The sequence below is a fragment of the Mesoplodon densirostris genome, chromosome 2 (genome assembly GCF_025265405.1).
Source record: "Mesoplodon densirostris isolate mMesDen1 chromosome 2, mMesDen1 primary haplotype, whole genome shotgun sequence".
In the NCBI taxonomy this organism is placed as follows: domain Eukaryota; kingdom Metazoa; phylum Chordata; class Mammalia; order Artiodactyla; family Ziphiidae; genus Mesoplodon; species Mesoplodon densirostris.
The window spans coordinates 51,432,138-51,504,226 of NC_082662.1; the positions used below are offsets into that span (position 1 = coordinate 51,432,138).

At 45.7% G+C, this 72,089-nt stretch overlaps 1 long non-coding RNA gene and 1 pseudogene across 1 annotated transcript; both read left to right on the top strand.

Annotated features, from left to right (window-relative positions):
- Positions 1–28,078: 28,078 nt before the first annotated feature.
- LOC132480163 (uncharacterized) lies at positions 28,079–48,604 on the top strand. The gene is made up of 3 exons (XR_009530608.1): positions 28,079–28,166; positions 29,711–29,865; positions 48,290–48,604. It is a non-coding gene; the product is annotated as an uncharacterized LOC132480163 (long non-coding RNA).
- Positions 42,043–42,223, top strand: LOC132484812 (U1 spliceosomal RNA; annotated as a pseudogene).
- Positions 48,605–72,089: the final 23,485 nt, after the last annotated feature.

Sequence of the window (72,089 nt, forward strand, 5' to 3'; positions counted from 1 at the left end):
CCTCTGCCCAAGCCCTCCAGTGGCTCCAGTCTCACTCCAAGTGAAATCCAAAGTTCATTCCATCCCCCAAGGGGCCATTATGGACTAGACCGCCCACTTCTTTTTTTTTTTTTTTTTTTTGCAGTACGCGGGCCTCTCACTGTTGTGGCCTTTCCCGTTGCGGAGCACAGGCTCCGGACGCACAGGCTCAGTGGCCATGGGCTCACGGGCCCAGCCGCTCCGCGGCATGTGGGATCTTCCCTTACCGGGGCACGAACCCGTGTCCCCTGCATCAGCAGGCGGACTCTCAACCACTGCGCCACCAGGGAAGCCCCGCCCACTTCTTCTCTGGCTTCAACTCCTGTCCGTCTCCTCCTCCTTCTCTTTGTTCTAGCCACACTGGTCGTCTGCCTATTCCACAAACATGCCAGCGTGTTCCCACCTCAGGACCTCAAGCCTTCTTCTCCCTTCTAGCTGGATACTCTTCCACTATAGTACCCTCGTGGCTGGCTCCTCGCTTTTCTCAGGTGTCCTCGGAAAGGACTCCCCAGATGACTCTATAGAAACTGGTACTCAGCATCACTCTTTTCTTCCCTCTGCTTGTTTTTTCTCAATAGTGCTTCTCACTCTCTGACAGAGTAAGCATTTATGTGATGGTTAACAGTCTGCTTTTTCCTCTGGAACTTAAACTCTTTAACAGAAGTTTGCTTTGTTCACTGCTTTAACCCCAGTATCTAGAACAATATTGGCATGTAGTAGCTGCTCAATAAATATTTTTGGAAAGAAGAAGTTGGGAAATGAATGTTTGAATCCCAGTTCTGCCTCTAATTCCCTCTGTGGCCCGGGCAAATCACTTCTTTTCATGCCTCAGCACCTTCCATCTAGAGTGGAAACAACGTCATGCCCTTCCAAGTTCAGCTGACAGTTAAGAAAATCCAAAGAGGCATGGATTGTGAAAGCATGTTGTAATGTATAAAATCAATGAAAGATCAGTTCTTCCCCATTTTGTCCAAATTGGTAAATATATCTCAGATACGAGAATAATGTTATGAAAGTACATGGGATCTTGTTCATCTCTGGGGGTTTTGTTTGGAGTAGCCCAGGATGAAGAACGGAGGGAAAGAAACTTTTATAGGGTGACTGGTCTCCACTGTGAACCAGGCAGGGGGCACGGGGTGTGATCCAACCTACTATTTAATACAGCTCTGCCTGGTAATTTACATGAGCTCCCTGAGGGCAATGTGTGTGTGTGTGTATGTGTGTGTGTGTGTGTTTAATTGAAGTATAATTGATTTATGATGTTTCAGGTGTATAGCAAAGTGATTCAGTTATACATATAAATATATCTATTCTTTTTCAGATTCTTTTCCATTACAGATTATTACAAGATATTGAATATAGTTCCCTGTGCTATATAGTAGGTTCTTGTCATTTACCTATTTTATGTATAGTAGTATGTATCCTTCCCCTCAATAGCTGTGTGTTTTTTGTTTTCAGTCCTTCATGCTTTGTTCTTTCTTTATTTGTTTGTTTCATGACAGAATATAGTGACTTTTTTTTCTCATGTTGGAAACTTTTAAGTCCTACTCTCTTAGCAACTTTCAAATATACAATAAATATTGTATATTAATACAATATTATTAACTGTAATCGCCGTGTGGTACCTACCCAGGATTTATTAATCTTAAAACTGGAAGTTTGGGGCTTCCCTGGTGGCGCAGTGGTTGAGAGTCCGCCTGCCGATGCAGGGGACGCGGGTTCGTGCCCCATTCTGGGAGGATCCCACATGCCGTGGAGCGGCCAGGCCCGTGAGCCATGGCTGCTGAGCCTGCGCGTCCGGGACCTGTGCTCCGCGACGGGAGAGGACACAGCAGTGAGAGGCCCGTGTACCACCAAAAAAAACAAAACAAAACAAAACAAAACCTGGAAGTTTGTATCTCTTGACCCCCTTCACCCATTTCATCCACACCTTAGCTGCTGTCTCTGGCAACCACCAGTCTGCTCTCTGTGTCTCTAAGTTTGTTTGTTTTAGATTTCATGTATGATACAGTATTTGTCTTTGAATAATGCCCTCAAGGTCCATCTATGTTGCAAATGGCATGATTTCCTCCTTTTTTTAATGGCTGAATAATATTTCATTGTAAGTGTATACCACCTTTTCTTTATCCATTCATCATTGACTCATGCAGTGATAGACACTTAGGTTGTTGCCATGTCTTGAATAGACATGTGTTTTGTTTTGTTTTGTTTTGTTTTGTTTGCAGTATGCAGGCCTCTCACTGCTGTGGCCTCTCCCGTTGCAGAGCACAGGCTCTGGACGTGCAGGCCCAGCAGCCATGGCTCACGGGCCCAGCCGCTCCGTGGCATGTGGGATCCTCCTGGACTGGGACACGAACCTGCGTCCCCTGTATTGGCAGGCAGACTCCCAACCACTGTGCCACCAGGGAAGCCCTAGCCATGTGTTTTTAACTTTGCAATTCCAGCTTCTAGTCCAGGGTAGGCATCAATAAGAGTTTACTGGATTGGGAACTGGGTTTAATTTAAATTAAATTTTTTTGCTGAGGAAGGGGCTCAGTGACTGGAAGTGACTTGCCCAAGGTCGCTCAGGTAAGTGGTATTACTGTCCTGCACCAGAACCAGAGTCAGTACACCATGCTGCTAAGCTCTGCAGACAAGAACAGGCTGCTCGATTTGGTGTCTCTTAAAAGCTGTCCTGGGCAATTGGTACAGTCTTTGCACACACAACTTTCATTAGAGCAGGCAGTAGGCGATGTGCAGCCAACATAATAGCTTCTCTTTAATGCCTTTTGAAAGGAGCCCAGAAAACTCTCCAGTTAGAGAGCAAGGGAAAGGTGCAGGAGAAAACCTTCTCCCAGTCAGGCCTGTCTTTGCAGCACCTCCCAAGTTTTGATGTGCAGTTTCAAGGTTTCACTATGGCCAACGCAGTTGCCGTGGAGACACAGCAACAAATATTGGGAGGCCGGTGACACCTCCCCACCCCCACTCCCCCACCAAGCCTAGTAAAGAATGTTTGGGACAAGGCCTCTGCCCATCAGGCTGCTGTTTGCAGCTGAATGCAGCCTTTGTGACCAGCCTCCTGGCCTGCCACCAGGCTCCAAAGAGATGAATCGGCCCAGATCTTTCTAAATAGTGTTTGTGTTTCAGTTGTCCACAAGGAGGGGGAAAAAAGCTCTACAGAACTCTAAGGAAATCATCCAGCCTGTGGCTGATTGGCAAGACAAAAATGATGCTAAGTCTCACTTTGCAAAGGCCCTTCAGGAGAGCCTTGCAGGAACAAGGCATGTTCGCCCTCACTGGGCATGTGCAGGAAGCTCTGGTCTCACAGGGCCTTTGCAACTGCAGGGCCAGAGCAGTCTGTGTAGTCACTCCCAGATTACCGATGAGGAAGTTCATGATCAAGGAAGGGCCACAAGTTGCTTCGGGGCATCATGCTAGCTAGTGGTGCTGCTGAGGCTGACATGTCCCATCATTACGAATTTTATTGGTATTTTTGTCAAATTCCCTAGATTTCTGTTGCACAAAGGCTAGCAACTTTTCAGAACCTCTCACCTTGCACTGTGTTAAGTCAATCTTGAAAGAAAAAGAATACTGTGAACTAGAGAGATTAAGCCTTAGCTGGGAGTTCATTTTATTTGTTCATAGGAACCTGATCTGCCTCCTTATCATTTCAGGCCAGGCGTTGTGTGATCTTACTGGAATGTGTGGGCCCACAGCCTACCAGCTGGCTCCAGTTCTGTTTAGGGGGAAAGAGGTGGTGAAGGAAACATGACTTAACAGCAGGTGTTACTTTGAGGGCTAGAAAGGTACCATTGTCTCCTCTGCAATAAACTGCCTGATTTTCACCTGCTGACAAGTCACAAATTCACTTACCATTCCGGGTCATTACTTCATTAATTTAATACATCTTTATTAAATGTCTACTGAGGGTCAAGCACTGGGCTTGGCTATTGGGCATAGAGAAATGAATAGTATTTGTTTAACAAGTACTGATTGAGTCTGCTCTGTGCTAGGTACTGTGTTGGGCCCTGGGGAGACCACACTTTCCCTGTCCTCAAGGGAGTTGCTTGCGGATAAGACAAGTAAACAGATACTTGCCACGGGAAGGATTACTTCTTCCCTTGTAAGGATAGGGTGCTAGGGGAGCACCCGGAAAGAGCACGTAAATTAATCTCAACCTGTACTATCTACCTCAGTAGCCAGCAGCCACTTTAAATGTGCCTGGTCTGAATTGAGATGTTTTGTAAATGTAAAACACACACTGGATTTCAAAGTCTAAGTATGAGTAAGTGAAGTAAGTCAGACAGAGGAAGCCAAATACCATATGATATCACTTATATGTGGAATATAAAAAAATGATACAAAGGAACTTATTTACAAAGCAGAAATAGAGTCATAGACATAGAAAACAAACTTATGGTTACCAAAGGGGAAAGGAGCAGCGGAGGAATAAGTTGGGAATTTGGGATTAACAGATACACACTACAGTATATAAAACAGGTAAACAACAAGGTCCTAATGTATAGCACAGGGAAATATATTCAGTATCTTGTAATAACCTATAAGGGAAAAGAATCTGAAAAAGAATAGATGTATATTCATATGTATATGTATAACTGAATCACTTTGCTATATACCTGAAACAGTGTAAGTCAACTATGCTTCAGTAAAAATAAAGAAGAAAAAAGACAAAGTCTAAGTATGAAAAGCAGAGCACAAAATATCCTGTTAGCAATTTAAATTATTACGTGTTAAAATGTTAATAGCTTGGATATATTGGGTCAAATAAAATCTACTAACAAAATGAATTTCTCATGTTTCTCATGATGTTGCTGCCCAGCAACCCTATGAGGCAGATATTATTATTATTATTTTTTTTTTTTTTGCGGTAAGTGGGCCTCTCACTGTTGTGGCCTCTCCCATTGCAGAGCACAGGCTCCGGATGTGCAGGCTCAGCGGCCATGGCTCACGGGCCCAGCCGCTCCGCGGCATGTGGGATCTTCCTGGACCGGAGCATGAACCCATGTCCCCTGCATTGGCAGGCAGACTCTCAACCACTGCGCCACCAGGGAAGCCCCCAAGGCAGATATTATTTTATTCTTATCTCCATTTAACTGATAGAGAGTGGGTTTACAGTGGTCAAATGACTTGCCCAAGGTCATATGACTTAGGGAAGGTAATTGATTTACCCAAGAACACACAACCAGACCTTGCCTCAGAGAAAGACCATTGATTATTTGGTTTAGAAATTGGGTCTTTGATGAGCATTTGGTTGTCTTCCCTCGGTGTGTATTAATCTCCTCTACAGAGGGCTCAAGAGTATGTCAGAAGGATGAGACATTTCCAATCATGAATCAATTTTAGAAAGCAGGGCAGACACATTCTGAAAGCAAAACACTCATACCTGTGTCCTCCTTAACGACAGAGCGCCCGGTTTTCAGCTGGGGGCGTGGCTGCTGGAAATGAAGTCGGTATTGTCTGACCTTCGTTACGGCTAGTTGTTGCCAGGTAACTAAGTTCTGGTCCATGAGGTGTAAGCAGAAGTGGCGTATGAGACTTCTGGGAAGTGTTCTTAATTGCAGGAGACATGCCCTCCATCCTGCTCTTTCTCCATCTTGCTGGAGGGAGTAGCCACGCTGGGCCAGAAGGTGGAAACCCTGTGTGGAGGATGGCAGAGCAACAAGATAGAAGGAGCCTGGGCTTCTGCCACCATGGAGTGCATCACCTCCCTCTGGGCTTCTTTTCTGTGTGAAAGAATTAAACCTCACGATGACCATGAATTTTCTGTCGTGTGCAGCTGACCATAATCCTAACACCACATAACAGAATTTTCTCCAGATATGTCATAAATGAGATGGTTATAGTGGAATGATCCCTGGAGTCAGAAACACCCAAGTCTGAATTCTTCTCAGGATATGTGATCTTCAAACATTTGTATAGGTCCATATTTCAAATCAACTACTTTATTTTTGAAAAAGAAACACATGAAAATGATTAAAAAATAATTCAAACACAAATTTTAGATGATGAAAATTTATTTAACCTCTCTGCACCTCTGCTTCTTCCACTGTGTAATGGGACTAACAATACTTAAATGAATGTGTGTGTGTGTACATGTGTGTATGTGTAGGTACAGCAAATAGCACAGGGCTGCGCACAGTAAGCACTCAGTAACTCTTTCTTTCTGTCTCACAGACCAATATGTGTCAGACGCTTCACAGAGACCTGAAGGTGCACAAGGAATAGTCCCCCATCTTCAGGAAAGTCACAGTAGAATCGAGTAGATAAACTCTGTAGGAAAATACAACAACCAGCAAGAGGAGTGTCCCAAAGAGGTACAAAGAACTTGCTGAATAAGAACCAAAATCACAGAGTGACTTTGGAGGCAGGTAGACTGATTTTGAAATCTCACGAGGTGTGTGTGGATGGGCAGGCTAGCTCTCCTTTCTGAGTCTCAGTTTTCACAGCTATAAAAGGGGAATAATGATATTCATGATTGTGTAAGATTGTGGGAAGTATCAAATTAAAGGAAGCATGTTAAAGTACCAGTCACTATGACTTGGACAAAATGAATGATCAATAAGCATAACTAGTATTATCATTTTGGGCCAAGGAGATTAGGAAATGCTTCCTAAAGGATGTGGCTTTTAAGCTCAGATGTGAAGGATGAGTAAAACAAGGGAAGGGCCTTCCAAGGGAAAGAAAGTGTATTAGCCAGGGTGAGGAGAACAAAGTGTAAAAGGCAACTCTGAGGAATAGCAACACGTATACTGGGCTAAAGTGAGGGCTTCAGGGGGGGTATAGACAGGAAGGAGCCTGGAAAGGTAGGCTGAGATGTCATCAAGAGAGCCTTGAATGCCAAGCCAGGGATTTTGACTTCATTCTCTACATACTAGGGAGATGTTAAAGATTTTTTGAACATCAGCACGACATAATCATGATGTGTGACTATGGCAGGTTATTTAATTTCTTAGAAGAAGGTCGGTAAATTGGGGGTTGGGAGCCCACTCAAGACAAGAGAGATGATGAGGGGATAAGTCAAGGCATTTGCCCTGGGAATGGAGAAGAAGGGAGGTCTCTGAGTTACAGGCCACTGGGCACAGTGACTGACTAGGTGTTGCCCTTCAGACACTCTTGTGAGAGAGGGGAGTGGACCCAGTGTGACATCTCTGTACCCACCCCATCATCACCCCCCCATGAGGGATTTCCTGGGCGATGTGCTTGGCTGGCCTGAGGGATCCCTGGGCACACCGGTCCAGCAGGACAGCTCTGCTTTCTCCTCAAGTCCCAGGTTCACCTCCACCCATGACTCAGTGTGAGAGGCTGATGGATTGACTCAGTGACCCACAGATAGCAGAGTGGTATCATCCTACCTGAACCAGTGTCCTGTGTTGTGGAATCTAGTAGAAAGGTCATCAGAAGAGGTCTGAAGATGCCTGGTTCAGTCACTGATTGCCGGGCAACTTGTTGAACCCTTGTACACTGTTTTCTCTCCATCTATAAAATGGGTATACCTCTCTGAGGGTGGGGTAATCAAATTAGATAATAAATTCTTCCATCAGTTCATTCAACCAATGTTGACTGGCGCCTGCTCTGTGTCAATGTGCTGGTCACAGGGGAATGAGGAAGACATAGACTCTCCCTCAGGAGGAATGACTTCTAATGGGAAAATAGATATGTAAATAGAACCACTAGCACAGAACTAAACTTTCCAACATATAGTTTCACATTTACTAACTCACTTAAGTCATCTCATGGGAGGTAAAAACAAATTACACCCATTTGCCAGATGAAAAAACTGAAGGCCAACCAGGCAAAGTGATTTGCCCTTCCTGGCATTCCTATGTTCCATTGGACATAATTCCATCACAGTCCTTAGCCCTCTCTATTAGGGTTGGAGGTTCAAACATTTATTTCCCCCACCTCCCCAAATTTAAACTCTCTATGGGCAGGGCTAGCTTCTCATGAGTCTGTTGACCATTAGCATCTAGCCCAAGCTTGGCACATAGTAATAGAGGGCTGGCAGGCAGAGGAAGTGGTAAGGGGAACACAGCTAAGAGTTATGGGGCATCAGCCAAGTGTGGGCTTAGCTTCTCACCTTACCTTTGTTATTGGTTAATCTCCTATGAAACCTTGGCACTGTGGGTATTAACATATCTGTTTTACAGGAAATGTGCCAGGGGCTGAGATGAGTTGTGGGATTTGCCCAAGGTGACATTGAGAGTAATCTCAGAGATGTCAAACTCAGAGATGACACAGGAGATGGTGTGGTGTGGTGTGGGAAGGTGTGATGCGGCTTGAGTATCCAGCAGTCCAAACCCAGAACCAGAGCAAAGTTTCTGTAAAGCATTTGACTGGTCCCCGGAAGTGTCTTTATCTGCCAGAGCCCGGTCCTGCCCTCAGGCTTTTACTAGCCTCTGTGTGCCTTTCGCTGCACTCCCCGCAGAGACCCTCGGTGAATACTTGCTGAATAAATGCATGAATGGGAGAGCAAAGGCATGGTAGAAATCACCACAAATGCTGAACTCTCCTTTTGTGAACACACTGAGGTAAAATGCTTATTTATGCTTTCTTTTGTCATCCTCTCCACATCACAGTGAAGGAAGCACCATTATGGCTCTAGGTTTATAGCGAGAAATTGAGGCTTTAAAATGTTGAGACTTGGCGTAAAGTCAGAAAGGTGGTAAGTCGCTTTGAATCCAGGCCTGTCAGTTTCCAAAGCCTGAAGTGCCAGCACTACTTGAACGTGAATACATGCATCAATGAATTATGGCTCCCAAACACTTCTAGAAGTGAGCCGCACACAAGGCCACAGCAGCATTCACTCCCTGACCAGGGATGTCTTCCCGTCACTCACGGATCTGACTCTATGAAATAGCCCTCTGTCTGCTGCTCTCCACTCAGGGTCAGACAGCTATGTCCAGTCACCCACCGGGTCCAGCGATCTTTGGGACTTTGAAGGCCTATGTTTGAGGGTGTGGATTAGCCCCTAACCTGAGACACCACCCCCACCCCAGCCAAGGTACCCACAGAAGGAATCCCTCAGGAATCCCAGCATAATGCCAATGAGAGAGGACTTAAGGAATCAGGCCAAGCAGAGGAGAAGGCAATAGACAGGAAGTCAGGACATGAGAGAGTCGTGAGTCAGCAGTGTGCGTTGGCTGCCAAAAGAAAATGTAATCTTCGGTTGTATCACTAGGAGCATAGTGTCAAATAGCAAGGTGACATTGCACTTCCTCCTTGGTCAGGTTGGAGCTGGAATGCAGGGTTAAGGTCTGGTTCCACATTTTCAGGGTATCAGAGTCAAACCGGAAGTCGTCCAAAAGTGCAGAACCAGAACATGCAAGGGAATGATACTGTCATCCTTGTAAAGGCTGAGGGGCCTGCATTTCTTTTCCTGAGGAAGAGAAGAAGTGAGGAGGTTGGGAGAGTCGGCCCACCAGCCCCCAATTACTACGTGCCAAGCTTGGGCTAGATGCTTTTTCTCAGAGGTTTCCCTATGACCGAGGCTATAGATTTCTTCTGCCTAATTCAAAGCTGAGGAAAGGACTCAAGTGAGGATATAACAGGAAGCTAGATTTGGACTCATGCTGAATGAGTGCCTTTCTACCAGTTCAAAAGAGAGCCAAAGGGCTTCCCTGGTGGCTCAGTGGCTGAGAGCCCGCCTACCGATGCAGGGGACCCGGGTTCGTGCCCCGGTCCAGGAAGATCCCACATACCGCGGAGCGGCTGGGCCCGTGAGCCATGGCCGCTGAGCCTACGCGACCGGAGCCTGTGCTTCGCAACAGGAGAGGCCACAGCAGTGAGAGGCCCGTGTATCGCAAAAAAAAAAAAGAGAGAGCCAAAAAAGGAAACAATTTTGAAGGAAGAAAAACCTCAGCAAACCTTCTTTCTTTTGTGTGACCTGCACAAGTCACCCAACTTTCCTGAGCTTCAGTGTCCTGTCTGAAAGATGCAGGTGCTGTACATGAGAATCCAACAGTGCATGGTCTATGGGAGCAGTGCAGTGCAATGGTTACACACATGGCTCTGGGACTTGGAATGCTGGGATTTAAACCTTAGCTTAGTGGTACCTTGTTGACTGATTTTAACTTCTCAGTGCCTCAGTTTCCTTATCTGCAAAATGGGATTAATATGTGTAAGGCTCTCAGAACTGTACCTGTCAATAAAGTTAGCCATCATCATCCTTACCCTCACTCTTTATATATGAAAGTGACTGTCACACTATCTAGGACATAATAGCCGCTTCTTTTTTCTCCTCCCCCTCCCCTCAAGGCAACTCTTTCAGGGTGTCTCTGGGATACCAGATACTTCTAATCTCTAGACTTCTGGAGAATGTTTCCAAATAGTACAACATCTATTTACATAGATTCAAAGGCGGCTACCTACCTCCATCTGAATACCATTTTAGTGAAGAGGTGGAGCAAAAAGAAAGCCACCCCCTACTTTTAGAAGTTTCCCATTCTTATCAGTGTACTTTACAGATTACAATGTCTTCTATCTCCTTGACTTCATTCCCTTACCAGTATGTGACTTGGCAGGCAGGAAGAACACTGATGAGGAAACTGAGGCTCAGAGAGATTCTCTGACTTACCCAGGACCGTTAAAACCTCAGTAGGTGAGCCAGGACTTGAATGCTAGGTTTTCTGACTCTAAACGGCAGCATTTACATGGAGCATTAACCAGCCTCTGGCTCCTAGCCCCACACGTATTCTCGGCCTGGAGTTCTGCTCCAGGAAGCATGAGAACGTCACTCAGCCAGGCTCCAAACCTTGAAACCAAATCCCTGTAGTATTATTATTTTTTAAATTTATTTATTTATGTATTTATTTTTGGCTGCATTGGGTCCTCGTTGCCGTGCGTGGGCTTTCTCTAGTCGCAGCGAGTGGAGGCTACTCCTCGTTGCGGTGCACAGGCTTCTCATTTCAGTGGCTTCTCTTGTTGTGGAGCACGGGCTTTAGGCACGTGGACTTCCGTAGTTGTAGCATGCAGGCTCAGTAGTTGTGGCTCACGGGCTCTAGAGTACAGGCTCAGTAGTTGTGGCGCATGGGCTTAGTTGCTCCGCGGCATGTGGGATCTTCCCAGACCAGGGCTCGAACCCGTGTCCCCTGCATTGGCAGGCAGACTCTTAATCACTGCGCCACCAGGGAAGCCCCCCTGTAGTATTAGAGAGGACCAAGAAGGTGGGATGAGCCTGGAACCCCAGATGTCTTTGCCTGGAGCCTGAGCCCTTAGAGCTGGAGACCTCACCTGGGCCGCCCTCTGTTTTCAGGTGGCCAAGGTGGGCAAGACCAGAACTAAGCCACCAATGTCAAGAGCCCAGTACCCTCACCAGCAATGTCCAATCCTGTGCTATCCAATACAAGAGCTACTAGCAAGCTGGGCTCTTGAGCACTTGTGAGTGAACCATCATCACCCTCGTTTTATAAAAAGCTCAGTCAGGGAGCTTGTTGGCAAGGAGCATTGCCAGGACTTGGACCATCTTGCCTTCCCCAAAGCCAAGCCCTTCTTTCACCACTACACCAGCCTCTTGTCCCACTCCCCAGGGAGGGTCTGTGCACCCTGCTGAACCCAGACAGGTGATTGGGTCATGTCTGCCTGTGCAGAGGGCCCTCCCTTCCTGCCCGGCTCCACCTGGACCCAACTCCAGAAGCCACCTGTGTTGTTCTACTGATAACAGTGTTTGCCCTTCCAAAGCCAGGGCCATAAAAAGCAGTTTCAAAGTCGCTGCCGCAGAAATGTCAACATGAGGGGAGGCCAGTCATGGTTTCTGAAGTGGAATATCACCTCTGGGCTGCCTCAAAGTCTGCCAGAAAGATCTTCGAAGTTCAGGAGCCAGGAATCTAGACCTGCTTCTATCCCAAACATGCTGTCCTGCCTTGGGCGTGTTGCCTACTTTCTCTGAGCCTTGTTTTTGTCATCAGTGTAAGGAGATGGTTGGACTTGAAGACCTTCACAGGCACTTCTGTCCCTAAAATGTTTAATGTCCTCTGCTCTGGATCTTACGGGTGGGCAACACCCAGACTCCCTGGGTAATGTATGTGAGATGCTTTATGTAGCAACCTTCTGAATAAAACCACCCCCAAACCTGGACCTGGATTTTTTTCAAAACCTTCAACAATGTCGCCATTGAAGTGGTAAAGCTACTCATTAATATCTTGTAAAAAGCAATTTTGTGATTTTCTTAATGTATGAAAATGGCATCCCCCAATCCTGACACTGGGCCCAGAGCCCCAGAATATAAACCATAGACTGCTAGGATTCTACAGAGCTCAGGTGTTTGGACAAATTGCCTGCGCTTGCGAACACAAGGCAATTTTCTCAACTTTTAAAATGTTTTCTCCCACCCCCGCCACCTTTTTCTGGGGTTTTCACCCTTGCTCGTAACTTAAACCACAAATAAAGCTTTAAGCCTCTGTGTGAGTAGTGGAGCAGAAGCTGCCAAGAACAGCATGGCTCACGTGGGCCCTTTTTCTGTGGCTCTGGAAAACAGCTCTGCAGAGGACAGCAGAACATTCATTTTTCTTTTTCTTTTTTCCCTCTAATTGCATAGAATATTGCCTTCTGTGTGCGCTGGGGAAAGGGCAGATTGGTGTTGATTCATGGTGGGCAGAGAGAGATTGGCTGTTTTAAGTGAATCAGAACCAAGCCATGGTAGCCCCAAAGATTCACCTGTTCCTCCCAGGTGAACCCCCTAAGATTGGCTTCCACTAAAGTCCTGTACTCTAGAATCTGGGACAGATAGGTATTTGCTACATGTTTGCAGTTGAATGAATGCACTTCTACGTTTTTTTTTTTACTCTCAACACTGGGATAAGCGCTCACATCCTCATTTTGTAGCTGAGGAAACCAAGACTGTGAGAGGCAAGCCAACTCATTTGGGGTCATTCCCAAGGTTACCTGGTAGGACCGGTGTATGAACCCAGGCTGGCACCAGACTGGACTCCTAAACCCATGCTTTTTCTGTGTCTGCCTCTCAGACACATGGGCCAAAGAACAACTGTATTCTCACCTCACAGCTGAAGCCCAGGCATGATGGGCAAGGCTCGTGGAACTAGACTTCTCTTCTCCAAGCACTCTCTCCCATGGCTGCCACACTTACCTCCGTGGGGATGACACTTATAACAGAAATGCCAACTCAACCCTCTTTCCTGCTGCCTGCTAGATGTCACTGCCTGGGTTTATGCTCAGTTCTCTGGACAGAGCATGGCCCATAGTTGGTGATTACTGTTAGTTAAATAAATAAGTCAATGATGGTCCACAGATACTATCCAAACCTCAACTCACCTTATCCACTATTAAGTCCCCATTGCCCAGAAAGGGCTTGGCAAGTAATTGTTCAATGAATGAATGGATGGATGGATGGATGGATGAATGAATGAAGGAATGCATTTTCCCTTCCTCCTGCCATCCACCCCTACCCCTTCACCCCGCCATAGTTTATCTTCTGGATTGCCTACTTCTGCTGAAGACACCACCATCCCCCTCCAATCACTCAAGCTAAAAACCTGGGACTTCCCCTTGGATACCCCTTCTTTTACATGACTCATCAAAACTGGTTACCACATTCTTTTAATTCTGCCTCTGACTTGTCTTTCACGCCTATCCCCTCCTCTCCAAATCTGAACTTACGCACTTCTTTTTTTCTTCCTTTTTTTTTTTTTTTCTTGCTGTACGCGGGCCTCTCACTGCTGTGGCCTCTCCTGCTACAGAGCGCAGGCTCCGGCCGCGCAGGCTCAGCGGCCATGGCTCACGGGCCCAGCCGCTCCGCGGCATGTGGGATCCTCCCGGACCGGGGCACGAACCCGTGTCCCCTGCATTGGCAGGCGGACTCCCAACCACTGCGCCACCAGGGAAGCCCCGCACTTCTTGCCTTTATTGATCAAAACTCTATTGGTTACAAGGAGCAAAATCCCAACTTAAACTTGCTTAAGAAAAAAGGGGAGATTTAAATCAGAAGAATATAGCTGCCATAAAGATGATGAAGATGATGTTTGATGTTGATGCTGGTGACAATGATCTGTCCTTTGGACTTAGTACCCTCTTGAATGGTTTTCCAGGCCTGTGTGGAGAAGGCACAGGCTTTTGACTTAGGAGATCTGGGCTCAAGTCTTTGCTCTGCCAGCTGAGTGACCTTGACCAAGCTGATTCCCCTTCTCCGAGATTTGTTTCTTTATTTATAAAGTAGTTCTGACACCATTGAGTTGTATGGAAGTCATGAAATAGGGGATGCTGAAAGAGGTATAAGTTCTGGAACACCATTCTCCTGGCCAAGGCCTCTATTGTCCCTGAAGTCTTCTTTGACCCCCACCCCTGAAGTGGTTTAGACACCCACAACCCTCTGTGTTTCCTTGAGGCACTGACTCATTCACAGACACTTCCTAAGTGAGCACCTGCTCTGTGCTGGGAGCAGAGCTTGGAACAAGACAAAACCCTTGCCTTCTTGGAGCTTACATTCTTGTGGGAAGATAGTCAGAGTCCAAGTAATGAAATGACAATATAACTTCAGGTTGGTAAGTGCCAGAGGACTTGGGGGTTGCAGCCCCTCCATCCTTGCCCGTTCATGTATTGGTCTCCTCCTCTGTTGTGAGCTCCTAGAGGTTAACAGCCCCAATTCACTCAGCTCTGTAGCTCAGGTACCCAGCACAGTACCTACTATACTGTCATAGCTCAATCAAAGTTCATTACTCTCCCCCATGATCAAATCTATGATCACTATAGCATCCACAATTTTCTAATCACAATGTTTTCTTCAATAAATAGTCCTTAAAGTCTTACTGTGTGTCGTGCTCTGGCCTTTCACTGCCAAAGAGAGAAGTCTGTGCTGTAGTCCTGTTATCAGAGACCTCACAGAAAAGGGAACATTCCAGCCCAGCTGGGGAAACACTGTGGCAGAGGTTTGCACAAGAGCTGTTAGGCAACCAGGGGGACCCACTTATTCCGGTCCTGAATCCTTCAGAGATCCTTCGAGCTGTCAGCCCCTTCAGAGTGAACAGGCTTTGACTTTTCCCAGAGGAGGATGGAAGGTCAGGATTTTTACAAATCCAGGCAGTTGATAAAACAGCAACAGCCAAAGGATAAGACATGTCCCTGATGAGCCTCCATATTGCCCCACGGTCCTGCTTACAGGTCACACCAGTCTTCCTGGGGCTCTGTCATTTCCCCACTGAAAACATGCCTTATGCCTTAGAAGAAAACTTCCTGGCCCAGAGTTCCAGGTCCTTCTTTCTGAGCCCAATCCAAGCAACCCATGCTTCTTCCCACTACCCGCTCACATCAATTCAGGTCTGCCATCAACCCCCTGTGTGACTCAGGGCCCTAAACTCTCCCAGGTTTGGCTTCCTCATCTGCTGAATGGGGACTGATTTAACTGACTGGCCTTCACCACTTGCTTGCTTCCGTCCACCCATCCAACAAATATTTACTGAATGCTGATTATCTGTGAGGTGCTGTTTCAGGTGCCAGAGACACAGAAATGAATGAATAGGATAAAAGTTCCTGCCTTCATGGAGCTTATATTCTAGTAAGGGGAAACAGGGAATAAGTGAATTAAAAATCAGAAAAAAGTGGTGTGTCAGATGGTGATAAGTGTGACGAGGACAAAGCAGGGAAGGACAGAGCACACCTAGGGCGATGGTTCTCGTAACTTCAAATGTGGTGTCATGAAGGGTCTCACTGAGAAGGTGACATTAGAGCAAAGACACAAAGGTGGATGACAGCAAGCCTTACAGCTATCCGGGAGAAAGTGCCAGATGGAGGGAGGAGCGGATGCTCTTTGAAGATTGAATTTACTCCCTCCCTCCCTTTCCTTCCTTCCTTTTTGTCTTTATTCATTTCTTCATTCCAAAAAATATTTTTAGGCACATGCCAGCGGCCATGCACTGTATTAAGACTTGCAGGTAAGAAGAGGGTCTCTTGCTTTTAAGTTGACAGAGATGGACAATATAAACCAACAGTCCCAGTGGAGGGGGTTATAGGTTTCTGCTGAAGAAAAAGTAGTTCATGGCAGGAAGCCCACAGGCAGCCTGGTGAAGCCCATGGACCTCTTCTCTGAGTAACATTTTAAAATGCATAATGTAAAATGTATATGATTGCAAAGGCAGAGGCAATTTTTTTTTAAAGAATTAACAAAATATTGGATTGGCCAAAAAAGTTCTTTTGGGTTTTTTCCGTAACATCTTATGGAAAAATCCAAATGTACTTTTTTGGCCAATCCGATATACAGGAAAAATCAAATTGGTATAATTTATGAGTGTCTTTATTTACACATTAAATAGTCACATCTACAGGTTTATTAACTTTGAAATTTCATAATGTTGATGAGCATAGACCATTTGTGAGAAAATCTTCCAGAACTCTAGAGTGATATGAAAATTTATTTGACTTCTTTGGTGATAAATCACAGGTACAACGGATATCATGGTGATCTGAGTCTATATTTGTAACCAAAAAATGTTAAATTTTGGTGGAGGTTAGTGAATATAATGATGCAATTATTTTCCCCCATGCAAGTTCACAAAGTTCCTGATTCTGACCTTAGATTAATCTGTGCTACTATTTACAATAGCCAGGTCATGGAAGCAATCTAAATGCCCATCAACAGACAAATGGATAAAGAAGATGTTGTACATATATACAATGGAATATTACTCGGCCATGAAAAGGAATGAAATTGGGTCATTTGTAGAGACGTGGATGGACCTAGAGACTGTCCTACAGAGTGAAGTAAGTCAGAAGGAGAAAAACAAATATCATATATTAACTCATATATGTGGAATCTAGAAAAATGGTACAGATGAACCGGTTTGCAAGGCAGAAATAGAGACACAGTTGTAGAGAACAAACGTATGGACACCAAGGGGGGAAACCAGGTAGGGTGGAGTGGTGGTGGTGGGATGAATTGTGTGATTGGGATTGACATATATACACTAATATTTATAAAATAGATAACTAATAAGAACCTGTTGTATATAAAAAAAATAAAATTCAAACCTAGAGTCTGTCATACATAGTGAAGTAAGTCAGAAAGAGAAAAACAAATACCATATATTTACACATATATGTGGAATCTAAAGAAAAAAAAGGTTCTGAAGAACCTAGGGGCAGGACAGGAATAAAGATGCAGAGAATGGACTTGAGGACACGGGGAGGGGGAAGGGTAAACTGGGACGAAGTGAGAGAGTGGCATGGACATATATACACTACCAGATGTAAAATAGCTAGCTAGTGGGAAGCAGCTGCACAGCACAGGGATGTCAGCCCGGTGCTTTATGACCACCTGGGTGGGGATAGGGAGGGTGGGAGGGAGACGCAAGAGGGAGGGGATATGGGGATATATGTATATGTATATCTGATTCACTTTGTTATACAGCAGAAACTAACACACCATTGTAAAGCAATTATAATCCAACAAAGATGTTAAATAAATAAGTAAAAATGAAAAAGAGTGAAAAAAATTCAAAAAAAAAAAAAAAAAGAAACTCTGTGCTAGAGGTATACACATAGTGGCTTCCAAGAGCACAAAGGAGGGCTCACGAGAAACTTTCTAGACGTGGTGACTTCTTAGCTGTTTTCTGAGGGAGGGTTGGGAGTAGCCAGGGAAATAAGGGAGACAGGGCTCCAGGAAAGAGCACCTGACAGCATGAAATAGTATGCCTTGTTGGGGGAACTGACGTTTAGTGTGGCAGGAACTCAGGGTTTGTGCAGGTTTTGGTGGGAAAGGAGGCAGGAGAGGTAGATGATGGGGTCAGACCATGGAGGGTCCTGGGTTCTAAGCTGCAGAACCGATCTGGAAGGTGGTGAGGAGCCCTTGATGGATTTAAGCAGAAGAGAGACATGTCACAATCAGATCTGCATACTAGAAAGATCATTTTGGCTACTGTGAGATGGATGGATTAGAAGGAGGGGGGGAGCTGGAGGGAAGAACAGTCAGGAAGCTGTTTTATTTTTTATTTTATTTTTATTTTTTAACATCTTTATTAGAGTATAATTGCTTTACAATGGTATGTTAGTTTCTGCCTTATAACAAAGTGAATCAGTTATACATATACATATATCCCCATATCTCTTCCCTCTTGCATCTCCCTCCCTCCCACCCTCCCTATCCCACCCCTCTAGGTGGTCACAAAGGAAGCTGTTTTAGTTAGTCCAGGCCGGAAAGGGCTATGAGTCCCAGGCAGTGGCTAGAGAAGAGAAGAGGGATACCAGAGACATCTAAGACCTGAACACTTGCGGAACTTGGGAGTCAATAGGGGTGGGGGTAGTTGGGGAAAGGGAGGGGTCAAAGCCAAAGGGCAGCTCATCAGCAGGTAGGCAGCTGCATGCATGGGAGGAGCTGCCGGGCTGCCAGCCCTCCTGCTTGCCCACACCTCTGTGCCTTTGCGGAAGCTCCGTCTCCTTCCTGGGATTCCTGCTCCTTTCATGTCGCCCCTCTTTCCTGGCTCAGATCACCTCCCCAACTTCACCTCTTCATCTTGCCGGAAGGCCTCTGTAGCAGTGACAGGTCATCTCTGAGCTGCAGCCTAAACAGAAGAAGCCCTTGTCCAGCTCTGCTGAGACACCTGAGATCCCCGTCCAGGCAGAGCCCCCTTGAGCCCCTGCGGGTCCTTGATACCAGTCTCAGAGCCCGAGCAGCCAAGGTGGGACCTCAGTCTGGCAGCAGGGCAAGCCCGGAAAACTGCCTGTCCATCTGCAAGCCAACAACAGTCGCACTGGAATCAACAAGGGAAATGGGAAGGGAGAGACCCAGCCTCTGCGCCTGCCCTGGGCCCCATGCCAGTGTGAGCAGGGCTTTCCGGGCGAGGATTTCCCCTCTGGAATGGGAATAGCAGCTGAGGGCGGGCGAAGAGAGATCAGGAACGGCCTGTGCTTTCCAGAGGGCTTCCTTCCACAGTGTCTTATTTACTTTAGCTTCATAACAGCCCTGGGGTGTTGTGTACATGTGTGTGTGTGCCTTCATGCACACTCATACACACACACATGCACACCCTTTCTCTAATTTACAGGTGAAGGAAATCAAGCCACAGAAGCTAAAGGACTTGTCTAAGGTCACCAGCTAGTAGGAAGCAGAAGGTGGGTGAGGATGAGTGTTGAGAATGAGCACACCCCTGGGAAATCTTCAGGTCTGCAAAGTCTGCGGGGAGCTCAGATGGAAGGATTAGGGGTTGAGCAGGTTCAAGGGGACAAGGAGAACTGTCACTGTGTCCTGTGAGGTCTCCCTGCTGGTACTCTCTCCCTCCTGCAGCCCAGCCTGACATCCCCTCAAGGCGGCCCTTGATGCAGGCTTCCAGCTGTGGCTCCTGGTGTGAAGGTCCCATCCCGGGTTCCCAGGCTACTCTCCTGACCTTCTCCCTTGCCAGCGCCATCCACTCCAGCCACACCTGTCACACTTAGCCGGCTGGCACCATTACTGTTTCAGGCTTCTGTCCTGGTAAACGAGCTGTTTCTTCTGCCTGGTGGTCAGGGGAGGGGGAGATGGGCAGGGCACCTCCTGCTGTAACCACATTCTCCAAAGTGGCACCTGTATGACAGCAAAATGACACGAGAGAAAGTGTGAATGGAGGACCTCGAGACAGTAGAGAAGGTGGTCAAAGGCGACACCTTTTTTTTTTTTTTTTTCCCCCTGCGGTATGCAGGCCTCTCACTGTTGTGGCCTCTCCCTCGGCGGAGCACAGGCTCCAGACATGCAGGCTCAGCGGCCATGGCTCACGGGCCCAGCCACTCCGCGGCACGTGGGATCCTCCCGGATCAGGGCACGAACCCGTGTCCCCTGCATCGGCAGGCGGACTTTCAACCACGGCGCCACCAGGGAAGCCCGCGACACCTTTTTAACATGCAACTTTCCCAGCCAGCCAGGAGGGCCACCCTGGCCCCAGCCCACCAGGCTAAGTAGCCTGTGGTGTTCTCACCTGGCCACTCCTTTGAGTGGTTGGCCCAGTGCCTGGAGTATCAGAGGCCACCAGGACGTCTTTGTGGAAGGTCTCGAGAATGGGGACGCATGAGGTCACAGAGGGAAGTCAATTCCTCTTCCCTCTGCTGGGACTTCCCCCTTAGGAAGACCCCATCACTTGGGTCAAAAGCACAGCTTTGGAGAAGAGGAGGCAGGGGGTGGGGGGGAGGAAGGAAAAGGACTGGGGAGGGGAAGGGGGAAGCAGAAGGGGGAGGGTGGGATGGAGGAGGGAGATGGGAGAAACATGGTGGGTTTAGCCACTTCTAGTAACAATCCCTGAATGTCTTTCATCACTGGAGGAGAAGTCCAGCCTGCCCAAAGAACAGAGGAAGTTGGCACTTCCTCTGAGGAGCCTGGAGGCTCCGTCATCTTCACAGCCGCATCCCAGGGAAGCTTGAGTGAGGGTTAGGCTGCCTGGGTCCAGCTTCCCACCAGCCTGCCAGCCTGTGGTCAGATCCTTGGAAGACTTGCTTACCTGGGTCGGGTCCAGCCACCCTGGGTCGGGATGCCGTGTCTCAAGAGCCACTGGGGATGGGGTACAAATGTGTAGCCCGCCTGGGAAGTCTCAGGACTGTGACTCAGAGAAGGGACTTCCAGTGTCTGCTGTAAAACTCCTGAACCACTGGGGGACAGGGGTGCAGGGCTGGGTGAGAAGGAGTAAACACTCAATTTTAAAAAGGGCATAGTTGGAGGGGAGGTTTGTGTAGGCTTCGAGGTGAAGCCTGAGCTATAAGAATAAAGGAAAGCATCCCTCGTGGAGACCTGACTTTGTGCCAGGCGCTGTGTAAAGTGCTGGCGATATGGAATTATTATGAATGGCCCTACGTAGTGCACGCCCACTGTGTTCACCCCACTGGTGATTTAATACCACCGGAGGGGGCCTAGGAATCCTCACCTTGTCACGCAGGAGGCTCAGACATTCAGCCAGTGACTGGGGAGCCCCACTGTCCAAGCCATCCTCGCTCTGTAGCTGCAGAAAGGGGGGCTGGGGAGGGGGAGGGACTTGTCACAGTTCAGAGCCCCTGGCACACAGGGTAAGAGCTGGAGGCATACTCTGTGGCGTCCTCATCCACCACACCCAACCTCTTGGAAGTGAAGGCCCGGGATGGCGAGGCTCTGAAACTATTTCAGGGGAGAAATGTCCATTTGCAGGATTTCCGGTTCACCGCCAGCTGCCAGCCCCATCTTCCCAACGGATGGCAGCTTCTTGGTTTCTCCAGTGTCCGGAGGTGTTCAGTGCCATGGGCTGCGGCTCTTCTCTGTTGTCCTCCCAGGGCAGTAATGACAGCGCACCCACGTGCTGAGAGAGCCCACGCGTGACAGAGAGGACAGGAGAGGAGCAGCCAGGAGGGAGGGAGGAAGCGCCGGAGCTGGGCTGCAGGTGGGTCCGGCAGCCAGGATTCCCGCCCCCCCCCCCCCCCCCCCGTAGGCTCGGGGCACCGGCTTCCTTGTAAACAGTGCAGCCAACTCTAAAAATACCCCTGCTCTGAGCTCCTCGGGTCTCCTCCAGAGCCTTCAGGGGCCTCAGCCCCTTCCCTGCAATGTCAAGGGGATGGGAGGAAAGTTGACTCGTAAAGAGGAGGGTTTCCTTAGCGAGGAAGGTATAACAGTATTTTCTTCCTCTGCAAAACAGAAGGAGGACGCTCTGTGCGTTTTAGCAAGAACAACAACCACCACGACAAAAGGCGAGAAGCGGCTTCACCCATTCCCTTGTGAGTGATCAGAGGCCTGAGCCCACCTCAGGTCCCAGGCCTAGACGTGCATTCACAGCCCGGGAACAGGGAGCCGGGAGAAGGGCCTGGGTGGGAAGCTCCAGCTGTTCCCCTTATTAAGTGTGCGACCTGTGACTCCACCACTTGATGCCACAATTATAAAAGGGAATAATAATAGTGCTTACTTCACTCGGGTATGGAGATGATTAAATGAGATGCTATACATAAGGCTCTTAGCACACAGTGCCTGACGTGTGTGACAGACTCCCAGAAAATGCTTATTATTATGATACATATAGGAAGCTATAACTATGCCTGAGTTCTAACTAAGACGCAGTTTGAAGGGAAAGTTAGTCAGAAGGCCAAGAGAGTGGTATTGGATAAAAAGAAGCGGGAAGGGTCTGAATCATAGAAAACTCAAATTTATTAATATTATTTGATAGATGGGGAAACTGAGGCCCGGGGAGCAGAAAGAAGGAGTCGCCCCAGGCCTGGCATTGTATTAACAGCTGCCTGAGATTTAATGTAAAATAACCGTGTGATGAGACCACTGAAAACCCTGGGTGACTGGAAGTCTGCCCCAGTAGGGGTGAGGAGAATGAGGCCTTGCATTTATACAGCATTTTAGTGTTGGAAAGCCCTTTCCAAGGGGGAGACGGACCTCAGCAGATCACTGCTTGAGGGTGAGCTCCATCATGGTGGGTGCTTGATGGGCAAGGACATGGCCAAACAGAACTCATCCTCAGGGTTGGTGGCTGAGTTATGCATCTGTAGACGGTAACCTTGAACCCAAGGACCATGGGTCAGAGGCACAGGCTGTAAGAGCGTAGCTCAGCCTAAAGAAGAATCTTCTAACCCTGCGCTCTCCAGTTTGGGAGACACTAGCTAAACGTAGCCATTGAGCACTTGAAATGTGGCTAGTCTGGATTTTAAAGACAAAAGACAAAAAAGAAAAAACAAGTGTAAACTATCTCATCATTTTTTATTAGTTCTATGTTGAAATGATATTTTTAGATCCATTGGATTAAATAATATACATTATTAAAATGAATTTTGCCTGTTACGTTTTAGGTTTTCTCCTGTGGCCTCTAGAAAATTTAGAGCCGCACCTGTGGCTTGCAGTATCTTTCTGTTGGGCAGTGCTATTCTAACCACTGCGTTTGTACAACAAGGGAGCAGGCTGTCTGACCAGGTAATGAGTCTCTCATCCCTGGAGATGTTTAAAAAAGCTGTTGTTCATGGAATTCTTAAAGTTAGTTGGATAAACTCTGTAATCCCTTTAATTCTGCTTCAGTGTGGTTCCCAAGTGTGAGTCTCTGAGGGGCACTTGTTCCTTAGAATATGAATAGATGTTACAGGAAAAAGGAGTGCTGATCAATTTAATATGGAAAATTCTTGGTTGAAAAAAAAGTTAAGTGCCTCTATTCCAGGACTTCTCAGAACCTTCTAGATTAAATGTACGCCGTGGACACTGTAGGCAGCATTCCCCTTATTAAGTGAACTTTATGTTAAGTTCATTCCTTGAGCATTGCTGTCCTCCAGTTCGCCAAAGAACATGGATTCTTGTCAGATGGCACTGAGTTCAAATTCTGGCTCAAATCCTAGGTGACCTTGGATACTTTATTTCACCTTCATCAATTGTAAAATGAGGGGAAGAATATTCACCTCTCAGTATAGCTTTGAGGATTACATTGAAAAAAACATAGAAAATGCAGTGTCACGCCTGATGCATAGTAGGTGTTCAACAAATGGTAACTAATTAACTAAAGCCCGGAAAGGGAAGTGGCTTTGCCAAGTTCACAGAAGAAATGACACTGCCAGAACTTGAACCTCCTTCTCTGGGTCCTTCTGGTTCACCTCACCTCTCTTTACCAATCAACAGCAAATAAGAAACCCAGTTCATGAAAAGAGATAGGAAGTTTCCTCAAATCTGGTATGATTTTATAGGTCAAGTCGGTTTTAAACGGGAGACAATTATTTCTTTCTGTCCCTCCTGCCTTGTCCCCTCTGTGCCAATCCCGGCCAAAGGAAGCGGCAGCCAGGCCTGGCGGACTCCCCATCCCTCCCCTTCTGCTCCCGGTTCCTGTACCTGTGGTTCTGGGAGCCCCCAGCAGATGGGCTGCCCTTATCAGCCGGCTCCAAGCCAGAGGAGGAATCCTCAGGTCACACGCGGCTCCCTGGAGGGAGGGAGACCTTGTAAGTAAACACAGCCCCAGCGGAGGAAGGGGGGAGGGTCGATGGAAAAGAATCCTTGACATTTTCCTGACTGGATCAGGATTAAAGGCCACCAGGCATAGCTCTTATTGGCCGTTTCTGGGAAGAATCGCCAATCCAGGCAGCTCCCCTGGATTCAAGGCAGCCTTTAAATAGCCCTGGGAGCTGGGGCATTCCCAGTGTGCTGCTGCCTTGATCCAGGCCTAATCCCTTGCCCAGGACTGACCTTTCACAGTTTACAGAGCACTTTATCTCCTGGCTCAGTGGAGCCTCACAGAGCTCTCCGGAGGGAGAGAAGGGAGTGTATCATCAGCCCCAATTTATAAATGAGGAAACTGAGGCTTGGATTGTGAATGACTCCCTCCTGGCTACACAGCCGGTGGTGGTCGAGTCTGGGCTGAGATCCACATCCATTCTGGTGCCAAATCCAGAGGTCTGCCCATCACACCAGTGTCCTTGATTAAGTGTCTTCCTTTGTGCCCAGGATCTGTACCCCATTCCCCCCACCCCATACCAGAACCACATGCCAGGGAGGAGTGAAGGTTGAATGGGTGAATCTCAACATAATTCAGTGAATAAAGCCAGTCAGAAAAAAACAGTCACACTGTATCATTCCATTTATATAGAACTCTAGAAAATGCAGGCTGATCTACAGGGTTAGAAAGCAGATGAGTAGTTGTTTGGAGAAGGGAGACAGGAGGAACGAATGCAAGGGGACACGAGGACATTTTGAAGTGATGGGTATGTACACTACCTCGGTGGTGGTGATGGTTTCCCAGGTCTGTACACAGGGAATTGTGCTCTTAAATTCAAGCAGCTTATTGCGCTCAATGATACCTCCAATAAAGCTATTAAAAAAAGAGATAAGAGGGGAAAAAGAAAGAAGGAGGTCGGCAGGCATATAATTAAAGAACTCTGTGATAAGTCTTAAGTGGGGACAGAGAGTTCCCTGGGCACATGGGGGAGAAGAGAGAGAATCTTTCCCAAGTTGGAGAGATCAGAAAAGAGTTCTTGGAACAGGTGTCTGATGCGGCCCTCGGTATGGATGGGGAGGTATGGGGTTAAGGGAGATGAAGGTAGAAGATACACGGAGTATGTTTGGGGAATAGAGAGGAGCGGACTCTTCCCTCCCCACTGCCCACTTTCTTCCCGATCTTTGAGGGCCTGAGGTTAAAACTAACAGCTGCAATTTTCTCTTTCCTTCAGAAATTGAGACACACGCCCTACTTGGCAGGCAGCTGGTTTTGCTAATAAGATCCTTGCCCTTCTCCCTCCTCCTCTGTGCAGCTCATCCCTTTAGGTCTGGCTGGGCCCCTGCCCTCTCCAATTTCCTCTCTCAGCTGAACTGCCAAATGCTTGCTGGGTGAGCCACTGCCAACCCCAGTGCCCAGGGCCCTGGGCACCCTCATTTCAGCCCTTTCCAAATCCCACAAAAAGGAGGAGGTTTGGGGGATTCATGTGGGCGTGGGATGGGATTCTAGGTCCAACATGAAATACCTTTTCTTCTCTTCAATACCCTTTGGCTTAGTAATAGACATGCGATCACTGGAGAATTTTGAATAATGAGCGTATTAGAATATATTGTCAAAAAGCAGCAGGAAATTCAAGAATTGTTACAATGTCATGCACTGACTAGTTGGTTCATTTGCTCCAAAAATAATCACTGCTCTTACAGTTTGTAAAACATTAACTTGGTTTTGGATGATCCATTATTCATTCATAAGGGACTTTTCCAATGACAGACATGTGAAACCTACATACAAAATTGTGGGTTAGTGCTTGCTTTTCCATTTCCTTGGCATGTCTGTTGATTTTAAACTGCTCCTTTTCAGAAGTTTCCTTATTAATTAAATAAACTAGTCAGCCATAGTCCCTGCTTCTAATTCAGCTCTCAAATGTAAGCTTGGTTCTGGAGTCAGCTTTCTAACCTTGGCTTAAGGGGCATTACTCACCGGGAGGAAAATGTGGCATCTGAACAGCTGTTTCGAGCATTCAGAGTCCAGGGCCTACAGGTTTGGAGAAGGTCAGGGAAGGGAACAAGTATTTATTTACTGAATACCTACCCTGTGCCAGGCACCTATAAAGCATAGCTCTTTTAATTCTCTGAACAGCCCATTAGTGTGTTCACACAGCTCATGAACGGTGGAGCTGGGACTAGAACGCAAACAATTCGATTCTAGAGCTTCTACCATTGACCACCGTCCTATACGTTCCTCGTTTAACCCTCCCAACCCTAAGACATTATTATCGACCCTTATTATCAAATCTGTTTTCCAGATGAGAAACTAGAAGCTCAGAAAGGTAATTTTCCCAACATAAACTAAATGCAGACCCATTTGAATTCTGGGGTCCTGGGCAAGTAAGTCACTTCACCTGTCCATCCATCCATCACCCATCCATTCATTAATTCAACAGAATTAATGGCAAGTGCTTATTCTGTCCCAGGGACTGCCTGGTCCCTAGAGATGAAAAGATGTATAAAATATGGCCCCTGCCCTTCAAGAACTCAAAATCCAGTGAGGAAAGAAAACACCTAAACCACAATAAGAAAAAGGATTGTGGGATGAGAGGTGCTGTAAAAGGTATCTAAAAAGAGCTACAGGAACTTAAGAGGAAAAAGCAGCAAATGGCTTGGTGAAGTAAAAGCAAGAAAGGCTCTAGAAAGGAGAGGACATTGCACCAATAACTATATGCTCCCCAGGTGGGGAAGAGGAGGGGTAGTCCAGGCAGAGAGCATCAAAGGCCACACATGACGCAGTGTCAGAACAGCTCAGAGGGTGAGTGCCTACCACCAGCTTTCAGTGCCGTAACCCTAACCCTAACCCACAGCAACTCTGTGAAGCAGTTTCTATTCAGACCACTTTATAGAAGAGGAAACCCAGGTACACACCTAGGTACCTATGTGCCTAGGATCACACAGTAACTTGCCCATGATCTCACAGCTAGTAAGGAATCGAGTTGGAATTAACCCTACCCCTGGCAGCCTGGCTTCAGAGCCCACACTCTCAGCCACTCTGCTCTGAGTGTTTGGGGGGTGCATGGCAGTCAAGGAGACTGGCCACACAAGCAGGAATTAGATCCAAAGGGTCTCCCTTTCTTCACAAGGCCTTAGATGTTGTTGGGCCTCATGTAATCCATAAAAGTAATAATGCCATGGTGTCTTGTGTGTGTGTGTGTGTGTGTGTGTGTGTGTGTTGGAGAGGGGCATCCACCTTTCTATATAATGAGGCTGTAGAGAGATATCGTACATCAACTTTATTTGCTTCTGACTGGAACTCTATCTGCTCGCTGTAGGAATACTGGGTATCTTATGCCCAGCCACATTCCCTTGGCTTCAGAGTCAGTATTCAAATCCTTGTTTCTTTTCTGCATCCCTCACCGGACTAGAGACCCCCTGAGGACAGAGCTCCTGTACCATCGCCCAGTACCCTGCACAGTGTCTGATACACAGTAGTTACTCAATAAATATTTGAATGAATAACTATTTGTTGAATGAACTCTGGGTCTTTGGTTAATAATTTATGTAGAGAATAAAATTACTTATGAGTTAACAAATCTAGTTTGGTCAATAAAATCTTTCACCCTGTACAATCAGTGGGGCAGGAGGGAATAACCTAAGGGTCTTTTGAAGAGGAACAATGTAGGGATTATTGACCTAGATCAGTGGTTTACAAAAGAAGCAGCGAATCTATACTCAGAAAAAGCTTGCCATCGGGCTTTTGATTCAGTGGATCTGAGATGGTGTGAGCTTCCCAGGTGATTCTGAGATGAGCAGGTCAGCATCTGGGTATGGCAAGTATGGCTCCCTTCCTGTTCTAATTTTTTCCTCTTTTTCCATCTCATTTAGCTTGTGCTTGACACTTCGAGTGATGGGAGCTTACCACCTCACAAGGCAGGCTGCCCAACCCGTCCTGAGAACAGCAATACTTAGGACAAAGATGCCAATACAGTCACCATATATGGAGCTTTTCTTTTGGATCAGAGGCACTGGATAGATGCTACTGGTTCCAGAGGCTAAGCATTATTTATCCCCCTTTTACAGTGAAAGAAACCGAAACTCAGAGGTTTAGTGGCGTACTCAGCGTCTCAGAGGTGGTGAGAGACGGGCCGGGATTCCAGCCACCCCGGGGGCGGGGCCGGTGGGCCCACGTGCTTCCCGGGGCGCAGCAGGTCCCCGGAGCAGGGGCGGGGGTGACTCTTGGGAGGAGGGAGGGAGCCGGGCCGCCACGTCGCCGGCCCTGCGCAGGCTGCACACTCCGCTCCGCCCATAGTCCTCCCGGGCCTCCCCATAGAAGGTAAGCCCGGGCAGGATCCCACGAGCGCTGGCGGGGCCTGGCGTCCTGCTGGTTTCAGTTTCTGAAGAGCCCGGCCCTGAGCAAACTGGGAGGCTGGGAGGAGGGTTCTGGAAGCCTTCCCAACAGATAGCAGATTAACTCCCTGCTGCCTGGGAGCCACCCGCGTGGGAACGAGCTGGGTTACCAGCGCGCGGCCTCCCTGGTGGGTGACAGTCCCTGCGGGCGGGCTGGGCACCCCCGGCTGCCCAGAGCCACCTTGGCTCAAGGTTCCAGGTCCAGTCAGGCTCTGGCCAGGACAACCAGGCTGGGAGACTAGGCGGCCGCCCCAGGCCCACCCTCCAAATATGGAGACATCTTCCTGCTTCAGCCTGGCTTGTCCCTCCCTGTCTAGGGCGTTGGTGTTACACAGTGTTAGCAAAATGCTTAGAATGTTTGTTTTCTTTCTGAGAAAGAGGCTGAGGGACATTGCCAAGACCAACATGAACTCAAACCCAGGGCATTCTCTGTCAGACATTCTTCTGGACAGACAGACCCGGGTCTGAGTACCACTTCTGCCACTTCCTAGCCGGTGACCTTTGTGTAAATTTCTTCATCTCTCTGAGCCTTGCTGTCCTCATCTATAAAATGGGGATAGTTATAGCTATCTCTAAGATATGTTCTGAGGAGTAGATTAGATAGAGATTACACATATTAAGTATTTAGTGCCCGCAATCAACGTCAATTAACATTATTATTATACTGTTATTACCAATGACTAATAATGACACTCAGGATTATTACTAATGCGACTGTGAGCATAGGTGTAAAAAAATAGGCTCAATTAAAAGTTTTTACCGAGGTAAATAGTTTTATGAGATGTAAATAAAGAAAGAGGAATAACTCTGGGCTGGAAAGTATATACACATGACCTCACGTAATATTCAAACAGCTTCACAAAGCAAGTGTTATACAGGTGGGAGAGTTGAGGCTCCTGGAGGTTAAGTAACTTGCCCACGTCGTACACTGAGTTAGTACCTGGGGTCCTGGCCTCCCTCCTTCTGGGTGCCCCTTAAACCCCAGCTAGTCCACACCTGCCAGCCTCAGCAGAGGTGCCTCCATCTACAGGGAATGCCTTCTCTTCCCCCAGGCTCACCAATGTGGAGGAAAAGGAGTGAGCTCTGGAAAGTGGATAAAGGTCACTTCCTCCAGGCAGCTTTCCTAATTCTCTCCCTCTTCCCCTTGTAGAACAAACCCTCCCTCTTTTGTTCTCCTGGTGCCTGTAGCAAGTGACTGCACACCCTTCTGGACTGTGTCTCTTCTCCAGGGAGTGTGCTTCTCTGAGGCAGACACTGTACACTTTTTTCACCTTGGGAGGGTCAGTATGGTGTTGTAATTAAGTACAGGCTTAGAAACCCAACTGCCCAGGCTCAAACCCTGGCTCAAATCTTGGCTTTACCACTTGCTGGCTGTAGGGCTTGAATAAGTAACTTCAGTTCTCTCTGCCTCACTTCTCTTATCATAAAATGGAAATTAACACTAAGATCAGCCTCATGGCCTTGCTGTAGGATTGAACGAACACCTAGATCTGTGTAGATCTAAATATACCACTGCGAATCTCTTGAGTGACAGATGTCCACTGAATGAAGACGGGATTGCTGAGGTCCTGAATTTTGCTTGTTAACAGAAAGTGAAACATAAGAAGAATGTCACTGAGCATGGGGTAAGTGTCGAGGGACCTAAGACCTGGTCCTGAATCTGTCTGTAACTTAATGTATGGACTTGGGCCTGCCTGTCTCTTCCTCACTCTCTCCAACTGAAAGAGAAGTTTGGCTCCCACAGCTGGATGGTCTTTGCAAAGTAATATTCAGTGGTATTAATTCTTTGCCTGTAGGGCTTTTACTGGGGTAATGTTCCAAGTTAGAGGTCATACCCAGAAATAAATGACTGGCTCACCATTGGAAGCACAAACCTCAACCACTGGTAGGTGATTGTGTTAACCGTGATTATGGCCAGCTTTCACTGAGCACATATTAGTGCTGGGCCTTGGGCCGTGTGCCATCATTATCCTGTTTATTTTTCTCAATAACCCTATAAAGAGGTATTACTGTGATCCTGTGTTACAGCTGAGAAAACAGAGGCTCAGAGGTTGGAAGTAGTTGGACAGGGAGTACAGTCCTGTTTGTCAGATTCCAATTCCCTGCTGCCTGTGAGAATCCTCCCTAGAGCCTGTTCAAATACCTGTGAGGACAAGGAACCTATTATCTTTCAAGCCAGTCCATTATTAGGCATCCTGAATAGCTGAGGTTAAAGCTGCCATTTTTACATTTGCTTCATGACTTTGGACCTAGACTCAAGGCAGTCATGGCTTAGGTACAGGGTTAAGGGAAGGGAGATTATAAATCCCCCCACCCCACCCCCTGGAAGTCTTCAGGAACAGTTTACTACGGAGTGGTCAGAAGACAGAAGCCTCTGTTCTCACCTTTCTGGGTCTGGCCCAGACCTCTCATCCACAGAGTCTGACCTGGGGATAGAGCTGAGGGATGTATTTCAGTACAGCCTAGACTGGGATTGGTTGAATGCAAAGAATCAGAAATTTGCGTCTGTAATCACCAGTCAGTTGGTATACATTCCCTTGGGGGTGGTATTTCAGGGAACATGTAAACGGAAAGTTTGGAGCAAGTCAGGACTGCAAAACTGAAAGGAGAAATTTTTTTTATGGTTCCCTGGGGAGGCAGGGCTAGTTTATTTATTTATTTTAATTTTTTGGGCTGCGTTGGGTCTTCGTTGCGCTGCATGCGGACTTTCTCTAGTTGCGGCGAGTGGTTGCTACCTTTCATTGCGGTGCGCGGGCTTCTCATTGCAGTGGCTTCTCTTGTTGCGGAGCATGGGCTCTAGGCGCATGGGCTCAGTAGTTGTGGCTCGCAGGCTCTAGAGCTGAGGCTCAGTAGTTGTGGCGCACGGGCTTTGTTTCTCTGCGGCATGTGGGATCTTCCCAGACCAGGGATCGAACCCGTGTCCCCTGCCTTGGCAGGCAGATTCTTATCCACTGCACCACCAGGGAAGCCCTTAAAGGAGAAATTGGCTCCAGGATTACTGACTTTGCCTGGCTTTGTTCGGTTTGTCCCTTTACCAAAAATAAATATCCTGCTTGAATAGCTATAGAGACTCATCATTGCCAACAAGATAAAGTCCAAAGTCCATGGGGTGGCACTCAAGGCCCTTCACTATCTAGTCCCAATTCACCCTTTTCACTTCTTCCCCCATTGTACACCCAATCCTATTTCCAGCTAGAGAATTCCATACGGTTCCCTAAATACTCCATGTTTGTTCCCTCCTCCATGCCTTTGTATATGCTATTCTTTTTGCCCATGGCATGCCAACAAATGTCACATCTAGATGACACCAATCCCATTTTAAAACATGTTGTATTTCCTCTTCAATTCCCAAGACTTTTCCAAATAGTCCCTGCAAAGAGAGAATCTTGGCTGCCTTTTTAGAATTGCAACTAAACACATAAATAAACAAATCAAGGAACATCAAAGGGAAACATTTAGAGTTAGGGCATTGAGTGCCCTAACCAAAAGCATTACCAAAAGCATTGTGGTAAAACCCAAACTCATAAGGCTGCATATCAATGTGGTTTGGAAAATCTTGCGTTACAGTACTACGAAGCTAATTTAAGGATGTTTCAAGAATGTGCTCCTAAATTGGAACAATTCACTGTGTTATGCTAAAGTCCAACAATAGGACTGAAAAGCATTGTTAGGGGAACCTCTGTAACTTGTTCAGGAAGTTAGCCAGGGTGGGGAAGGCTTCCCTGGGGCACTTTGGACATGTCATTTTCATCACAGGTTCCAATGTGTAAAGAAGGAGATTCAGAGCCCAGTTCTTCACAATAACAAAATGTTAGCATGAAGTCAGGTGGCCGTCTGATCTTGTTTGCCCAGGAAGTTCTGGTTTTCACCCAAGGTCCTGAAATAATTATCAATAGTTCTCCTTTTATTATCAAGTACCCTAGCGTGGAAGATAAATTGTATGTCCCGCTAGCACTAGATAACCAAACAAGAGCTTGTCTAGGTGGTTGCTTTTCTAAGGCTCTGCCATCTGTTGGATGTCAGTCCACTCTTCCAGACACAGCCTTTGTCCCTTCCTCTGTGACAGATTAATAGCTCTGCCTACACACTCTCAGGGCACTTACCTTCACTCACTCTTTTTCCCACCAGGCTTTGGGCCTCCTCACCAAGCACCAGGCTATATTCTGTGTGTCTCCTTGTGTAAGTCCCAGACACAGTGGGCTCTTAGCAAGAGGTTGTGGAGTGAATTATTTTGGAAAAAAAAATATTCCCCAAGAAGTTTTTGTTTGGGTTTACTTTATTTGCAGTCATCAAAGGAATAAAAAAGGCTTCATAAGAACTTGCCTTTATACCTAAATACTGAAAGGTAGATATGAAATACAAAAGTCTTCCAAAGGAAAGTCAAGAAATATTTAGGAAAATGACAAGAAGTGCCCGCACATGATTTTTCATTGTTGTTGTTAAATGTTAAAAAGTATCAAGCCTCTTGGTGAGTCCTTTAAATTCATAATTTGAGTAGTGACCGCATTTGCACTAAAAAGAATCAGACTTCTTTCTACTTTTCTATATCCTTCTTAAACAAGTGTGTATCACTTTTTCTTGTACTTTTCCTTGAGCAGGTATGTTTTTTCTTTAGTAAGTATGTATGACTTTTTAGCTAGGAAAGTTTTTATTAGAAAAGATACAAATGTTGAAATAAAACAAAATCAGTTTTCTAAAAGCTTTGAAAGATCATTTAGATAAACCCTTTTATTCCATATTCCAAAGAGTCTGTGTGTTGGGGGGAGGGGAGAAGGCGCATGAAAACTCAGACACTAACAGAGGCCCAGAGTATTTAAACGATGCAACAGAAGCTCACGGCCAGTAAGTGGCAAAGTCAATATCTGGACCTAGTTCTCTGAATCCATGTCTCTTGATCCCTGCACAACACCCCTCTAATTCTTTTGGACTGACAAAGAGCCTTTGAGCAGGGACACTCTTATCTTTTCATACCTGGAGTTAGATGTGAGCTCCCTGCCTCAACGAGGCTTATTACATGGATACAGTTAAACCATGCACAGCCCCAAATTCAGAGTCGAGGAGAAAAATGGTGCAGGGGTTAGGGTTTGCATCATGAGCAAATCAGGCAAGCTGGGGTTCAGATCCTGATTCCCCACTTACTTGCTGAGTGACTTTGGTCAAGTTACTTAACCTCTCTGAGGCCTAGCTTACTTAATCTCTCTGAGGCTTAGTTTCCCCCTCTCAGATGGGGAGAACAGTGTCTTGTAGGATTTGGTGAGGTTTAAATGAAATAGCATATGGAAAGCACTCACCAGTTTCTGAAAGTAGTAAACATTCAAAAATTATAGGCATTAATATAATTATATAATATTAATATATTAATATTATAAGTTAACTATTATATAATTTTATATCAGAGTTATTGTAATTATTACTACCCTACTCATCAAGCTTGCACTGAAGGAGAGCTTATCAATTTCAAATAGGGACACAGCCGACAATTCGTTCCTAATACCCATATGCCAGTCCCCAAAGCAGCTTAACCTAAGAAACCTGTTTCTGAGGAGGTGGTGATTGACATAGGAATTGTACGTAGAGAAGCCTGTGTGACTGGTTCCTTTGCTATCAGGCATTTTCCTATGTTCCTAGAGTCGTTGATAGCGCATTTTCTTTGTTTGTCTGTTTGTTTTGTTTTTTGGCTTGGGCTTTGCAAAACTTCCTGGTGGGCAGTTTTAGTCATCCTTCCTAGCAGTTTGCAAGAGTAGGTTAAGAAGCTGGAGATCATAAAAAATGTCCTGATATGTCAGAAAAAGGGAAAAAGAAGGAAGATGGCGCCTCATGTTTATTCACTTGAAATATTGCTGACTAGTTCTTTCTTCTTTAATCTTTCATGGTGACTTTCTTTTCTTTCTCTTTTTTCTTTTCTTTCCTTTCTTTCTTTCCTTCCTCCCTCCCTCTCTCTCTCTCTCTCTTTCTTTTTTTCTTTCTTTTCCCCTACCTCTACAGACATCTGTTTACCATGAAAATAAAAGTAACCCTGATACCCTGGCAACTACCAAACAAATCCATTCATTCAAGCACTAACCAGCTCATCTGCTATATATTGCTAAATACCCACTGCATTAGGTCCTATGCCAGGTGTAGACGTGCAGGTTACATAAACTGTCTATGGAATAGGAACAGACCTGGGTTCCAACCTCAGCTTCACTAGTTACTATAGATTTGATCTTGGTCAGATTAGCCACTTACCCTCTGAACCAACTCCTTCTCTCAAACTCCCTGTCTCAGTCATGGCACCATCATCCTCCTCCAGTCCCTGTTCAGAACCTGGGAATGATTTTATTCTCCTTGTTAACCCTCTTCCTCATGTCTAATCAGTCCCTCAGGGAAGCAGGATTTAACTCCTAACTAGCTCTTGAATGTGTCTTCACCATCATCTCCATTCCATTCAACAGATATTTCCTGACAGCCTGCTCTGTCCCAGACTCTGCTGGGCATGAGGATACCTTTCCCCAAGGAGCTTCCAGACTGGTCAGATACACCCATAGACACACAATTCCCCTACAGTGAATGTGTGTGATGGTAATAAAAGCCCACTTTTATTGCACCCTTAACACTGCTAGACACCGTCCTAAGTGCTTTAAATGTATTAAATCATTTAATCATCACAATAACCCGAAGAGATAGGTACTATTATTATCTTTATTTTATAGATAAGGAAACCTAGACAACAGAGTAAATAAGCAACTTGCTCAAGGTCACACAGCTAGGCAGCCATTGAGGCAGAATACAGTGGTTTAAAAAGCTTCAAAGCCAGCTAAAAAGCCATTGCTGTTAACCACCACCGAACTCTGCCTCTGCTTATGGACCCAGGAGAAGGGTTTCCGGGCACCAGAGGAGGAGCTTCTAATGGAACTGAAGGTCCATTGAGCTGCTGTCTGTGCTGAGCCTTAAAATCTGAGTAGGAGTTAGTTAGCCAGAGAAATCCTCCCCATTCCCACTGCCACCGCCCAGCATGGGCCCTAACCTTGACCAACCTCTTCATTGTTCCCACTCCATCAGTCTATTCTTCCGACCTGCACCAGTGAGCTTTCTAATCAAATCCAATCAGATTCATAGATACAGAGAACAAACTAGTGGTTATCAGTGGGGAGAGGGGAGGGGCAAGTTAGGAGTGGGGAATTAAGAAGTACCAACTGCTATGTACAAAATAAGATACAAGGATATATTGTACAGCAGAGGGAATATAACCAATATTTTATAATAACTATAAATGGAGTATAATCTTTAAAAACTGTGAATCACTATGTTGTACACCTGAAACAGATGTATCGTAAATCAACTATACCTCAATTTTTAAAAAATCTGACCATCTCACCGCTTTTCTGCTTTCATTTTAGAATGTCTTTCCCTCGTCTATAGGGGAGAGTCAAAACTACCCCGCAGGACCTCTGCCTTGCTCTCAGCTTTGCTCCCACCTCCCCCCACCTGAGCCACGCCGAAGCACTTGTGGTCCTCTGAATGCACAGGCTCACTTCTGCCTCTGTGGGTGTCAGGTGTCGGATCCCACTCCCTCAGCTCCTGTGGACCCTTCCGGGCTCAGCTCCTTTCAAGGATGCCTTCCTGGATCCCACAGGCAAAGTAGAGTACTGTCAACAGCATGCTCATCACATCCCAGATATTCTTATTTTAGCTTCTCCCCCTGAATCGGAGCAGTCGGCTTCTGAATCTGTCTCTTCTGTTACACAATGAGCCCTTTGAGGAGTACTGGGCTCTCCTCACAGGGCCTGACATCTAATGAATTCCTAGAATGAATGAATGAGTGAATAAATGAATGAATGAGTACTGAGAACAAGGACAACTTTTATGTCTTTTTATCTCTTGCAGCTCATAGTAGAGTGCTGAGGACATGGACATGTCCAGTTAAATATTGACTTACACATCTGTGGGGTACAATCAGAACTATGAGAGGGTAAATGCCTTCCACGAAGCCAGAAATATATCATGAGAAAAGCACTGGACAGGTGATTAGGACATCTGGGCCCCATCGCCAATTAGCTCTGTGGCCATGGGCAAGACATTAACATTTCTGAGCCTCCACTTTCCCAGCTATAATACTGCTGTGAAAAGTGCAAGAGGGCATGGATGCTGAAGAAATCTGTGAAGTGCTGGATCAGCCAGTGGGACTCAAAGGCATGATTCCTCCAGCTAATCTCCAAGTATCAATCTAAGTTGGGTTTACTCAGTGCTACTGCAGGCCATGGGGCAAGCCTTTCCCACCCTTTCTCCTCTTCTTGTTCTGAGTCCAGGAAGATTTCCATCTGTACCTTGTTCGCAAGCCAGACTCCGAACCTAGTGTTTGGAAAAACAGGCAAATTATATTCTCCCAGGTGTATCCTGTCTACATACTGAGCTGTAAGGCCAAGTTTGTTCTCAGAATAAAGTGAGTACATGCACGTGTGTGTGTGTGTGTGTGTGTGTGCGTGTGTGCGTGCGTGCGTGCTTTCATTAGCAGGGCAGAGTTCAGGATAATAAAGGCAACTGTGGGGTAATGGTGAGAGCTCTGAACTTGGCATCAGAATATTTGGGTTTTAATTCCCACCATTGTCACTTCTGTACTGGATGACTTTGGTTATATTCTTAACCTCCTGTAGCCTCCCTCCCTCATCTCTAATATGAAGGCAATAAATTTGCCACAGATTCATTGTAAAGATTAAGTGAAATAAGGAATGTAAGGCAGCGATCCCAGAACCTGGTGTGTGGTATGTACTATATTGATGTTTGCTTGTTGATTTTTACTTGTATTAATAATAACAGTGTCTAATGTTTTCTAGATGCTTTCTAAGCATTTCACATGTATTATATTTTTTAAGTCTCATCACAGTTTTAAAAGAGAGATCTTATTATCCCATTCTAAAGACTAGGAAATTGAGGCTTTAATAGGTTAAACATCTACTCCAAGGTCACAATAGAGCTGGTAATTAAGAGAGCCAGGGCTCAGATGCATGTCTCTCTATCCTAAACTGAGGCATTTGGGACTTGCAATGCAAATATGTCTTAAGTCAACATTTTCCTCATTATCCTACTAAGAAATTATACTAAAGACACAATAGGAACAGGGGAAAAAAGCTGAAGATTCAAGTAATTGAAATATAAGCTTAATTACATAAGTATCTATGCAAACATGCACACTAAGAAAGATAATGTTGTTGACTGAAATTGGTTTGTTAAGAAGAAGAAGAGGAAGACAAGCACACTAATTGTGTCATTGCTAAGAGTAACGAACTAATAGATACCGTCCAAAAAGTAGAGAGAACTAAAGGTGTTACATAAAGATATAATTAACATGGTAACCACTAGAACAGAAATACAAACCATCCTAAATAGCAGAAAAACTATACGTAAAAATAACAAATCAAAACCATTTATACAGTGAATGTCATAAATACATAAATAATTGTAAATAAAGGCTAACTACCTTCTGATTCCAGCCAAGATGGATAAGACAGACTGAATTTACTCTCCCACCCAGAAACAACCAAAAAGACCAGACAAAATATATTAAGCAATGTTTTTCAAGACTCTTGATGTCTGGAAATGAAGAACAGTTATCTCTGAAAGACAGGAAACAAATAAGGTGAGCCCTACAACTGCCCCAGTTTACTATCTTGAGAGAGTTTTCAGTTTTTGGCATAAGGAAGGAATCCAGGCAGAGCCTAGAAGACTCCCTGAGTTGAGGAGATGAAGCTGAGAGTTCAGAGAGACAAAGGCAGATAGAATTCACAGGACAGAGTACTGAGAGGAAAGACTCACAGACAGAAGACTTTGAAGAGCTGCACAGGGTTTTGGTCAGCACACACATGAGGAAGTTATCCAAGACCAGGGAAAGAACCCTCCAAAAAGATTAGCACTCTTGCATTTGTCAGTAACTCATGGGTCAAAGACGAAATCAAAGGAAATTATAAAGTATTTGGAACTTAATGAAAATAAAAATACTTCATATTAAAACTTGTAGAATGCTGCTAAAGCAGTACCTATAGGAAAATTTATAGCACTAAATGCTTATATTAGTAAAAAAGAAAGATCTCAAATCAATGACTTCAGCTTCTACCTTAAGAAACTAGAAACAAAAGAGCACATCAAACCCAAAATGAGCAGCAGAAAGGAAATCGTAAAGGTCAGAGCAGAAAATATGGACTAGAAAACAGAAAAGCAATGGAGATAATCAATGACAATGGAAGTTTGTTCTTTAAGGAAGTCAATAAATCAATAAAACTTTAGTTGGACTAATCAGGAAAAACTTTAGTTGGACTAATCAGGAAAAAAAAGAGACATTTTAAATATCAAGAATAAGAAAGGCAACATCACTTCAGAAATTAATAGGATTACTAGGGAATATTATGAACAGTGCTATGCCAATAAATCTGAAAACTTAGATGAAATGGACAAATTCCTTGAAGAATACAAACTACTAAAGCACACTTAAGAAATAAACCTGAATTGCCCTCTGTCAGAGAAAGTGAATTTGTAGTTAGAGACTAATTGTAGGCCCAACTGGCTTCATTGGATGAATCTTACAAAACATTTAAGGAAGATTTTACACAATCTACACAAACTCTCCCAGAAAATTAAAAGGAACTAATTCTGTGGTATCAGAATTACACTGATACCAAAACTGGACAAAGAAAAAAAAAATAAACAAAAACAAAAACCTACCAGCCAATATTCCTCATGAACATAGAGGCAAAAATTTAAACAAATGTTAGCAAATTGAATTGAACACATATAAAAATAGTAATACTTATGACCAAATGGAGTTTATCCAAGGAATGAAAAGTTGGTTTAATATTAAAAAATAAGCCAATGACATTTATCATATTAACAAAGTAAAAAAAAACACACATTATGTTTATCTCAATAGATGAAATATTCATTCCTGATAAAAACTCTTCCTAGCAAGCTAGGAATAGAAGGGAACTTTCTCAACCTGTTAAATGGTATCTATGAAAAACCTACAGCTAACATCCTACTTAATAGTAAAAGAATGACTGCTTCCCCCTAACACTGGGGAAAAACAATGATATCAACTCTCATCACATTTTATCAACATTTCAATGGTGTTCCTATCCAGTGCAATAAGGCAAGAAAAAAATAAAGGGAATCCAGATTAGAAAAGAAGAAATAAAATTCTCTTTATCCTTAGACAATGTAGTCTACAGAAAATCTGATGGAATCTAGAACAAAGCTACTAGAACTAATGGGTTCAGCAAGGTCACAGGATACAAGATTAATATTAAAAATCAATTGTATTTCTATTTAGTAGTAATGAAAAATTGGAAATTTAAGTTGTGGAAAATAATATTTACAATAGCATTACAAAAATGTGAAATACTCAGGGATAAATCTGACAAGAGATGTGCAAGATCTGTATATTAAAAACTATAAAACATTGCTGAGAGAAGTAACAGAAGACTTAAGTAAATGGAGAGATGCATCTTCTTCATGAGACCGGAGACCTAATATTGTTAAGATGTTAGTTCTACCCAAGTTAATCTATAGATTCAACACAATCTCAATCACAACCTCAGTGGACATTTTTATATCAATTGACAAGCTATTTCTAAAATCAGTATGGAAATATAAAGAACCTTGAATAACCAAAACAACTTTGAAAAATAATAAAATTAGAGACTTACACTACCTGATTTCAAAATGTATTATAAAGCTGCAGGTATCAGAATAGTATGGTATTGGTGAAAAGGCAAACAAATAATTCAATGGAACAGAATAGAGAATCAATAAGTAGAGCCATACATATATGAACAATTGATTTTTGACAAAGGTGTAAAGGCAATTTAGTGGGAAAGGATAGTCTTTTCAACAAATGGTACTAGGACAACTGGATAATCTATATCCAATTGCAAAAATATTGAACTTTGATTTATACCTTGCATCATGCACAAACGTTAACTCAGAATGGATCATAGACATAAATGTGAAAACCCAAACTATAAAACTTCTTTAAAAAAAGCAGAGAAGAAAATTTTTGACCTTGAGTCAGAAAGTTTTCTTAGATACAACATCAAAACCATGATCCATAAAAGAGCAAATTGATAAATTGGACTTCATCAAAAATTAAGAACCTAATTTTTCTTGGAAGATACTATTAAGAGAATGAAAAGACAAGCCATCAACTGGGAGATAATGTGTGTAAGCTTATATCTGTAAAGTGCTTGTATACAGACTATAGTTGACCCTTGAACAACCGTGTGGATTTTCAACCCTCCACATGGTTGAAAATCCATGTATAACTTTCAGCGGCCCTCCATATCCAGTTCCACATTCGTGGATTCAACCAACCACAGATCATTTAGTACATGTTTATTGAAAAAAAATACACATATAAGTGGGCCCACACAGTTCAAACTGATGTTGATCAAAGGTTAACTGTATATAAATAACTCTCAAAACTCAGTAATGAGAAAGCAACCCAAAAGGCTTAAACAGACATTTCACCAAAGGAAATATGGATGACAAATAAGCATACACAAAAAGCTCAACATCATTAGGGAAGTGCAAATTCAGACCATAATTAAATACCACTACATGTGTATTAGAATAAGTACAGTTAGAAAGACTGACCATTTCTAGTGTAGGCTAGGGTGTGGAACAACCAGAACACTCATGCACTGATAGTAGGACTATAAAATGGTACAACTACTTTGAAAATAGTTTGGAAGTTTCTTATGATGTTAAACATGCACCTTTCTTGTCATTCCACTTCTAGATATTATCTAAGAGAATAACTTTTAATTTAGACAGAGAATTTTTAAAACAATATTAATATGAGTATGTATATGAATGTTTATCACAGGTTTATATGTAATAGCTAAGAACTGGGAATTACACAAATGTTCATCAACAGGAGAATGCATCAACAAATTGTGGTATATTTATACAATACAATACAATTCTACTCAGCAATAGAAAGGAATGAAGTATTATACATCCAGCAATAAGGATGAATCTTAAAATTATGCTGTATGAATACAAGTCAGACAAAAAAAGAATATATATTGTATGATTCCATTGATAGAAAAATCTGAAAAAATGCAAACAAATCCATAGTGGTAGAATGCAGATCTGTGTTTGCTGGGGGTGTGAGTGGGAAGTGGACTAGGATGGGAGGGAGAGATTGCAAAAAGCTTGAGAAAAATTTGGGGCATGATGAACATGTACACTATCTAGATTGTGGTGATGGCTGTATACATATATATGTATACATATATATGTCAAAAGTTATCAAAGTGTACATTTTGAAGATATTCACTTTATCATATGAAAATTATACTTCAATAAAGTTGGTACAAAAAACCCATTACTTTAAAAGTAAAATGTATGTAAAGTTGAGAATATAGCATACAACTAGATGACAGAAATAAGAGCCAAACATATCTCTTATATCAATAGGTATAAATGGGTATTAACTCACAAAAACACTATCAGACTGAATCACAAAGCAAAATTCAAATTTACCCAGAAAGGTTAAAAAGGTGGAAATGTGTAACAGGCAAATGCAAATTGAAAGAAAGCTGAGGTTGCCCATTCATATGAGAAAACATTGAATTCTGGTTTAAAAAAATGCTAAGCCAAACAAGGAAGATATTGTATAATGGTAAAGGGTGCAATTCACAATGAGGGTATAAGAATTTTGAAAATCAGTGAACCAAATTACACAGCAGCAATATTCATACAACAGAAATTATAAGAGATGCAAGAAGACATTAACAACAATAAGATCATGGTATTAAAAGGTAATTTATATACTTACCTGGCAGGGGAGATACCATGATCATGAAGGTGGTTTTCCCAGGGCATGGCTTATGCATTGCACTACGGATGTGCTGACCCCCGTGATTTCCCCAAATGTGGGAAACTTGACCACATAATCTGTGGTAGTAGGGGAAAAAAATGTTAAAAAAAAAAGAGGTAATTTATCCTCTTAGACTCTGATAGATCAAGCAGATGGATAAATAAATAAATATAATAAATATCTAAACAACAAATATAAAGCAAATCTAATTGATATATATAGTTGTCGCTTAGTATCTATAGGGAATTGGTTCCAGGACCCCCGCGGACACTAAAATCTGCAGATGCTCAAGTTCCTTATATAAAATGGTGTACTGTGTGCATATAATCTATGCACATTTTCCCTTACACTTTAAATTTTCTCTAGGTTACTTACAATACTTAATACAAGGTAAATGCTGTGTTAAATAGTTGTTGGAGTGCAGCAAATTCAAGTTTTGCTTTTAGGAAATTTCTTGTTTCTTTTTTTTTCCCCTGCGTATTTTTGATCTGTGGTTGGTTGTATCTGTAGATGTGGCATCTGTGGATATGGAGGGCCAACTGTATTTCAAACTGTGTAATCTGAAAGTGGAGACTACATCTTATGGTTTTACAAATCCCATTTTATACTCACAAAATTTGTCATATAATAGGTGCCCAAACTAAAAAATTCTAAAATGCAGAAACACTTATGGCTATATTCTCTTCTTACAAAGCAAGAAAAATAGAAATTAAAATAAAATTTAAAAATAAATTTAAATTTAGAGATTTATGTATTTCCGTTAAATAACTTTTAATTCAGAGTTTTAAGCAACATTAATAAAAATACCATGTATTAAAACCATGGAATACTACAAAAGCAGTTTCAGAGGTAAATTTATACCTCGATATTTGTATCAATTGAAAAGTATAGGAGGTGGGCTTCCCTGGTGGCGGCGCAGTGGTTAAGAATCTGCCTGCCGACAGAAATAGAAACACAGATGTAGAGAACAAACGTATGGACACCAAGGGAGGAAAGTGGTGGGGGTGGTGGTGGTAGTGTGATGAATTGGAAGGTTAGGATTTACATGTATACACTGATGTGTATAAAATGGATGACTAATAAGAACCCGCTATATAAAAAAATAAATAAAATAAAATTCAAAAAAAAAAAAAGAATCTGCCTGCCAATGCAGAGGACACGGGTTCAAGCCCTGGTCTGGGAAGATCCCACATGTCGCGGAGCTACTAAGCCCATATGCCACAACTACTGAGCCTGTGCTCTAGAGCCCATGGAGCCCGCGTGCCACAACTACTGAAGCCTGTGTGCCTAGAGCCCATGCTCTGCAACAAGAGAAGCCACCGCAATGAGAAGCCCGTGCACTGCAACCAAAAGTAGGCCCTGCTCGCCACAACTAGAGAAAGCTGGCACGCAGCAGCAAAGACCCAACACAGCCAAAAATAATAATAAAAGAAAAAAAAAGAAAAAGAAAGTACAGGAGGGACTTCCCTAGTGGTCCAGTGGTAAAGAATCCACCTTACAATGCAGGGGAAGCGGGTTCGATCCCTGGTCAGGGAACTAAGATCCTATATGCTGCGGGCCAACTAAGCCCGTGTGCCGCAACTACTGAGCCCGCATGCCTCAAAGAGAGAGCCCATGTGCCACAAACTACAGACCCACGTGCTCTGGAGCTTGCGCGCCATAACTAGAGAAGAGAAAACCTGCACGCCACAACTAGAGAGAAGCCTGTGCACCTCAAAGAAAGATCTTGCTTGCCTCAACAAAAATCCTGCATGCCTCAACTAAGACACGACACAACCAAAAATAAATAAAAGAAATAAATAATAAATCTTTTTTTTAAAAAAAGTACAGGAACTGATGGACCAAAGGTATGTCAAAAAGTTAGAAAAAAATAGCCAAATTGTTGGAAAGCAGAAGGAATAAGTTAATAAATTAAAAAATTTAATGTTAGAAAACAGATCAGAATGAGTGAATGAATGAATGAATGAATGAATAAATAAATAGACTGATTCTTTTTTTTTTTTTTTTTTTTTTTTTTTTTGCTGTACGCGGGCCTCTCACTGCTGTGGCCTCTCCCGTTGCGGAGCACAGGCTCCGGACACACAGGCTCCGCGGCCATGGCTCGCGGGCCCAGCCGCTCCGCGGCATGTGGGATCTTCCGGGATCGGGGCACGAACCCGTGTCCCCTGCATCGGCAGGCGGACTCTCAACCACTGCGCCACCAGGGAAGCCCAGACTGATTCTTTTTTAAAAGCTAATACAACACAATAGATGAAACACTAGGTCACCTAATCACTGAAAAAGCTTTGGGGAAGAGGGGTGTGGAGAAAGGGCAATTACTAAAAATTATAGAAACATGAGAGTACAATCAAGAAACAATAAATTAAAATAAATATATGATTCTCCTTTGCAAACATTTTTTTCTAAAAATCTGGATGAAACAATTTTTGAGGAAAATGCAATATACCAAAACTGAGCCTAGAAGATATAGAAAATCTAAACAGATTGATCTGTATAGAAGAAATAGGGAAACTAGTCAATGTTGTACTCCCTTTCCCAAATTTCACGCCTAAAGAATTTCACCAGAAAATCCTACAAAGCCCCTAAAGCAAATAATGACAGTTGTATTTAAACTGTCAGGTCATAAAATAAAAACTTTCAAGTTTTCTTTCTTTTTTTTTTAAGAAGTGAGAATTCACTGCTATCAAAATCTAACAAAGGTTACACAAGAGATGGCTACCATTGATTCAAAGATGAAGCAATCAATTAAAAGAATAATACATCATAACCAAGTTGGGTTTAATCCAAAGCAAGGACGGTTCAGTATGATTCATGATATTAGTAGATATAAGAAGAAAAACAACATAATCATCTCCATAGATACTGAAGAAGCATTTCACAACATTCAACAGCTGTTTTTTTAATTTTTAAAAAACCAGTGAAATAAGGACTTCTGAATATTCCACATGTGTCTCAATCCAAAAGCTAGCATTATACTAAATGAAGAAATTCTCATCCTGTATTGTCCAATATGATAAGTACTACCCACAGGTAGCTATTTAAATTTAAATTAATTAAGACTAATAAAATTCCTCAGTCTCAATAGCCACATGTCAGGAGTCCAAGAGCCCCACATGGCTAGATGTACTCTTTAGAAGTGGTCTCCTAAGAATGCCCACTATTACCACTACTCTATACTAGAGGCAAAAATATTAATACATAATTGGAGGCATAAATATTAGAAAAGAAGATTAAACTGTCTCAGTTTGCATACAATATAGTCGTATACCTGGTAATACAGAGAATCCACTAAAAGCCACCATAAATAAATAGACCATTCAGTAAGGAAGTGGCATACAAAATTAATGTACAGAAATCAATAGTCTTCACATATGCAAATCACAATTAGAATAGTAAGCATAATAGAAAAAAATCCATTTATATCATTAGCCAAAATATAAAAGTGTAGACTTTATAAGAAATATGCAGCTAAATATGAAGACAACTTTAAAACATTCCTGAACATCACAAAACAAAACTTAAATGAGAAAGTACCTTGTATTTTTATACAAGAAGCTGCACTATCATAAATATATCAATTTTCCTTATGCTATTTTGTAAGTTCATCACAAGCTCAATAAAAATGCAGCATGTCCTTTTTTTTTTAATAAACTAGACGAGCTGGTTCTAAAACTCCTGTGAACAAATAAATGATAATATCCAGGCAAACTAGGAAACAGAATATCAGTATTGGAGGGTGGCTACCTTTACTATATAGTAACACATATAATAAAACATCAATGACTTAAACAACTTGGTATCCTTTTTTTTTTTTTTTTTTTTTGTGGTATGTGGGCCTCTCACTGTTGTGGTCTCTCCCGTTGTGGAGCACAGGCTCCGGACGTGCAGGCCCAGCAGCCAGGGCTCACGGTCCCAACCGCTCCGCGGCATGTGGGATCTTCCCGGACCGGGGAACAAACCCGTGTCCCCTGCATCGGCAGGCGGACTCTCAACCACTGCGCCACCAGGGAAGCCCTGGTATCCTTTTTTTAATTGATATGGTCCAATAGAACAAAGTAAGACTAACAGTAGGCCTCTACTCTATGAGGATTGAATTCACGATGAAAGTGATGTCTCGTATCTGTAGGGAAAAGATAAACTATTCAATAAATGATGTTGGAAAAAGATGACTAGAGTTATTATGACTGCATAACAAACTGCCCCAGAACTTAGTGACCTAAAACTATGACGTTTATAGTGTTCACAGATTCTGAGGGTCAGGATATCTGAAAAGGCTCAGCTGGGGAGGTCTGACATGGGATGTCTTATGAAATTGTAATCAGATATTAGCTGGGGCTGTCATTATCTGAAGGCTTGACCAGGGCTGGAGAATCCACTTCTGTGGTGGCTGGCTCACATGACTGGCAAATTGGTGTTGGATATTCTCTGATACCTTTAGTTCCTCTTCATGGAAGGGTCCTCATAGCATGGTGGCTTGTTTCCCTCAGGGTGAGGAATCAGAGGATTCCAAGGTGCAAGATGCAACGCTAACTTGTATGACTTAGTCTCAGAAGGCGCATGCTGTCGTGAGCATCATATCCTCTCGGTCAGTTACAAAAATCCACCCAGTTCCATTTCGCTATGTAGGACTGTCAACGTCATATTGTAAGAAGAGAATGTGGGGTGGGATCTATATCGATATGGCGTTCTTTGGAAAATATAAAGTGTCACAGGTAGACATTTGGATAGGCAACTTTTGTGTGTCTGTAGCTCATATTAAGATAAATACCAAATGTGTTCTAATATAAGTGAATCCATAAATAGAGGAAGAAAATATGGGAAAGAGAATTTCTTTGCAACCTGAGAATTAATCTAACATTATTTTAAATTCATTAAAACTAATACAATTAAAAGTTGAATTCCTCGGTTTCAATAACCACATTTCAAGGGTCCAATAGCCACATGCAGCTGAGATTCGGAAGATGAGGAAGGAGTGAAAGGGGGATGAATGGGCCGAGCACCGCAAAGTGGGGTGGGGAGCATGTAACGCCACTGGGGCTGTAAGGAATTTACAGTGGCAGATTTATAGCCAGATTTACATAGCGTCAGGATCGCTTTGGCTGTAGGATAGGGAACTGGATGGGAGGGAGGCAAAGAGGCAGGAGACCAGGCAAAAGGTAAAGAGTAGGAAGATGGCATCTGGCCTGGAGCCAGCTGTGGCTCCCCAGTGTCCACAGGTGAGACCACCCTTCTAGAATTGGGTTCAGTTCTAGGGGGCCACTTCCAGAAACCTGCAGCAAACTTCAGACTTTAGAAAGGAGCAAGAGCACAACAAGACAGTGAAGGAGTTCAAGACCAAGTGAAGGGGATGACTCAAAGCATCCGGGCAATTTAACTTGGAGTCTCAGAAACCAGACATCATCATAGCGGCCCCCAGTCTGAGTGAAGCAACTGCCAGGTCACAGAGATCAGACTGTCCCTGGAGAAGCCAGCAGGTTCCAAGGCCAAGGAGAGGAGGTTGAGGTTTCTGGGCTTTCCCGAGGAGTGAACAAGATTTCTTTCTTTTGAAGAAGCTCAGATTCTCTTTTTTCCCTCCCTTCTTTTTGTAAAGGCATCCACCATTTGAGTCACTTGAGAATAAAACTGTTTTCCTCGAGAAGATTTCTGTGGGCGCCCGCGTAGGCGTTGGGACGGCTGCTGTCAGGGAACGGGAGAACATATGGTGGTCTGTTGTGAATGCGATCTGTTTTTTGTGTTGTTGTTAAACTTCCTCTCGTTAGCACTGGGCCTGTTATGTAAGAGCTTGAGGGTCCATATGGTTTGTTGCATAAGATGCCAAAGAGGAACACAGTTTTCTGTTGCACTGCAGCTAGTCCAATTGTGAGTTTGGGAAACATGTGGCCACAGCATCATATTTGAGTAATGAAGTCAAGTAGCCCTGGATTTGAACCTCAGTTCTACCACTCGTTAGCTGTGTGATCTGGGTAAGTAACCTAACCTCTCTGAGATTTGAACTCTCCGAGATTTTACTTCCTCCTGTGTAAAATGGTGAAAACTGTACCAACTTCACAGAGTTGTTAAGAGGATTCAGAATTCATAATACTAACTATAATTCATTGAGTAAATAAAATTTTTAGTGTTGCATGCTTTATAAATATTCTTTCTTTTAAACCTCATAGAACCCCTTGGAAATAGCTTTTATTATCTTCATGTTTCAGATGCAGAAACTGAGAAGAAAAGTGATGGAATGGCTTCCCTCACCTAATAAGAAGCCACGGAGCTAAGATTCAAACGTATGCTCCTGTACAGATGAGCCATCAAACCTGGGCTTCTTTGCCTCCAGTGCTGGTGAAGTACAAGGCATATAATGGATGCCAGTAAATGTGACCCTGGACTGTAAGCTCCCTGAGGGCAAGGCATTTGGACAATTTTATTCACTACTGAGTTCTCACACTGAAAGCGGTGCCTTGTGCAGAGGAGGCAGCCAGCAATCATGTTCAGACTAAATAAATGGATTTTGCATTCATGGCAGGGTTGCCAGCTCTGCCATTTACTAGCTGTGACCGCAGGCAAGTTACTGAGCTGGATCGTGTTTCCACGTTTTCTCCCCTGTATATTGCGGTCAATGGTGATTGACCTCCCAATAACTGCTCCATTACCTATCTTCCTCCAGCTTTATGAACCCTCTGGCCCAGGCTTACTTGTTTGTACTCTACACTACTTAAAACAGAACAAAATCCAAAACATACAACTACAACAACAAACGGACCTGTGCTTTCTAGAGCCCCATAAGACATTGTCCTTAGTGATGCAAATATATGCCAAGATTAATGTGTTATCTTCATCAGAGGGCTTTGCACTTCAGCAAGTGCCTTCTGGAAACATGGTAATGTAATCCATGCATAATTGCCTACTAGTAGAATTATAGCCAAACTATAGGCAGTTCATACCACTTGAGAATAAAACCGTATTACCTTGGCTCAGTGGAAACAAAGATGTGATCAACTAGTGATAGCTGCATGGCGGTACAAGGGGTTGTGGAGGCTTGATTGCCATCTTGGGCTAAACTGATCTTCCTATATTTTACAGCTGGGGAAACTGAGGCCCCGGCAAGGAAAAATGACGTTTAAAATCAAATAGCTAATAGGTATCAGAAACAGCATTCGATTCCTGGTCGGTCTGATTCAGAGTCCAGTGCTCTTGCCCTAATTTTCTGACCTTTTCTTGGACCTTTCTGCAGCTTCAAGACAAAGCTTCTCCCCCTCCCCCACCCCCCAAAAAAAAGAAAAGAAGAGAAAAAGAAAAGGGAAAGGGGACATCTATGGAGCATCTTCCCTGGGCTGGGCACTCTCTGTGAGACACTTTACAAACAAAAGACACTTCCGTTGATCCTCATTATAGCCTTATGAGGTGGGCAACATTACCCCCATTTTACAGATGAGGAAACAGAGTCTCAGCACCATGATGAAATTCATCTAAGACCCCAGAGCTGGAGAGAGAAGCCTGTATCCTCCTCCCCACCCCCGCTGAGGATTTGAACCCATACTCCAGGTCTAAATAGTCTTCCAACCCACAGATTCAGGACTTAAGCATCCCTGCCCTCCCACCTGCAGAACCAGCTGTGAAGCCTTGGGCAGGGGACATAACTTCTCTGGGCCTTAGTTTTTTCATTCTTAACTGAGAACAATCAGCATACATTCCTCAAAGAACGTTGTGAGGATTAAAGAAACTCAAGTACATAAAAATGAATACAGAGCGTGGCCCCTTGTAAGTGCTTCTTCAATGTTAGTTCAAAACAAAAAAAATCCAGCACGTGCAGCTTCTCTGCAGTCCCCGGAGAAGGCAGAGGAGCTGGTATGGCCCATGCAGGGCCCAGGGAGGCTACAGCCCGACAGGCCTGCCGGCGCCTTCCTCCTTCGAGCAGGTTTTGGCACCCGGCCCAGGACTGAGAAGTCCCCATTCCTCTCTCCTGTCAACTCAGCAGAACAGGCTGTTTCAAGAGAAGGTGGTTCCCCCTGAGAAAATGTTCTTGCACGCCCTGGAGGCTCTTGCCCTGCACGTCGTCCCAGGATCAGCCGGGACAGGGCCTGGACCCCACCCTGCACAACCACCATTTTTTTCCAAGTCCACATCCTGACGAGTCATAAAAGGCAGTGTACACTCTGAGCAGCTGTTGTCTTAGAGCACGGTCCCCTTTGGCCTGTGAGGACGTTTCACCAGCTTCATCTCTCTGGGCCTCAGTTTCACACCCTTGAATATGGGCTGGTAATGTCTGGTCAACTATTGGGAAGGTAATCTGGGAGAGACCTCTGGAGACACGGCCTCCCCTATCTCACTGTCCATGCCTTTCTCAAATGTCTGCATCTGACCTCTGACCTCTGACCCCTCCACCCCACCTCGCTGGCCAAGGTCACTATTGGAAGTCCAAATGACTCTTGACCTCTCAGCAGCAGGGGGAGCACTCTGTCCTTGCCGGCTCCTTGCCACCCTGTTCTCTTGATTTGCCTCTTCCCTCTCTGGCCACTCCTTCTGATTCTCCTCTAAGGGTCCTTCCCCAGCTCCAGTCCTTACATGTTGCAATTTCTCCAAGATTCAGTCCCCAACCTCTTTTCTCCACACTCCACATACCCTCCGTGTGCCCTCACCCCTGGTTTCAGGTCTAATCCTGGTATTTAGGACACAACACTCAGTCTCTATCCTGGAGGCCTCTCCTGCCCCCAGACCATCTCTCCAGCTTCCTTCTGGGCCTCCCAGCTGTCTGACAGCCACCTCAAACTCAACCAGCCCCACACTCCACTTGTAGATTCCTCATCCTCACCTCCCAGCCATCCACCCTGTGATCCGGATCTCAGGGAAATGCACCACCATCCATTCAGTAAACGTGCAAGGAGCAGCTTCGGGGTGCCAGGCACTGCTGCGGGTGCAAACAGGACAGCAGGGCACAGAACAAATTCCCTGCTCTCATGGCATTGATGTTCCGTCTACCAAGATGTCCAATGACCTGGGACTCGTTGTAACCATCTTCACCATCCATATGTAACTGGACAGCAAGACTTGTCAATTCTGCTTCATAATATCATTTGGATCGGTCCCCCTCTTTCCAGCCATTCTTACTGCCATGACTTAGTTCAGGCAACTGCTTCTGACATGGTCTACCAGCCTCGAGTCTTGCCCTTCTAATCCACTTGACACTGCAGCCAGTGTGTTTTAGAAACACCAATCGGGTTATGGTCCTCTTTTGCTCAAAGCCTCCCATGGCCCCTTTCCACCACCTTAAGGATGAAGTCCACTTAGCTGGCTAGATATGTATCAGTCAGTTAGGGGTCTACCAGAGAAAGAGAGCCAGGGGGAGATGAGGAGTCTGTCTATCTACCTATCTCCCTATCTCTAACTAGCATCTCGAGATTTATTTCAAGGAATTGGCTTCTGCAGTTGTGGAGCCTGGCTAAGCAAGTCCCAGAGGTGTAGGTCAGGCTGAAGGCTGGAAACTCTCAGGCAGGAGCTGACACTGCAGTGCACAGGTAGAGTTGCTTCCTTCTCAGGGAAACCTCAGTTTTGCTCTTAAGGCCTGTCAATGGATTAGATGAGGGCCATCCAGATTGTTAAGGATAATCTTTACTTAAAGTTAACTGATGGTAGATGTTACCCATATCTACAAAATATGCTCACAGTGACACCCAGATTAGTGTTTGATTGAATAACCAGGGGCTACAGCCTGGCCAAGTTGACACAGAAAATGAAGCATCACTACATGATACTCTTGGACCTGCTCCATCCTTGTCCTCACCTCTTTTCTTCCCTCTGTCCCTACCTCACACTCTAGGCTCGGTCACCCCATGCCCTGTGCCAGCTGGCCTCCTGCCACCTGTCCCTGCACAGGCCTGGAATCTTACCCACCCCTTTCCTAGATGACTCTTATTTGTCTTTAAAACCACCCAGGTGCTGCCTTCTCAGGAAGTCTTCCCTGCCTCCGTCCCTGTCCAAGCCCTCTGAGCTAAGTGCACTGCCTCTGAGTTTGCAAATCCCCACTATTCCCATGAGATGGAGACAGCCTGTTGGCTGCATGGTCTGCCCCCCCCCCCCCGCCAGCATGGGAACAGCTCTGGGACAAGAACTGAGTAACTGTCATTTTCTATCGCGTCACTCTGTGAAGTCCCCACATTGCACAAATCCCAGTCAGCAATTATCTTTTTTATTTACTTGTGTATAAGTACCCACCCCGACCAAAAATTAGAATATAAGCTCCATGGACGTGGGAAATCATGCCTGTCTTATTCCGTGCAGTATCCCTGGGACCTACCTGTGCCTGGCACATAGTACAAGCTCAATAAGTATTTTCTGAGTGAATGAATTAATATTTGTTTGAACAATGCATTGAACAATAAATACTTAAGTTCTAGGCACTATTTGGGGGGCTGGAAACATAATCCACAAGAAGGGCAGGGGTCTGCTCTCATGGTGCTTATATTCCAAGGAGGGGAGGCAGACAGCAGCAAAGTAAATGTAAATGATCAGGCTAGGGGAAACGAAAATGTAATATGACTGAATGAATAACTGAAGGGACGGATGAATGAATAAATGAATGAATGGCTGGGAAAAAATATAAATATATCTGGCTTCCTCTAGGGGAAGTGCCACACTGGGAGAGGGGTGGGAAATAGTGGAATGGGCACAGGGTTTGGAGTAGAAATTAGAAAGGTCTGACTCGGTTCTTCGCTGGTGGTACATGTCTGAATAAATAACCTAGCCCCTTATACCTACGTTCCCAATTTGGGATAAAGAGGTTTCAGGAATTGCTTTGTTTCTCTCACAGGGCTATCATATCACATGAGACAGCAACCATAAGTGAATTTAGTAACTATGAAACTCTGTACAAAAGTTCGGGGTCATTGTTGTTGATATTGTAATTGTTGCAAACGGAGCACTTGAGTTCTGCAAGTTAATTGTATTGTTTAGTTTGAGAGAGGCAGAAAGGAATTTTGGCACGAGACGTGGGTTTCAGTTCCATTTCAGCCACAGAATGATGAGCCGTGTGACCTTGAACATGAATTATTTCACCTCTCTGGGTCTCGCTTTCCTGACCTGTGAAAATGGGGAGAACATTTAGAGCCATCTCAGAAGGATGTTGCCAGGTTTAAACGAGACAGTCCATTCCAAGCGCTTGGCATTAGGTTGAGCCCATATGAATGGCTCAGCTAATGTTAACTATTAATAGTCATTCTGTCAATCACTGGTGGCTGTTCATAAATGGAGCCATTCATGGTTCAATTTCTCAAGTCTCACATTTCTGCCAGGGAACTTCCCGAATTCTTTATGCACCAACACCTGTGATTATGCAAAACTCCGTTTAAAACCACAATCAGCATTCATATCCAGAACATAAACAAACGGAGAATTTGATGTTCAGTACACTCCCTCCCAACTTTCCAAAAAGCATTTTCTGGAACATAGAGATGCACTCTCCATTTCTGTAGAAAACAAGTGTTCCTGGTTTTATGATCCTATAACCCTAAACTGTTATGTTTTTTCATGTAAGGCATTTTAGAATTCCCATAAAGGAGTGCTTGTCGAGAGAAAACACAGCTGGTGCCCAATTAGAGAGGTGATCAAGACAAGTCGACCGGCGGACTCTTAATTAAGCTGGACCCCAAGCTGCAGGAGGGATGGCGGCTGGGAAACTGAGGTGGCCCCGCACACTCACGCAAAGGCAGTGAGTGGGGAAGGCAGAAGGTTTTCTTCAGGAGGCAAAGAGTTGGTCATTTCAGTGACCCCTGCATTTAAGATTTATGGCTGGCTCTGCAGAGGCTGACACCTGATTTTGGCTCACTCCTTTCCAGGAGGAGGCTCAGAGTCTTCAACTTCTATTTAGGCATCAGCTCCTATCTTATTTGTCATCACAGACTCCTGGGAAATTTCCAGAAGGGGAAGAGAGATAATCAGCTTCAGGAAGGCCTCCACTGATGACCTATCTGTGCTTCTCTCCTGCATGGCCATCTTCAGACAACGGCTATCTTCCTTACCAACCCAACACCCGCACCCCAGTCTCTCCCATTCTAGCCTATGGCTGCTGCTTCCTCTGCCCCTCTTCCCACTCTGCCCTCTAGAGCCCCTATATGTACCAAATGCCATTCAAAACCTGGCCGCTCTGAACGCCTCGTCTCCGGACTTTGAGTGGAACCTGTACCACTCGCTCTCTCTCTGGAGATGCTTTGTTTTTCCATATCCCACATACCTCAGGGCCAAGAAGCAGGATCAGGTTTCTTGTCTCCCAGTGCTACTTAAGTCATAATCCTCTGCCCTCTGTCACACACACACACACACACATGCACACACCTACACCTGCTCCCAGGCATTTGGTAGCCATGTCTGGAAAGAGATGTTGTACTTGCTGTGCCCTGAATAGTTGCTCTGTGTCTATTTGCAAGGCAGTAGCAAGTGTGGTCTTGGGACCCGCAGCCTGAGGATCACCTGGGATCTTCTTAGAAATGAAAAATCTCAGGCCCCACCCCAGACCCCTAGGGGAGGGTCCCAACACTCTGTTTAATGAGCCCTGGGTGATTCTGATGCTCCCCCATATTGGAGACCCACTCATGTAGCAGTTAAGTGTAAGGGCTCTAAAGCCAGTTTGCCTGAGTTCAATCCCACTTCTGACACATTAGCACACAACCTTGGCCAAGTTATGTAGCTCCACCTGTGCTGGGAATAAAAATGATACCCCTGTGTAGGGTGTCACGAGAGAACTGAAGCAGCTATACATATAAAGTGGTTAGGACAGTGTGTGGCATATGATAAGCTCTCATGAGCTGTTAACTTTTATTATCGTTACCATTGAATGGAGCTCTTAATAGACTCCTGGTTGTTGGATGTTTGCATCTCAAATCCTCCTGGTTGTCATCGTCTACTTTTCAGTGATTCTTCTACATCTAGTGCTTCTCCAGCTTTCTACTGGAGAGGGGAGTGGGCTTCCACACAGAACTTTTTTGAGGTCTTATGTTTATATATCTATGTTTGATTAATAAAAAGGCATTATTTCCAAACCTCATCTCCTGGTGAAATGTACAGCCCAGGGAGCTGCAATATACTTAATCAGTGGCTTGTTATAACCTTCCCTGGACTCCCATTCTCCCCAGGGAATGCAAGCACTGCTCCATCTGTCAGAAGCTTGACCTCCTCAGCTCTGGGGACCTTCACCTTTATGCCACTCCAGCTGCCCACACACAAAGCCACACCTGGCTTTTACCTTGGCTGGCTATTGCTCCACCCCTGAAATCTCAAACAGCAGGGTCCCACACTCTGACCCCTCCCTCTTATCTTGCCAGAGCTCTCTCACCAACACTGGCCCTTTGACCTCCTCCTGAATTCCAGGCTCTGGACACCTCCCTCCTTCCCTTCCCAGACTTTCAGATCTTAGTCTCACTGTGTCTCTTCTTCTGATACACTGATGGATGGACATGTAGTGTGAGCAAGAAATAAATTTTTGGCGTCTGTCAGCCACTTAGAATGGTTCTTGTGTGTTTCTGTGTTTTTTTTTTAATTTCTGCAGCATGACCTGGGTCATCCTTACTTAGGCACCTGCCTCCTGGGTGAATGTGAAGATGAAAGGAAGCCATGTAAGTAGGGCACCAGGCCCAGTTCCTGGCCTGTATTAATTGCTCCAGGAATATTAGCTATTACTCTTATCCACCACCCACCCCCGCCAAATCATAGAGTCCATGGCACTACCTTGCAATATGTCTGCAGATCCCCAATCAAGTCAGTCTCCCTTCTGTTCAATAGCAATTCCAAACTTCATCCTTTATCTTCCCACCAGACCCACAGCCTTCATAGAGAAAATAGAAGCGATCAGGTGGGTACTTTCTCAATGACTTTTCTCCAAATCTGCAAGTTTCAATTTCATTGAAGTTGAAGAGACAGTTGGCTTCTATGTCCCGACTGCAGGAATTGGAGGGCAGAAGTAGAAGTGACTTCTAAGACTGGGAAATGTTGGATGTTCACTCATTCATTCATTCATCCATCCATTATGAATAACTAGTGAGAAAGGATCTGGGGCTTAGAGAGGCATGACTTGAAGATGAGGGAAGATTGAGACCTAAAGGGACAGCCAGGACAGACCTATTTTTCTTTCCCAAATCGGCACTCTCTGTGCCATCTCTTGCCCGCCTCGTCTACCCTATACATATACATGTATATGTCCACATATATGCACATTTATGAAGAAAGGGGTCCATGAAGCTAAAAGTGCCTAGAGCCCACAAAAGTTCTCTTGCAGCCCTGCTCACATCACCTCTTGGGGTCTCAGTTTCCCCATCTGTAAAGTACACATCATAACACCGTCTGCACCATTCGCCTCCACAGTGCCACAGTGCCATCCATGAACTATCACGCTCCCAACTCACAGTTTGGAAGGCTCCCCATGTACACCTCATACAACATCCAAACCTCCTAACTTTGCATTTGAAGCCCTTCACTGTTTTCCACTTTGAGCTTCTCCCGCTTCCCCGGGATGCACAGCTCTCCGACTAGAAACAGCGTGCCTGGCACTGTTTCCAGGATGAGCGAAGCCTCAAGTTTCAGCATGCCTTTGCACACTCAGAGCCCTTTTGCTTCAAAGATACCCCCTCTTCTCTGCCTGATGGTCTCCTATTCACAGCACTGCTACATAATTTGTCGGGCCCAGTGGACAATGAAAATATGGGGCCCTTTGTTCAAAAATTCAGAACTCCAAGATGGCAAAGTGGAACATTAAACGAAGCACAAGGATCTTCTGAGCACAGGGCCTGGTGTGACAGCACAGGTCACTGTCCTATGAAGCTATAGGTCTGGCTCCTCCTCTTCCGAAGTCAGCTCAGATCTCACCTGCTTTTTGAAGCCGTGCTTGATCCCTAAGACAAATAATAGGAAGCCACAAAATGAAGCACTTCTTATGTCCTAGCCACGCACTGTACAGCCAGGGGTTCATTTAATCCTCACAAATGCCCCATGAGGTAAGGTAGGATTATGGTCCCCATTTTGCAGATGAAGAAACAGAGGCTCAGCAAGCAGGTGTCAGAGCAGGCTTTTAAAGCAAGGGCTGCCTGGGCCCAGAGTTCATGCTCTTACCAGCTAGGCTGTACCAACCCTTCTGACTCCATAGCTTTTTAATCTTGCGTTTGCCATCCGATTTCTAAACTCCCCGGCCCTCACCCTGTTCCCTCAGCCCCTGGGCATCCATCCTCTCAGCACCTCTGGCCCTTCAAACACACCAGGAAGTCAATGTCCTTCTTTCCCGCCCAGAGTAGCTTCTGGTTTCAAAGGAGCCACGTATTGAATCGAAACATCTTTTCCCTGGGACACCTAGGGATTATCGGTCAGTATTCTCACGTTCCCTGTGACCCCAAGTTTAGTCCATTTGGGCTCCATAAGGTCTTGTTAGCCCCATGCTTCACCTCCAGTGCCGGGGTAGTTCAGTCCCTTTTTATCCTTTGCCAGACATCAGCGTTCCCCTCACTAGCCCGTTTCTTTCTCCAATCTATCTGACCCCCTGCAGCCATCCTGTCTTCTAAAAAATGCAGACCCGTTCATGTCTGCCCTCTTTAAGATCCTTCTGTTCTCCCAGTTTTCCTCAGCTCCCTGAGCCTGGTACACAAGACACCACCAGCCCCTCCACTAGAACCCTCCCACATGATCATCACTAATTACTTATTTGAAATTCCCAGAAAGAGTCATGCTTTCTCATGTCCCCGTGACTGTGCACACGACACTTGCTTACCTGGCATGCCCTTCCCAGAACTCTTAGAAAACTCCTCCTGACAAGTTGGGACTTATTTAGCCTCACCTCCTCCAGGAAGCCTTCCATACCGGCCCTTCCCAAGGCTGCGTTAAGGGCTTCTTCTCTGCCCTCCCCCAACCCCAAAACTCCCAGAGCTCACCTCTGGCCCAGCACTTGCTTGGGCTCAGATCCCTTTGGAGGTAGAGACCACATCTAATTCACCTCTGGGTCCCCAGCCTCTGGCACTGGACTTCTTTGGGACCTAGAAAGCACACAATAGGTATTTTCTGAGTAAAATCTATAAATGAATGACCGTTAGGCCAAGATGCATCTGACCCTGGTCACCTCTCTGGCCTCAGGGGCTCCATTGAAACACAGCTGGGCGTAGATACCTCTGCAGCATGCAGAGAACAGGTGTCTGAATTAGAGTAGGAGCACTGAAGGCTCTGGAAGGAAGAAAGATGGACAGATAGTTGATTAGCTATTGCGTTTGAAACTTCTGAGAAAAGACTTACATTCTCAGATGGATAAATGTGCTTAGAAAATGAAGTGTGTCACATTAAAAACTGAGACCTTAATTTCAGCAAAAAGAATAAGTTGTACAAAAGGAGACATTTAATCATCATACTATATGGTTCAGCTGTGATCTACGTGGTTGCAATACTAAATGCTAAATCTAACCAAAAATTATGTTGCAACTGGACTGGGAAGTTGGGGTAAGGGGAAGTGGCTTTGTAGGGAAGAGAGCTAGATCCTTCTCTTCCATCATAGCAAGTCGATAGAACGTATCTCAAACTGAAAATGAAGAAAGAGATGTTTAAACACATTATTTAGAAATATGGGGGCTTCCCTGGTGGCGCAGTGGTTGAGAGTCCGCCTGCCGATGCAGGGGACACGGGTTCGTGCCCCGGTCCGGGAAGATCCCACATGCCGCGGAACGGCTGGGCCGTGAGCCATGGCCGCTGAGCCTGCGCGTCCGGAGCCTGTGCTCCGCAACGGGAGAGGTCACAACAGTGAGAGGCCCGTGTACTGCAAAAAAAAAAAAAAAAAAAAAAAAGAAATATGGAGTTAACTATGGAAGAAATACTGGTGGGTGGCTGCCTCTGGGCAGCGAGATTTGGGATGGAGGGAAATGGGCCTGGGGTAAGAGCCTTACAGGACTGTCTGACTTTCTGAACTATGTACATGATGTTGGTGAAACACACATATAATTTTTTAAATATCATCTGTGGTTTGAAAGCAGGGACCTGTCGTGAGGCAAGGGACTCTGTTCAATCAGCCTGACTAATCTCCTGAAACACCACTTGTGTAGTTCATCCCAGCCCTCCCAGCCCTGGAACCAGACTGGGCTGGGCCACCTTCCCTGCCCTCCACTACCCGACCCCACCCTGCCACGCACAGCGGCCTTTGCTCCCCGCAGCCCGGCCTCCTCCCATTTCTCCTGCAGACACTGCTGCCCCCACCCTTTGGCTTTCGCTCAGGCTGCGCCCTCTGCCTCCACGTTAACACCTTTCCTCTCTTCTGCCTTCCCAGCTCTTCCTTCCGACACTAAGGCCATCGGGGACAAGCGTGTCAGCTTTTCCCCAGCCAGCGCTGCAGACATCTGAGGGGCTGTCGTGGGCTGCACCTCCCTCCCGTGGGCCTTGACACCATCCCTGCTCTCTGGATCTGAGTGAGAAGGCCTGAGGAGCCCCGTTCCAGCACCATCACACCCACCTGTACCATCACAGCCAAGGACCTCTCTGAGTCTGTTTCCTCACCTGGAAAATCGAGATCTTCAGGACAACTCGCCAGGATGTTCATAGGGTGGGCTGACAGGACCTTTGTGGGAGGGCACAAGCTGACCCCCCGCTTTCAGGCCCCCTCTTCTCTAGACACATCTTGCCCAATGGTGGCAGCAGCTGCAGTAAGAGCTCACATTTATCAAGTGTTTATAACGTGTCGGCGCAGCTGCCCAAAATGCTGCATCATCTCATTGAACCTTTACAGTGGGTAACAGTATCCCCATTTCACAGATGACCAAATGGGGGCTCATCCAGGGTAACTTGCTGGTGAATCTACCTGTTGCCCCCCACATTAGACCACAGCAGCTCCAAGCCGAGGAGAACTGTCCACCCCTGTTCATAGTGGCGTCATCACAGTAGCCAAAAGATCCATCAACAGAAGAACGGACAGGTAACATGTGGTCCGTACACTCAATGGAATGTTATTCAGCCTTAGAAAGCAAAGAATTTCTGACACACGCTACAACACAGACAAACCTTGAGGACATGATGTTAAGTGAAATAAGCTAGGCACAAAAAGACAAATATTGCGTGATTCCCCTGACGCAAGGTTCCTAGAAGAGTCAAGTTCATAGACACAGGGAGTAGAATGTTGCTGGGAGCTAGGGAGGGAGGATGGGGAGTCAGTGTTTAATGGTACAGAGTTTCAGTTTGAAAACGTGAGAAATCTGGAGGTGGATGGTAAGGATGGCTGCACAAAAATGTGAATATACTAAATGCCACTCACTGAACTATGCACTTAAAACATGGTTTAAATGTTAAGTGGTATATTTTATCACAATAAAATGTTTTAAAATGTAGTTAGAGGGGCTTCTCAGGTGGTGCAGTAGTTAAAAGTCCGCCTGCCGATGCAGGGGACGCGGGTTTGTGCCCCGGTCCGGGAGGATCCCACATGCCGCGGAGCGGCTGGGCCCGTGAGCCGTGGCCGCTGAGCCTGCACGTCCGGAGCCTGTGCTCCTCAATGGGAGAGGCCACAACAGTGAGAGGCCTGCGTACCACACACACACACACAAAAATGCAGTTAGAGACAGAAGGTAGAATGTATTTTGCTGTCACTGCATTGGACACTTAAGAATGGTTAAAAAGATAAATATTATTTATGAATATTTTACCACACACACATGCAAAAGGCAGGGAAATTTCTCTTTGATTTCTCTGGACCCAGAGTCTCAAGCAGGGCCTGGACCATAGTAGGTGTTTAAGAGTGTTTGTCGATTTGAATAAGTTTCTGTTGGAAGGGAGCAGAAGCCTTCAGCCTGGGAGAGACGAACAGGATCAGGACGCTACCTGGAGTCAGTTCTGTGACCTGTTCTAGCTTCTCTGTGGGCAAAAGTTCCACGGATGCGTGGAATCCCCCAAGACAGAGACTGAAATGGTAATAACATAATTAGAAAGCTTCTATTAATTGCTGGGCATTTGACACTCATCATAAGAGCTAACAATTATCAAGTACTTAATCTATGCTAGATGCTGTTCTAAGAGTTTTCATGCCTAACAATCCCTCTGAGGTTGCTACGATTGTAATCCCCATTTTGCGGCTGAGGGAACTGACACAGAGAGGTTAAATAACTCGTCAGTCGCCCAGCCAAGTCGCAATGAAACCCAGACTTGCCCGCAGGCAGCCCGGTTTGCTCAAAGACCATGGTTTGCGCTTCTGCATGGTGTTGTCGCTGGCACTTCTGCATCTTTCCAAACCCCAGCCAGGAGGGCATGGAGAGCCCCTTCAAAGGGGGGAGGGAAGTTAGGACCAGGGCTTTGGAGGCTCCACACTGGGTACCACCCCAGGTTTGGGCATCACACAGACTTGGTTCAAGGCTGGCTTGGCTTTTATTGATTGCCTGTCTCTGGACAAGCTACTTCACCTCTCTGATCCTGTGTTCTCATCTGTGACATGGCTATAGCAACAGTATCCACCTCATGCGGTTTTCTAGGGGTTACATAAATTAGTAAGCATGCACCTTTTAGTGAGCATGCTGCTGGGCGGGGGAAGCTCCCAGGAGGTGGGAGTTCGGATGGTGCTCACCCACTTCCTGGAATGATCTTGGGCAACTTCCCTTCCTCTCTGAGCCCCGCTGATCTCAGTCATGAAACAGAATTACTAAAACCAACCCCACAGGCTTGTTGTGGGGATTACACACACACCTTGTTTTGTATTTATATCTATTTACAACTCTAACTCATTCTCCAAAAGTGTTTAAGGCAGCTAACAATAATACACGATTATTTTTAACTGGAAAATGAAGAACTGGGGGCAAAGAAAAAGCAATGGAAAGAAAAAAAGAGGAAATAAGATAATTTTTAAAAGGCCATGGCTGTTCTCACACACATTAGGCGCTCAATCAATATTGAGCCTTATATTCTGGTTGTAACATGTGGTCCAGGTGAATCTGGCTACTCAATGTAATTAGGGCCTGGAGGTGAGAGGGACTTCAGAGTGCGTCCAGCTGCACTCTTCCTGGGACAGGGAAAGCGGAGGTGAGACTTGAAGGGTCAGAGACCATGTCCCACTTCAGAGAATCTCGGACGTTATTTGCAGCTTTGAGTAAGATTTCACTTCAAGAAAAGATTTCACTACTAGAGAGAGAGAGAGAGAGATTGAGAGAGATGACAGACAGAGAGACAGAGAGAGAATGGGAATTGTGTTTTAAAGAAAAGCACTGATAACTAATTTCTTCATTTCACAGAGACAGACACCAAGGCTCTGAGAAGAGGCGTTAGATGCATTTGGTTATTTACATCTGTTGTAAGACTTTTCCTATGGAGAAACCCACCAATCACAGATAAACACTTTTTTCATGGATCTCCATTTAGCAAACATTTCTTGAGCCCCTCCTCTGTTCATGCTGTCCTGCTAGGAACTAAGCTACGAATAAAACACATCTCTGCCCTCAGGAAGCTCACTGTTGAGAAATGAAGTCAGAGGTCCAGAGACCCAGAGTGAAAGGCGCTACCTCAGGCTTGCAGAAGTCTGCCTGATTGGAGGCGTCCTGGACAGCTTCACCGAAGAGGGAATGCTGACTTATGCCTCAGAGAAGAGTAGGGTTTTGTCAGGTAGTCAGTGTGAGGATAGGTTCACTCTTTCTGATCTCAGCACTCCCTGTACCCTGTCCTTACCTGGTATTACTTGTCTAACTCTCTTCCCTGCCAAGTTCTCAGTGATTTGTGGACAGAAAGGATTCCTTGTCTATTTGTCCTGCTGTATCCAATGCCCCCAGCACAGGGGAAAGAAAGAAGAAGGAAAGGGAAAAAAGAGGGAATTCTGGGCAGGAGGAAGAGCACATGCAAAGAGCCAGACGTGGGAAACAATACGGTTCTAAGAACTTTGGGTTGTTCTGGGTGGTTCTAGCCTCCGCTGATGACTTGAGTTTGACCAGACATTTTTTAGTTTTCATTTTGTAAGTGATGAGAAATCATGTGTCCTGAACTTGGATTCAGAGAATAGGGAACTCTTTGGTGGTTGGTAGTGTTATGGCAGCAGATACACTGTCTGAGGAACCTGGAATCTTGGATTTGAAATGAACCTGAGGGCCCTTCAGTTATATCCATTCACCTGAGAGATCATGAACCGTGTACAATGAGCAAAAGATGTGGCTCCCATTCTCCAGCAACCTGGCGACCCTGACATTTCTGTTAACTGCCTCAATAATATTGCAGGATGTGTTACAGGATTCACCTTTCGGCTTTTACTAGATTATGTTTGTCCATAGTTATTGAGTGTTCACTTTGGGTGATGCATTTTACATACCACTAGTTCATAGACTCTAAAATACGATAGATTACAAGACACATTCTAATTTCAGAGATGCTAAAATCAGTATCTTAGGATCTATGAGCTATGATACAGTTATCCTTAAATTCTCTAATAAATTTTGGTGATATCCACATTTACATTTGAGAAACTAAGTCTCAGGGAGGCTACACACTTTGTCCTCGATCTCACGACACATACCTGGCAGAGCTGGGTGGCTCCAAAGACCCCTTCCCTCTCTCCTTTTTTCCTCCCACCCTCCCACTGCCACCCTGAGTATTCAGGAGGCCCTTTCCATCATCTTGCAAAATCTTTCTAAGATTTTCGTCAATTTTGCTACAATAGGCAAAACTCGGCTCCTTCCTTCTGCTGCCACGCAAGCTGGAAATATTTTTCTGTGTTGCTTTGTTTTTTCCTCCTTTGCATTTTCCGAGTGAGTGGACCAGTGTGCTCCCATCATTTCATAACTTTCCAGATTAGCCAAGTGCTCTCATGTGACCCAGTCCTCCAGGCTGTCACTTGAGTGGAGCGCTTCTATTTTCCTCCCAAACTTGGACAGCCCACCGAGAAGTGCTCTGGGCTTGGGGCCTCCTTCCTCCTCTTTTTTGTTTTTTCTGTTGTTGTTACATTAGCCAAAGCTGAGCATGCTCACCAGGCCACCTCCTCGGGAGAGCTCTCCGCTGTCACCCAGGCCACTCTGTTGTCATGTGGGAGAACCAGGGCAAGTCAGACTGATCAGTGGGAGAAACCCTGGCTTGAAATCCACTGGGGACCTGTCTCCTGCTTGGGCTTGGGCTTAGAAGAAGATGGGCAGATGCCAGTCGGGTAGAAAATAGCAAGAGGATAGATTCGAGGAACATGTGTGTGGTCTGGCTTGCTCACAGATACAGTAGTTATGTTCACAGATACACTGGGAGGTAGATGTAAGAGCTGATAGGGACCTGGGAATCAGCAAGTATGGCCCCTCCTGTATCAGACGGAGAACAGAGACCCAGGGTCAAGAAGGGATTTGACTGAGGTCAGGCGGCTCATGGCAGGAGCAGTATTAAAATAGAATACATCCCTGTGTGCTTCAGGCCAGTGTCAGACCCTGAAAAGAGTAGCTCAGCTGGGTGGCTTATGTGGGGTGCAGACTGCAGTTGTGTGCCTGACACCCTATGTCAGCAGCCCTGAAATTCCCACTGCTGGACCCACTTAACTTCCTCCTCTGGATGCTGCCCTGGCCGTATGCTTGAGGATTTTGCTCAGCTGTTTGCATCAAGTTATCCCTGTTCCCCTCTGACCTTGTGCCCTAGACCTTTAGGTTGGTCTTTTGCCTTATAAGGAGATCTTGACTTACATCTCTGTTGGAGCCCTGGCCCCTGCCTTTTCCTTCAGCCAGTTTTCCAGAAGGTCAGACACCGTCCCTACTTCCTTCTTCCCTGGCCCTTTCCCATCGCCTGCTGTGGGACTTGCTGACATGATGCTTTTCCTGCTGCTGGGGATACCCCTGGCACCTTTGCCACACTACTTGCATTGATATCTGCTCTTCTAGGCCTGAACCCCTATCGACACTACAACTGGGGCATTTGGGGATCACCAGTTCTGTTCTGCCTTCTTGATGTCTGGAATCCCCTTCTCCCCAGCCCAGGGTCTGCTTATCCCTGATGGCCATACTCTGATCCTGACACACAGATGGCTTTTCAAGCTTGTTACGTGTTTGAGTTTTGTTTTTCAAAACTGATCTCCCTCTTCTGTTTAACCAGTGTTTGCTGGATTATTGACTCCAAAGGCAATTGTTCTTAAGCCTGAGTGTGTTTTAGAATCAGTGGGAAAGCTTGGTAGACAGCCCTGCATGCAGCAATTCTGGCTCAGTGGCTCTGGGGCCTTGGCCTTGGAACCTGCATCTTTGATGAGACCTCCTTCTGATTCTGAGGCAGGTACTAAGAGAACCACGCTTGGAGGAATCTTGTTCTTCTGAAGGAAGGTGGCAGTTAATAAGAACAACAGGAATCTCACATGTCACAGTTTGCAGGGTACTATTAATTCATCAACACCACCCTTTCATTAAAACAAAAACAAGACAAACTAAAATGCATCTTACAAGCTAATACAGAAAACAAGGGCTCTGGAGTCAGAGAATCGGGGTTCCCATTTACCAGTTAAGAGACCCTGGACACATAACCTTTTTTACGTTGTGTTCACTCCTGCTTAAAGGGGCTCTTAATTAGGCTCTACCTTAGAGCATGGTCAGTGTTGAATGAAGTATTGTATGTAAATGTGCCCATTTTCATGTCCAATAAAGGTTTGGAGAACAAAGGAAGAAATAGAGCTAATATGTTGTGATCTCTCACTGTTTGCCAGGAAGTGGGTGAAGAGCTTTATATGCATTATATCATCTCACACCCATGGTGGCCTCCCAGGTAGGGACATTCTTCCTCTTGAGGTTTCCAGGAGGTTACGTGACTTGTCCAAGGCCACCAAACTAGTGACAGGGCAGCTGGAACTCAGACTCAGTGTCTCTCACCTTAGAAACAGAAGTCCTACCTACTTGTTGTTGTGTTACTCAAACACGTAACTCACACAGTCCTTTAAACAATTCTTTTGGGATTTGATCTCCATCTCCTGACATCACCCTGTAGAAAAACCACGGGCCTGGGAATGAGGGAAATGGCAGTCCAGGCTCCACCACTAATGGCTGTGTAACGTTGGATAAGCCTTCTCCCGTCTCCGGATGGAGGGGCCATGATTCTGCATTTAGATGTGGGGCTGTACAGCAGGCTGTTGGGAATACTCACTGTGATGTCTTAATGGAAGCAGCTGATGGATTGGGAGCAGAGAAGGAATTTGGTGTCTACATATACCCAGCTGCTGGCCCCTGCTCCCCTGGCAGGGACTTCTTGGGGCAGGTCCTCCTCACCTCTCCTCCCCTTCAGCTCTGGGTGCCAGCACATACTTTCCAGGAGATGCTCATGAACAGATATGCCTGTGTCCATTGGCGGCAGGGGGTGACATCTGCTTCCAGAGGGGGTGGGCACTGCCCAGGAAGACATGACCACAGATGTGTGATGTCCACCTCTCCTTGCAGTCCCAGCGCCCACTGTTATGGGGACACACTACAACGCAAGCCAACACCCAACACATTAACACAGGCTGGCCGTGTAGATCTTTTACTTCGGCCTCTATAGAGGGGAGATCTACTCTTCCTGCTGGAAACATCAGAAACAACCAGAAGGCCAGGAACTCAAGTAGGTCAGAGAAAAGGAAAACCTCAAACCAGAACTCTTCCTGGCAGTGCAGGGCAGGGGTTTAGGATGTGGGCTCCGAAGTTGTCACCTTTGAGTTCCGGCCCTGCTCTGCCACCCACTAGCTGTGTGAACTTGGGCAAGTCATTTGACTGCTGACATGCTGCATAAGTCTATCTGAGAAGTAAACGCACACAAAGACAAAGGCTGTCCCGTGATCGTGTGCAGTGGACACGTGTTCTTGTTCAAGCCTGAGCTACCGCTCTGAGGCATTTGGGCTTCATCTAATTCAGCTTCTCAAACTTCACTAGCGGTTGCTAACTTCCAGATGCAGGTTGGGGCACTGGGTATACAGCAGTACAGAGATATGCTTGTTCCAAGGAATTCACAGCCTAAAATTCCTAAAATCTTTGTTGACCTTTTCCCTCATACATGGGGTCGGCCAAAATGTTCATCTGGTTTTTCCGTAAGATGTTACAGAAAACTCGAAAGAACATTTTGGCCAATCCAGTACTAGTAGCAATAATGATATTAATGAACACCTTGGGCCATTTACTGGACAATTATTACATGCAGGTTCAGTGCCAGACACTGTATATATATATGAGTATTGTTAATATTCATAACAATCCTTTGGGGGTATGTATCGCTATTCCCACTGAGGACAGAGACTGAGGCCAGAGGAGTGAGGGTGATTAGTTACTTGCCAGGGGTTCTGCACACATAAGTGACAGAGGTGAGACTGCAACCCAGATCCTTCAGATTCTAATAAATTCCTTTCCTCCACAGGCCGCCTTCAATGGACTTCACCACAGTCCTCCTCCCGGGCACAAAGCTTTACAGACAGCTGACATTTCTGCAGGACCTCATTTAATCCCCACAACCACCAGGAGAGGCAGGAACCTTTATTACCAGACCCGTTTTCCATGTGTGGGATCCAAGCGCAGGTGAGGGAATCTGCCAACCGAAGCTCAGCTCGTGAGTTATAAAGACACTGCATGTCTTAAGATCAAATAAAAGGCAGCTCTGAGGCTGCTGCTTGGTGAGAAGCCTTTTGCAGAGGCGAAAAATATGTGCAAACAAAACCAACAGCTTTCTTTATGTTCCCCAAAGTTACTAAAAATGCCTGCGGGTTTGCACACAAGCAGACGCCGTGCTGACAGTGCTGCGTGGTTTCTGCCGTGGGCGCTGGCAAGGAGAGACCTGGCAGGTATTTCTCACGTCTTGGTTAGACACACACCAGACCAGGGAAGGAGCTCCAAGGTAGTCCCAGGGTGTGGATTTCTGCCAAGTCTCCTTTTTATTTGTCGTTAAGTTAGGGGGAAAAAAGACACCTCATGGACCGAGCAGATGAGCCCTTGAGGTGACTGGTGTTCTTGAAAAATGCTTTCTCTGTACTTGGAGTCAGACAGCCCTGTGTCCTAATTGGGGTTCTTCTACCTGCAAGCCCCGTGACCTTGGCCAAGTTGCTTAGCCTCCCTGAGCAAAACTCAGTCTGCCCATCTGTAAAATAGGAATATAGGAATTGTTCTATAGGAATATAAGCTCCATGAAAGCAGGGACTTCTGTCTCTTCCGTTTGCTCCTGCGTTCCGGTGCCTCAAACAGTGCCTGACACAGAGTAAGTGCTCTTACTTAGTTGAATGAATGAGTGAGTGAGTGAGTGAATGAATGAATGAGTTGCTCTCTTGTAGGGTCATTGTATGGTTGAAATAAGACCATGGATGTGAAATTGCTTTACAAACTGTAAATTGCCATACAAATGTGAGGATGTATTATTATACAGAGTATGGTCTGGTTTCTATCAAATGAATTTATTCAGTCAATCAGACAGTGATTGCTGAGTGAGCTTTTTCTTGGGTCTGGCCTTGGGATCTAAAGAAATATGAGACCTGGTTCATTCCTTCAAGCGCTCACAGTTCAGAAGGAAGCCATACAAGTAAACCAAGTACTCAAATACAGCAGAGATAAGCATAGGGTGCTGTGGGAACAGACAGGAGAGACAGATCTGCACTGGAAAGGGGTAGGTCAGGGAAAGATGTTCCTGAGCATTCTGGAAAAAATGTTCTGGGACTGTCCAATTCCCAAATCCGTTGTCAGACTCTTCCTAGCAAACCTAAGCCTTTGGACCACTGGCTTCCTTATTACACCCTTTTAACTCTCATATTGTCATTTTCGTTACAGTCACTCCCTGACGTACAGTTTCCCTTGTTCCCATGTGACCCATTACACTGATGGGCAAAGCCCCCAACCTGGCTAATGGTGGCCCCTCCACTCACTCTGCTACCCTACCTGTGCAGTTAACCACAGCCTGAGAAAAACATGCAAACACGCTAATTGTGCCTGGCGAGATACTATAGTTTATTCTCCTGTCACTCTCCCGGTCTCAACTATTTCAAACTTTCTCCTCTGTCCTCCAAACTCCAACCCCTCCTTCTCCGTCATCACTTCCAGCTGGAGACCTTGCTTCCCAGCTCACCAAGGAAATAGAAGTCCTAGAAGGGAAGTCCAATGCGCTCGCATCACTCCTACCATGATGAAACCCTGGGGAGGGCGGGCTTTACTCTAAGGGTAGAAGCGGAGGGGAAGCTTCTGGAGACATTCTCCAGGCAGGCGGCTGGAGAAAGGACATTCCTACCCAGGGAACAGTCTCCACCCCATCTAGAGGGGCGAGAGAGAGTCCGTCCTGTCGACTCACTGGGCGCCTGGTGGGGTGAGGCTGGAGATGGAGAGGTTATTGAGGGTCAGGGGGAGACTGCTGGGCCAGGGTCTCAGGAGGGGCCTCAGGGAGGAGGGGAAGGCCTCTAGGTGGACCCTGAAAGAGGGCAGGTCCTGGGTTTGTGGGCAGGCGGTGCCCTTGGGGGAGAAGAGGAGAGGCATATCTTCCTGAGCTGGAGACCACACACATGGCCTGGCGGAGAAGTACACTGAGAAGGAGGATGGCTCCTGAAAGAACATGGCTGGTGCAGCCCAGCCCGACCCCCGTGCAGCTACTCACTCCATTTTCCCTCCGTCCCTCCGACATATTCTCACGGGAGGCCATGGCAAGGCTCTCCACTGGGACTGAGACGAGCACACCTATGAAGAGGCAGCTTCTTCCCTGACTCAAACAGAGGAAGACAAAGCCAACAGCAGATTCGTTGGCTTGTCATACGTGGACTGCACGCCGACTACGTGGCGCTAGCGGTCAGCAAGGCCGTCCTCACCCGCGGCTGGCGGGGAGCTCGCGTTCCAGGCAGGGCCGACCGAAGGCCAAGGAGGAAAGACCCCGTGTGCCAGAGAGGGGGTGAGCAGAGCAGGGGAGAGAGAGGTGAGGGCTGGAGAGGCCCACATGGAAGTGGGTGTCAGGCAGGGTGTCACTGACAAGGTGGCCTGGAACAGAGACGTGAGAGACGCCCACCAGCCTGGGCATGGCTTCCAAAGGCACGGCACGCCAGGCCCAGGGGCGTCTCAGGAGAGCGAGGACCAAGGCGGAGGGGCCGTGGGGCGGGCACAGGTCCTACAGGACCTTCCGGGCCCCTCTGCTGACTCTGCCTGATATTCTGTTTGTAATGGGACCCATCGGAGGGTTTGGAGCAGAGTCACGTGACCTGCCTCTTGTGTTAATAGGATTTCTCTGGGGACTGGGTTGAAAACAGCCCAGGGGGACAAGGCTGGAAGCAGGGAGACCCCTTGCGAAGACTGGATGACCACTCAGGGGAGAGACGATGGGGCCCAGATTTGGGCAGCAGAGGCTGTAAGACGTGGTCAGACTCGGAACCGCTTTTGAGGGAAGAGCCCGCAGTGTTGGCTGGCAGCTTGGAAGGGCAGTGTGGAAAAGAGAGAGGAGCTCAGAATGACTCCAAGGACTTGGACCTGAGCAAAGGGAAAGACTGAGCTGTCGTTAGCCAGGATGGGAAAGATGGCAAGAGGTGCGGGGCTGTTCGCGGAGGTAGGAGGTAGGAAGCGGATTTTTGTAAACATCCAGGTGTTTTAGGCGATGTGAGATGCCTCAAGACGTCCACGTGGAGGTGCTGAGCTGGCAGGGGAGAGGCTGGGCTGGAGGGGGACCTTTGGGAGCCAACCATGGAGAGATGGTATTTCAAGCCAGGAGGCCGCAGGAGATCACAAACGTGTGAAGGCAGTTACAGAAGAGAAGAGAACCGAGGACTGAGTCCTGGGCCTCCTGTAAACTGTTTGGGAAGATGTGGAAGAACCAGCAAAGCAGACTGAGGAGAAGCCGCCCAGATGGAAGGGGAATCAAAAGACTGTTGGGGGGCTTCCCTGGTGGCGCAGTGGTTGAGAGTCTGCCTGCCGATGCAGGAGATACGGGTTCGTGCCCCGGTCCGGGAGGATCCCACATGCCGTGGAGCGGCTGGGACCATGGGCCATGGCCGCTGAGCCTACACGTCCGGAGCCTGTGCTCCGCAACGGGAGAGGCCACAACAGTGAGAGGCCGGTGTACCACAAAAAAAAAAAAAAAGACTGTTGGTCGTAAAAGCCAAGGGCAGAAAGAGCTTCATGGAGGAGGAGCTGGTGGTGTGTTACCTGCCGCTGCCCGGATCATTAAGATCCAGACTGGGAGTCAACCATTGGATTTATGGTGAGGGGTTGCTGTGACTTTAACAAGAGTTCTTTTAGACGGGGGTGGGGGGTGGGGGGGCGGGGGTGGGTGGAAGGTGATGTGAACTTGACCAGAGTGATTCCAAGAGCAAGAGAGAGGAGCGGATTTGGAGGTAGGGCGTGTACTCAACTCTTCTGAGTATCTTTGCTATAAAGAGGAGCAAAGTAGCAGGATGGTAGATGGAGGAGGGTGTGCGCTCAAGAAGAGATTGTGTGTGTGCGCGCGCGCGTGCGTGTGTGTGTGTGTGTGTGTGTGTGTGTGTGTGTGAGACATCACAGCACATTTGTACGCTGATGAGAATTACCAAGTCTAAAGGCAAAAACTGTTTTTTGGGTTTTTTTTTTTTTTGTGGTACACGGACCTCTCACCGCTGTGGCCTCTCCTGTTGCAGAGCACAGGCTCCAGACGTGCAGGCTCAGCGGCCATGGCTCACGGGCCCAGCCACTCCACGGCATGTGGGATCCTCCCGGACCTGGGCATGAACCCGTGTCCCCTGCATCGGCAGGCGGACTCTCAACCACTGCGCCACCAGGGAAGTCCTAAAGGCAAAAATTGATGGTGAGGGCGAAAAGGAGAGAATATCACTGGAGCACTGGCCTTGAGTACATGAGACGGGATGGGATACGGTACCCAGGGGAAGAGTGCGTGTTTGCTAGAAGCCCTGGCGTGCAATCATCATAACAATAGAGAAATCATAGGAGAGGAGCCAAAGAGACAGTGAAGTCTATTCTCAGTACTTAGCACAGAGTAATAGAAACCCACACTTCCGCAGCTGTACTGTGTGCCAGGTACCGCTCTGAGCCATTTACATATATTAATGCAAATTCTCATAGCAACCCTCTGAGATGAATGTTGTTGTTGTTTTGCCCATTTTACAGAAAGAGTATTGAGGCATAGCGATACTAAGAAGTT